Source organism: Neoarius graeffei, chromosome 4 (assembly GCF_027579695.1).
Source record: "Neoarius graeffei isolate fNeoGra1 chromosome 4, fNeoGra1.pri, whole genome shotgun sequence".
NCBI lineage: Eukaryota > Metazoa > Chordata > Actinopteri > Siluriformes > Ariidae > Neoarius > Neoarius graeffei.
Window position 1 is genome coordinate 29,452,512 of NC_083572.1, and position 72,089 is coordinate 29,524,600.

Consider the following 72,089-nt stretch of genomic DNA (forward strand, 5'->3'; position numbering starts at 1 on the left):
ACAGGGCATGGCTCTAATTGTATCTGCAACACATCTGAGACGGAAGAGAATACAGAACACCAGTATGTATATAAAGAGGGACATGTCCAAAACATATGCACCAGAGTGCCACGGTGCTGACGACATCTGTCACAAATTGGATCAACGTTGGGATAAACACAGGATAGTCTAGCCTTTGTCCAGTACACACGGTGTAAAAGCTTACATTGAATTACCCCATGCCTAGCACACACTGAAGACGAGTGGACGCGGCCCAGAATAGACCCCCAGGCCAGTGCCAAATCCATCCCCAGATCTTGGGACCAGAGGGTTTAAAGGGATTGATCAGGAGGAGAACATAGAGATAGTATAACTCTATACAGTGTGGATACCAGCCCCCTGATTAAGAGGGGCAACTTAAAAATCTTATCAATTGAAACATCTACAGGCATAATAGGAAAATCTGTGTATATCTTTCTATAAAAGTGTCATACTTGTAAGTACTTAAAAAAATGAGCACGGGGAAGCTCAAATTTCTCAACTAGCTGTTCGAATGTAGCAAATACACCATCTACAAACAAGTCTCTTACTGTGACTAGGCCCTTCTGGTGCCACAGCCTGAAACCACCATGCTCCACAGACGGAGGGAACAGGGGGTTGTGGCTAAGTGGCATATGGAGAGAAGGTGTTTTGACTCCCAAATGTTTACAGAACTGTTTCCAAATATGCAATGTGGATCTGACAAGTGTGTTCTTACCACGGTTAGAGTTTTTTAATAGAGGGGAGCAGGTGACTAGTGCATATAGAGTGTCAGGTGCACTTGAAAGGGCCTCCATCAGACACCAAGCAGGGGATTTCTCTGGATCTGCCTGCATCCAGTACATGACTATCTGTAGGTTAGCTGCCCAGTAATAAAATAAGAAATTGGGTAAAGCCATCCCTCCATCATTTTTAGATTTTTGTAGGGTTGTCTTGCATAACCTTGGGACCTTTTTGTTCCAAATGAACTGTGATATTGCCACATCCAAGCGGTGGAAGAAAGATTTAGGGATAAACACTGGGATACACTGAAAGAAATAGAGAAATTTAAGGAGGACATTCATTTTTACTGAGTTTATTCTACCAGCTAATGATAAGGGCAGTATTGACCAGCGATTAAGGTCATCCTTAACGCATGAAAGTAGAGTTTCAAAGTTTATCTTGAAGAGATTGCTATGCCCAGGTATTTAAAGCCATCTTTCGCCACTTTAAAGGGCAGCTGTGACAGTGAGCTCAAGGGGATAGTTCGTTTAACAGGAAAGACTTCACTTTTGTCAAGATTGAGTTTATATCCTGATATAGCCCCAAAACGTGTTAAGATCCCAAGAATATGTGGCATAGACTCCATCGGATTAGAAATATATAAAAGGAGATCATCCGCATGGAGTGCAATAGCCAGCGGTTCAATTGCCACTGCAAAAAGGAGGGGGGAAAGGGGACAGCCCTGTCTGGTACCCCTATAGAGGATGTGCAGTCACGTGACCCGCACGTGTGTACTCCGCCATATTGGATGGCATCAGGATTGTTTACCTTGCGCGAGCGTAATGGATCCAGGGAGTAATCCCCAAGAAAATTCGGAAAATACCCCATCTACATCGCGCGATAACTTGTCTAAGTTTGTTCAGCATCTTGAAGGTGATGTGAGGCAGCATTACATGGAAAAGTGTTCCAGGTTGGGGATTGCAGATCTGTACAACTTGCCGCAATCCTTGTTCAGGGAAATTCAGAGCTGCAGTGCCGGCAATTTGCCCGATCTGGCCTACCACGACATTTACAATTTTCTTGTTAATCGTGAATTGTGTTACACTGGCAAAGCCCTCAAAGCTTACAAGAGCCTGGAAGCCTATAAATATTTTGTTGCGGGATGGGTATCCCAACTATACCTCTGGAAGGTTCCGAAGAAGAATGTCTACTTGATAACCTCACGGGTAAGTGGCATTAAGACGTTTATCATAAAGAGACTATGCAGGACGTTTTATCATAAGAATGTTAGAAATCTAAACTCAGTTCCAGATAATGACAGGGTTGTAAATATGTATGTTTTTGTCTGAAAAACAGTAAATCAGAAAGCTGCGCACGTTTGCGCGGAAGCTGCGCAAATGTGCGCAGCTTTCTGATTTACTGTTTTCTTCTCATACTTATACTTCCTGTTTCATGGACTGTAACGGCATTTGTTCATTTAGTAATTTTAATACAGAATTTACTTTGATGAAATTATTCAGACACTCCAACGCCCCCTCTCAAAAAAAATCGGATCTGCACAATTCAGCCGTGAAAAAGGCAGCACCCGCCGTTTGCATCCCTGTTTAAACTCATAGGTTAACCGACTTTAACCGGCTAACGAGGCTTGGTGGTCGGTCAAGATTTTTTTTTTAGTTTTCACTATCCCTACTATGGATTGGCCTTTCAAAGGCATATATGAGCCAAAAAGATAAAACATTGTCATAGACTAGGCCAGGGTAGTAGGGCTAGGCATAGCCATTTTAAACGTTAGAGATCAAGCAGACTAACGGCCACAAACACTGTACTGTCTAGTTTCTAAGTATGCAGTTATCATTCAATCCGAAAATCAACTTAACAGATGTACTAGGAGTATTGAATTAGAAGATTACACCTACCTGATATGAAGTGTTCACTACAAATTCGGCTGGTAGAACTGGAGTTCCAGTTTTCTCTTCACACAGCAGACACCCATTTTGCGCATCTCTCCTTGTCTGTGGGGAATCTATAAAATGACAGGCCCTCCTTTTGGCCCTGTCTATTGGTACAACCAAATGCTGAACAAGATATAACCATTCTCAAAAGATCTACTCCCACACACTTGATAATTAGAACGGGTTCGTCTAAGTTCTATGCGTGGCCTTGCCGTCCAAGATGGCAGATAAACAAATATCACGTGACCTCATGACGTCACGTGCACGCTCTCTATAGAGGGGAAAGCAGTCAGAGAAATTACTATTTGTGCACACTGAGGCCAGAGGAGAAGAGTAAAGAAGCCGCATCCATGCAAGAAAGCCCTCACCAAAGCCAAATTTAGAAAGGCAGGTAAAAAGATAGCCTCACTCAACTCTGTTGAAAGCTTTCTCAGCATCCATAGATACAACTACCTTAGGACATTGAGAGTTGTTGTTATCAAAGATAATATTAAAGAGACATCGTATATTAAAAAAAAAGAGAGTCTGTTTTTGATGAATCCAGTTTGGTCTGGGTGTATAATGGAGGGAAGAGCAGATTCCAATCTAAGAGACAGGGCCTTAGCAAGAATCTTAATATCTGCATTTAGTAGTGATATGGGGCGGTATGAAGAGCAGTAGTCCGGATCCTTCTTCAATATTAAGGAAATAGAGGCTTGCCGGAGACAGGGGGGCAGTGTGCCAGACAATAAGGATTCACTGAACATGTTTAATAGAAGAGGCACAATTTGGGCAGAGAACTTTTTATAAAATTCTATTGGCAGTCCGTCAGGTCCAGGGGACTTTCTAGATTGCATAGTACAAATTGCCTTAACAATTTCGTCTCCATGGAGAATTTGATCAAAGATCTCCTTCTGGCTAGAAGTAATGGTAGGCATTTCTGTTTTTATTTGATTAAAGAAGGATGTCAATGCCTGAGGGTCAGTGTTATGCTCAGATGTGTAGAGTGCGCTATAGAAGTCTTTAAATGCTTTATTTATTTCTAAGGGGTCAGTAACTATGCCTGATGGAGTGGCTATTTTTGGAATTAGATTGGATGTGGAGGCCTGTCTCAGTTGACATGCCAAGAGCTTGGATGGCCTTTCCCCGGACTCATACAAAGAATGTCTCAACTGTAATCATTTAGCTTCTGCCTGTTCAGTAGCCAAAATATCAAACTCAGATTTTAAGGTAATGAGTCTTTTAAATCTCTCTGGCGTTGGGCTAGAAGCATAATCATCATCAAGCTGGGCTATTTCAGCAAGAAGCTGAGCTTGACACTCTTTGCGCTGTTTCCCCTGGAATCCACAAAAGCCTATAATTTGTCCCCTAATGAATGCCTTGAATGTCTCCCAGATAAGTGAAGCGGAGACCCCTAAATAAACATTAGTAGATACAAAGATATCTATCTGAACTGATATAAAGTTAATAAATGCCTCATCTGAAAGCAAGAGTGAGTTGAAATGCCAGGGGATGCAGGAGTTGGGCTTCTCAGGAAAAGATAGCACTAAAGATACTGGAGCATGGTCAGAGATTACAATAGGATTGTAAGAAACTGTACATATATGAGAAAGGAGCCTGTCATCCAAAACAAAAAGTCAATACGAGAGAAAGAGTGATGTACTGGAGAAAATAAAGAAAACTTTTTAGTTTGAGGATATAGAAACTGCCAAGGATCGCTAACACCATATTCCTCCATAAAAGATTTGATCACATAAACTGATTTTGAGTCACGAATGGCTCTAGTGGAAGACCGGTCCAAAGAAGTATTTAAACAACAGTTAAAGTCACCACCTAATATGAGATAATGGGATTGAAGGTTGGGAATTGCTGAAAAGAGCTTCTGAAAAAATATGTCAATATCCCAATTGGGTGCATATATACTGGCAAGAACTACTGGCATGTTATATAAAGTGCCTGAAACAAAAACATAGTGCCCGTTAGGATCTGCAGTAGTATGTAGCGCATTAAATGGGACTGCTTTATGAATTATATTAGCTGCCCCCCTTGATCTGCTAGAAAAATTAGAATGATATAATTGCCCGACCCATTTACGCCTTAATTTTGTGTGCTCTAATGTCCCCAAATGGGTTTCTTGTAAAAAGGCAACCATTGAATGCAGGCTGTGTAAATGGTTTAATACCTTATTGCACTTGACTGGTGAATTCAAGCCCTTTACATTCCAGCTCACAACAGAGAAGTCACCTCCCTGGGTTAAAGAACCTTTAGCTGCTGCCATACGATGCCCAATCAGTCAGTGTAGCAAAAAAGAGTAGATAAAAGAGGGCAGATGGGCAGGAGTATGATAAAAGACCACGTAGTGGGAGTGGGGCAAAAACAGCCATACAAAAAAAAAACAAAAGAAATGGAAAAAAAATTGCGCAATAATAACACAAAACTGAGAGCATTTAGAAAATGCAAGCATAATCATAAACCAGGTACCTCCCCCCCAGCAGCTTACCAAACAAGCTGCAGTTATGAACATTTTGGTATCTTCCAGAACTTCAAGAAGCTATACGCTTCAATAGGAACATGTGATAGCAATAACACAAATAACAATGAGGAAGTACTAAAACAATGTCTATATAAGACAGAGATCCACCAGGCTGAAGCAGTGGGCCTATAGAACAAAAATATTAAATGGCCTGAGTGAGAGAGCAAGATAGGGCAGAGGCCAGTTCGTGAACAGAGGAGTTAAAGAGTCAACATTTCCCCATTTCCATTCAAATTAACTCTGCTGTCAAACCTGGCCCACATTAGCCTACCTTCACAAGTTATGACACAGAGTCCACATCTGCATGGTCATTAGAGGCGACATTATTATTCAGCTCGGCGGGGTTTTCTTGAATCAATAGATGTTGTCGAATAAAGCGTTCAGCTGCGGCTGGATTCTCAAATCTGTGCTGCTCACCGTTCAGTAGAGAGATCCTCAGATGGCCTGGGTAGAAAAATCCATAGTCCTTGACCACGGAATTCCCACGCAGAAGGCATTTGACATCAATAAATTCCTTGCGTTTCTTAGATTGAGCGGCCGTGAGGTCGGGGAAAATATGTACCCGTCAGCCATCATGTTGCAGTGAGTCGCCCATCTCCCTGGCTTTGCAAAGTAGAATGGCCCTGTCCCTTTGATGCAGCAGTCGTAAGATCACTGGCTGCGGTGCCTCATCACTCTTCGGTTTAGGACGTAAGGCTCTATGGGCACGATCAATGGCCGGTTCAAAGCTGAGGTCGAGAGTATCGTGCAACCATTTAGTTAGCCAGCTAGCTGCTTGAGGACCCTCTACGCCCTCTTTCAGGCCAATCACTCTGATGTTATTTCGTCTGGATCTACTTTCTAGCTCCTCGCATGTAGCTTTCAAGGATGACACCTCACCGGTCAGGGTGGTGATGGTAGTGTGCAGGTCCTGTATAGAATCTCCGCAAAAAACAGCAGTGTTCTCAATTTTGACTAACCGGTTAGCATGAGAGTCCAATGTAGCTCGCAGAGCACTGGTAGTAGAGGTAAATTCTTCACGCACAGAAGATATTTCGGTTCTCAATGATCCGACCACTGACTCGATTTTCACAAAAAGATCAGTCTTCAATAAGTTCAGCTGGTCAGTAAAAGTCGTCACATTTAAAGGAGCACTACTGTAGACTGGCCGTCCTGGCCATGTGCAGAATGTTCACCCTCTTTAGCATTGGCAACTAGCCACTAAGCACTACGCATTGTGGTTGACCTTGGCTGAATAAGTTTGAAAAGTCGCAAAAGTCAGATGAAATAACTGGTGATCGGCAAAATAATGCACACTAGTTCAACCCAGTGTATAAATATTAAACTTTAAGATTGTACTCATCTTGAAAATAATAATTCCCATCACATTTCCAAGGAGCTCACTTAGCTACGTCTGTTAGGCTCCATGACCGGAAGCGCCCCCCATTTTTGTAAAAAAAAAAAATCAGAAGTCAGTAGTTTAAAAAGGTTAGAAAGAATAAGTCAATCATAAAGATTATTGTGCATTTAATGAAAACAGAATAAAATTACATTTTGTACAATTATTCCTTTTTATAGCTTGCAAAATAGCTACATACATAATGCATTTTTACCCGTGAATAATTAATTTTGCTGTATTCTTTTTTAAATGAGGGGAAAAGGCACAATTACAATCATCTCATCTCATTATCTCTAGCCGCTTTATCCTGTTCTACAGGGTCGCAGGCAAGCTGGAGCCTATCCCAGCTGACTACGGGCGAAAGGCGGGATACACCCTGGACAAGTCGCCAGGTCATCACAGGGCTGACACATAGACACAGACAACCATTCACACCTACGGTCAATTTAGAGTCACCAGTTAACCTAACCTGCATGTCTTTGGACTGTGGAGGAAACCGGAGCACCCGGAGGAAACCCATGTGGACACGGGGAGAACATGCAAACTCCACACAGAAAGGCCCTCGCCGGCCACGGGGCTCGAACTCGGACCTTCTTGCTGTGAGGCAACAGCGCTAACCACTACACCACCATGCCGCCCACAATTACAATTTTCATATTAATTATTCAACACAACCTATTCTTCCAGGACACAGAAAACCAAAAACTTGCTCCAAGCCCCAAACTTGCTCCAAAATGAGAAGTAAAACTGATAAATTGACCCCTCCCCTCAATAAAATAGGGTGAACCTCAGTAAATCACACTGTAAAAGCTTTAATATTTATTTCATTTAATAAAATTACTAAAATTTAAAAAAGTGTTGGCAGGATTTTTTTTGTTATTTGGTTGATTTGATATGGAATGACCCAGCAGTGATTTGAGGTAATCACTTAGGGGCAGGTTGAGAACCAATGGGTGCTCCAAATGCTGCTGCAACAGGCTACGCCTACAGCTGTGAAACAGATGCTCCTTAAAATGTCTTCCATAGATGATCTTGTAGTGGTTCGCGATGAATGAGTGGAGCACAGAGGACGGCAGGACAGAGATCAGGTTGACACACTTTTGTCACACTTTTCAGTCTAACAACTATGTTTTAACGTTTACAGACACCCACACACACTCGGCGTCTGGTTCCGGGGAGAGACCCCCTGCTCTCGCTCTCCCTCCTTAAATAGGGCATGGTCAATGGGAAGACACACACAAACACAGGTTAATTGCCATCAGGTGTAGTGATTCTGCCACTTACCTTCCCTGACTCGGCCCTCCTGTCACAGACCAGCGCTTGACCACGCCCCCGCTGCCACATACCCCCACCGCCCGACTCAGGCCGGGTGGCCGTCCGGCCTGCAGCCGACTCCCTCTCCCCTTGATGGGAGAGGAAGTCCGCCACGACCATCTGTGCCCCCGGCCTGTGGACCACCTTAAAATTGAAGGGTTGGAGTGCCAGATACCAACGGGTGATCCGCGCGTTGGCATCTTTCATACAGTGGAGCCACTGGAGGGGCGCGTGGTCTGAACAGAGGGTGAAAGGGCACCCCAGCAGGTAGTAATGGAGGGCAAGGACCACCCACTTGATCACCAGACACTCCTTTTCAATTGTGCTGTAGCGCCCCTCATGCACTGACAGCTTCCTACTGATGTAGAGGATGGGGTGGTCCTCCCCCTCCACCTCCTGGGACAAAACTGCCCCCAGCCCTCTGTCTGACGCATCGGTCTGCAACACAAAGGGGAGAGAAAAGTCAGGGGAGTGCAAAAGTGGCCCCCCACACAGTGCAGCCTCAGAAAAAGCCCGCTGGCATTGCTCCGTCCACTGGACCGGATCTGGTGCCCCCTTTTTAGTGAGATCAGTCAGCGGGCTGGTGACGTCCGAATAATTAGGTACAAACCTACGGTAATAGCCAGCCAGCCCCAGGAACTGTCTCACCCCCTTTTTGGTCTTGGGCCTCGGGCAGGCCGCAATCGCTGCTGTCTTATTAATTTGAGGATGCACCTGCCCGTTGCCCAAGTGGAAGCCCCGATACCGTACTTCCACCCACCCAATCGCACACTTCTTTGGGTTGGCTGTGAGCCCCGCTCGCCTCAGCGACCTAAGGACGGCCCTCAGATGTTCAAGGTGCCTCAGCCAGTCATTACTATAGATGACGATATCATCTAGATAAGCGGCCGCAGAAGTGGCATTGGGGCGGAGGACTCTGTCCATCAGCCGCTGAAACGTAGCGGGCACCCCAAACAGCCCAAACGGAAGGGTGACGAATTGGTGTAAACCAAACGGTGTGGAAAAGGCCGTTTTCTCTCAAGATAGGGGAGTCAAGGGGATCTGCCAATATCCCTTCGTCAAATCCAGTGTCGAATAAAAGCGAGCAGTGCCGAGTCGATCGAGCAACTCATCAATACGAGGCATTGGGTACGCGTCGAATTTAGACACCGCGTTGACTTTTCTGTAGTCCACACAGAACTGGACCGACCCGTCGGCCTTGGGTACCAAGACCACCGGGCTGCTCCAGTCACTGTGGGACTCCTCAATGATGCCCATTTCGAGCATGGTCTCAAGTTCTTCCCGAACCACCTTTTTTTTGTGTTCGGGTAGTCTGTAAGGGCGGCTATGCACTACCACCCCTGGGTGCATCTCTATGTGGTGCTCTATGAGGTTAGTGCGACCGGGCAGGGGCAAGAACACATCTGAAAACTCGGTCTGCAACTGGGCGACCTCCGTGAGCTGGGTCGGGGAGAGGTGGTCTCCACAGGGGATCGGAGGGGTACGTGATGTCAATGCCCCTTTTTGAACCTCCGGCCCCAGCTCTGCCTTCTCCGGAACCACCGACACCAACGCCACGGGGACCTCCTCCTTCCAGAGTTTAAGCAGATTGAGGTGGTAAATTTGTAGCGCCCCACCCCGTCCGTTCGCCTCACCTCATAGTCGATGTCCCCGACTCGCCGTGTGACCTCAAAGGGTCCTTGCCACTTGGCAATCAATTTGGAGCTCGATGTGGGCAACAGTACGAGTACTTTATCTCCTGGTGTTAACTCCCTAAGGCACGTACCCTTGTTGTACAGACGGGCTTGACGTTCCTGGGCCTGCTGCAAATTCTCCTGGGTTAGGTGGGTGAGCGTGTGGACTTTTGCGCGCAGATCAATAATGTATTGAATTTCGTTCTTGCTTTGTGAAGGTCCCTCCTCCCAATTTTCCCGCAGCACGTCTAGGATGCCGTGCGGCTTACGCCCATATAATAATTCGAATGGGGAGAACCCCGTGGAGGCTTGGGGAACCTCTCGCACTGACAACAACAAGGGCTCGAGCTACTTATCCCAATTACGTGTGTCCTCACTTACAAATTTTTTAATGATATTTTTGAGGGTGTGATTGAACCGTTCCACTAAACCGTCCATTTGTGGGTGATACACACTGGTGCGGATCGGCTTAATCCCCAATAACCCATACAGTTTGCGCAGTGTCTGTGACATAAATGTAGTGCCTTGATCAGTCAGAATCTCTTTCGGGATTCCGATTTGGGAGATGACGCGGAAGAGTGCCTCTGCAATACTGCGTGCTGAGATATTGTGCAGAGGCACTGCTTCCGGGTATCGCGTTGCATAGTCCACCAGAACTAATATAAAGCGGTACCCCCGTGCTGACCGATCTAATGGCCCGACGAAATCCATTCCAATTCTCTCAAATGGGGTCTTCATCAATGGAAGAGGGTGCAAAGGCGCTTTTGGAATGGCCACTGGATTTACTAACTGGCATTTGCGGCATGCCGTACACCACCTACGAACATCGCCGCGAATCCCCGGCCAATAGAATCGGGCCATTATTCAGGGTAGTGTCTTATCCTGCCCTAAATGTCCAGCCATGGGATTAAAGTGAGCCGCCTGGAATACCAATTCCCGGCGGCTCTTCAGAACTAAAAGCTGCATGACTCGCTCTTTAGTTTGAGTGTCCTGCGTCACTTGGTATAACCTATCCTTCATAATCACGAAGTAGTGGAAGGACGGGGTGGCGTTCGGCTGGAGCATTTGACCATCGATTACTCTCACTTGGTCAAACACATGTCACAGAGTCTCGTCTCGCGATTGCTCTAATGGGAAATCTGCGAGGGATTCCCCAAGAGAGAGAGGAGGGGCTGGCGGCTCCTCACTTTGACACAGAGATGACGTAGATGACTCTGTGACAGCTGCTCCCACCAAAGCGACACCGGGACCTCCCCCCGTTAAATGGCAGGACCCACTCTTGACTAAGTGCATCATTAAATCCCGAAATCCCAGCCAATCAGTCCCCAAAATTATCGAGTGGGTTAGGCAAGGATTGACCGCCGCTTTTACTCTAAATTTTTCCCCTCTGAAAAAAATGTGGACCGACACCAAAGGGTAGCTGTGAACGTCCCCATGCACACACAACACCTTCACCCCCTGTGCTCCCCCCAATGCCTCATTTTGAACCAGGCTTTGGTGAATTGTGGTCTGATTACAGCCAGAATCCACCAACGCCTGATATGTATCCCCTTGGATACTCACCGGTATGCGATACGCTCCGGGCCGATTGAGGGCAGCCTCTGGCGCGTCGGGGATCAGAACCACCACGCCCACTTCCATCGCCATGCACTGCTGTTGCAGGTGGCCCGGCTCCCCGCAGCGCCAGCAAACTGGCCTGGGCTTTCCCTCTGCACCGGTGTTCTGGGGCTCACTCACCTGAGGTGGGGGGAGAGACAGACACAGAAGGGAGAAACGGGAGGGCACCGCAGGTGTGGCAGGCTGGCTGGGGTGGTGCCGGCCCCCGCCTCTGCAGTGGGGAAATGGGGTAAGGACGGGACGCAGGAGGAGGGGGAGAGAGAGAGAGAAGAGGAGAGAAGAGAAGATGCCATCTGCTGTCCTGCCACCAGAACAGCCACCAAATGGTCCTCTGCCAGCTCGACTGCCTGATCCAGCGATGCTGGGCGGTGGCACTGGACCCACTCCGCAGTTCCTGCTGGCAAGCGAGCAATGAATTGTTCCAGCACCACCTGGTAGATGATCCCCTCGGCATCGCGGTTGTCGGCCCTCAACCACCACCAGCAGGCGTCTCGGAGCTGCTGGCCAAACGCGAAAGGCCGGCCAACTTCCTCCAAGTGCAACGCGCGGAAGCGCTGGCGCTGCTGTTCTGGGGTGCGCCCCACACGCTGGAGGACGGCCCAGTGGAGGTCCGCATAGGCCAGCCGGCAGTCGGCGGGGAGCTGTAGCATGGCCAGCTGTGCCTCTCCCGTTAGCAGGGGGAGGAGGCGTGCTGCGCGCTGCTCCATCGGCCACCCCGAGGCTTCTGCGACTTGCTCGAAGAGCGTGATGAACGCCTCGGGGTCATCCTGCGGGCCCATCTTGGTGATGGTGAGGGGCGACGGGCCCGCGGTAGGAGCGCTGGTGGACCCTGCCGACACGAGGAGGTGCCGGAACGCCTCTCGGTCTTCTTGCTGGGCCAGCACCAGGGCCTCAAAGCATCACTCTTGTTCCTTTCGGAGGGTGACTAGCGCCTGGTGCTGGCTTTGCTGGGCCATGGTGAGGGCGTGGACCAGGTCGGCGAATGGGAAGGACTCCATGGGGCTGATCAGCTGGTGCTCCACGTCCCGGGTTTCAGCACCACTGTAGCGGTTCGCTATGAATGAGTGGAGCACAGAGGACGGCAGGACAGAGATCAGGTTGACACACTTTTATTGTCACACTTTTCAGTCTAACAACTATGTTTTAACGTTTACAGACACCCACACACACTCAGCGTCTGGTTCCGGGGAGAGACCCTCTGCTCTCGCTCTCCCTCCTTAAATAGGGCGCGGTCACTGGGAAGATACACACAAACACAGGTTAATTGCTGTCAGGTGTAGTGATTCTGCCACTTACCTTCCCTGACTCCACCCTCCTGTCACAGACCGGCGCTTGACCACGCCCCCGCTGCCACAGATCTGTAGGGTTTCCTGGAGCTCTTTGAGCTTGCAGCATCTTCATGGGGATGGCCAGAGGAAGCTTGGGTTCTACACCTCCTTCCCTCACTTTTGGAGGAAGCCCAGCTCACCACAGAGCAGTTGCCAGTGTGTATGCAGCTGGAGTGTGAAGAAAGTGGTGCTGTTATAATTCAGCCAGACCCCAGAGGGACATTGGTGATGCTTCCAGGTTCATTTCTTACAAAAAAAAAAAAACACTGGTTCATCCAACCACAATACATGTTTCAACTATGTGATGCTTCATTCCAGATGCCTCTGAGCCCAGAGAACTCAGTGCTACTTCTGGACACATGAAATATATTGGATTCATACTGTCTACATTGAAATGCAAATCAAAGTAAATTTAGTGTAGGTATCATGCCGCCATTTTGTCTGTAAGAACTACAATTCCCAGTCCTCTGCCGCGTGACCTACGTCACGCGTGGGCGGGATCATCTACGTCAGTCCGCCATGTGTGCATAAGTCCAGGCGGAAGTTCCACTCTTTGTCTCTTGCGTCCGGTTTCCGAGGAGTCTAGACGCATAAAGAGATGCTCTCAAACCTGAAAACACCTCTTTCTTGCAAGATCCATCATTCAGCACGATTTCTTACCCTTGGCCAAGGTAAACTCTAGAATAGTGCGATCTTTAAACTCAACCTGAGTTACAACCGATTTATTCGTATTAGAAGTGACGTCACGACTGCAGCCCAGGTAGTTAAAAGTTAAGAAGCGATTGAATCCTTTTTAACTCACAAGCGCTGTGCATCTTATTCTGATCAGAGACTTTTCCTCACAAATGCTGAAGTTCAGACCAAGAGTCCTCTGCTTTCCACGGGAACCACCCAAGTGCTCCGCTGGACCCAAGAAGACTCTGCACTTTCTACACGGGCGGCTCACGTGCTTCATGAACAGCGAAGCTCTGCAACGGCAAACATCTTCTTCATATCTTGCTAAAGGCAGGATTAAGTAAGATTTTGGCATTTGGGCATAATTAAGATAGTCTTAGGAATTTGCTTTTATTTGAAATAGTGTGAATTTAAACCCAGGTTTATTCATTATGCTATTAGACACACAGCTTGTCGAGTTGAATTGTTCTGTTTTGTTTTAATCTCAATTGTTTTAATAGACAGGCTGTGCATGCTTCTCTTTCTCTTATTATTCTTACTGACATTTTAATTTCATTATTATACATCTTGATCTCATCAAGATTTCAGTGGATTCAGTATGGTTATGAGCTAGTGGGTTAGCTACAGCTTCCCTTTGTCTGCTTAGCAACACAAAGCTAATCAAGGCCTACCATGTGCTCACCAGGCCTTACAAACACACTTTAGCTAGGCCATAGGACCTTTCACAAACACACACTAGCAACATAAGGCTAATCTAGGCCTCCACCACATGTAGTTAGCTACACGAGGCTGAACACATGGTCAAGTCCTCCCGCCCCACACACACACACAAACACACATTAGCAACAGAGCTAATCCTTTGTTCTATTTAGATAACATTCCTTTGTTTTAGCTAGCAACAAGTTAGGCTAAACACACACACACCTTGGCTCAGGCCTAGGGGCCTAACACACACACACACACACACATATAAATCTCATCTCATCTCATCTCATTATCTCTAGCCGCTTTATCCTTCTACAGGGTCGCAGGCAAGCTGGAGCCTATCCCAGCTGACTACGGGCGAAAGGCAGGGTACACCCTGGACAAGTCGCCAGGTCATCACAGGGCTGACACATAGACACAGACAACCATTCACACTCACATTCACACCTACGGTCAATTTAGAGTCACCAGTTAACCTAACCTGCATGTCTTTGGACTGTGGGGGAAACCGGAGCACCCGGAGGAAACCCACGCGGACACGGGGAGAACATGCAAACTCCACACAGAAAGGCCCTCGCCGGGGCTCGAACCCAGGACCTTCTTGCTGTGAGGCGACAGCACTAACCACTACACCACCGTGCCGCCCACACATATAAATATATATATATATATATATATATACACACCTCACTGCTTGTATATATTGATTATTATTTTTATCTTTGTATAATAAATTAATTTATTATCAAAGCTGTGTGTATTCATCTTGTTGCTATGAACAATATCTGAAGTCCCCAATCTCTCAAAGAATTCAAAAAGGTGCATATAAGTTATGTAATATGGTAAGTGATCGTAATAATTTGGAAATATACCATAATTTAGCTGTTTGGTAATTTATTATTAAGCACCAGGATTAATTGTACGATTCACTAAATGATTCATTGAACGATTCACTAAATGATTCACTGAATGATTCACTTCAAATGAGACTGATTCTATGGCATGATTCAATTCAAATGAGTCAAAGTAAATGATTCAATGGGATTTATTCATTTTAATTATTAACCTTCAAATTTAATGAGACTGATTTAATGAGATTGATCACTTAATTTCAATAATTAACTGATTGCACCCACAGTAAATTGGTGCCCCATGTGAGGAAGATTGGTTTGTTGACTTCTTGAAATATTGTTGCAGCAACAAATAAACTATCAGTTTAATTCAGCAACTGCTAAGGTATATCCCCAGGTGTGCTAAAACGGTTAACAGTAGTGTGATAACCATATCACAAATACTCATAACCTATTTAACTTAGGATAAGAGAGCATTTCCAAATAAACCTTATTAATTAATTACATAGTTAATGTTAATTAATAATGATTAAATTAATAATTAACTCATTGATTAATTATCTAGTATCCAGCCTAAGTAAAATGGCATCCCCTCGTGTTTCAAAAATGGAAGACAACGCTCAAGACATGTCTCTCCTTGAGGTCATCGCAGACCTCATTCACTGCTCTGCCTCCGAAAAGGCAAACATTAAGTACACGAGTGAGAGTGAATGCCAAAACAACTTAGATAACTCAAACAAACATATGAGAGATCCAAAAAGAACAACTTTTAATGTCCAAGCGGCACTAGGTAAGCTATTCCTATCATACTTCCAAAATGCTGATTCAGAAATCAGACGCCTTCGCGGAGAGGTTGAAAGGCTGACCACCAGCAATGCCGAGCTGACAGCCGATAATAATGATTTACATAGGGAGCGTGAGCTCTTGAAGACCTCCCTTGATGATTGCAACGAACGGCTAGAGAAAGCCTAAATGAGCCTTAGAGGGCTGCCCAGGAGCAGACCCCCCCAAGAGCAGTGTGAGGGGCGTGAAAGACCCCCAACAATGCGCCAAAGCTCAGAGCGGGAAGAGGCGTCCGAACCGGACACCATAAATGATCTGGTCGAGGACCAGACACCCCGCCAAACTCCATCAACTCGCTACTCGACTCGGTCGTTTAGCCAAGATGGAGCCATCCTGCGCTCATCCGGAGCCCAGGACCCTAGTACACCCAGGTCAGTGTGCTACAGTACCCCTGATCAATCTTCAGATGAATCAGACTATGAATCTAGTGCGAAACGGGAACAACACCAGAGTAGCTTAGATAGTGAGTGCTCAGAAGAGCCAAGAAGGTCACACAAGGACGTGCACCAAACCCTTTGCTTACGGCAAATTGACTTACTTGCCAAAGATGTCAAACAATTCGATCCCGACAATCAAAGAACTAATGTAAATAACTATTTACGAGAAATTGATCGATGCCTGATGGACCTGCCGAATTCCACAACACGTGAAAAACTTAGACTAATCTGGAAGACCTCCAGTAGTAGCGTTCGTGCCTTTTTAGAGATACTACCCCCAAACATTCGTGATAGTTATTCGAAACTTCACAATTACATGAGGGAAGAATATGCACCATACACAGACAAAACCTCCGCGATTTTGTGTGCATTACAAATCAAACAAAAATGGTCTGAGGTGCCTCGTGAATATTACAGACGGCTACGTACTGCCTATTTCCAAGGTAGTAGTGCACCAGGGTTGGAAGAAGATAGAGGTTTCATATCTCTCTTCTTACATAACCTCCACCCAAGCGTGCAGACCCATGTCACACTGATGTGTCGATGAGGTTGCTATTCGATGAGGGAAATTAGGCGACTAGCCCAAATGACCTGGGATACCATTGTCAAAACCGCAAACGGAAATGATGATGAACCCAGAGTCCTTAGGCTCCAGGATGCAAATGGGCCCCCGCTAACCTTAGAAGGAGGCAAAGCTCCAAAAGGGGGACCCCCCTGGAGAAATCCCGGTCCAAACCGCCCCTTGCCGAGCCATCACCAGGGTGAGTGGAAAAATCGACAAGGTAAGGCCAGGAGGGACCGAGGGCGAGTCCACAGTGACTATGGCAATCGCCCATCACATGAAAAGGGTCGTAGGGAACAAAACGGTTGGCAGCAAAACCGTCATCCCCGCTCTGATCAGAAACGGCAGAAGCGTTCCGACCGTAGCTCTAAACGTAAGGGTAGAGATGACCAACACAGTGACTCAGACCAACCTGGTGAGTTCCCCTCAGAGCTGGACTCTTTAAAAGCCCAGTTGGCTGAGATTAAAGAACTGTTACAGGAGACGTCAGACCCCTCAACAGATAAAACAAAAGAGCCCAAGAAAAATGACAAAAAGCTATTCGCTGGCATGACTAGGCCAGGAACCATGGGTATATCTCGTGAAAGGGGGAGGAGATCCCTCTGAAACAGCAGGCGAGGGTCAGGATGTAGGGCCCCCCCTGGTGGCGAAGGCAAACACACAAAACGCACCTCTCATGTGCGCTAAAGTCTTCACCACCATTTCTCAGACACACGGCTCTCACAAGGCGACCCAATCCCAACCAAGCCCTGCAACATAAACGTAGTCAGCTTCAGACAAAACAAAACCCCACAGTCGTTGGATCCCACAAAATATGCACAAACCCGTTGCGACGAGATTAGTGCGAACACCGATCAACCGAGCGCCACGCGAGATCAAATTTCCAATGAACTTCAGTTCATGTCTTTGCACACCGAGTCCGGTGTCGAAACACCTGACATCGCGATTCCCCCTAGTGGCCACAATTCTTTGAAAAACCTCCCTCTATCCATCGACTCAGACACAGACACCCATTTCACTGCTGGTGTAATGGCTGCGCTGTGGAACATGTTAGGCGTCGAGGCGAAATTCCATATCGCGTACCACCCTCAATTCTTTGGTCAGGCTGAACGAGCCATTCAAACCATTGTGAGCATGCTGGGAAAGTATCACAAACCATGGTAAAATTTAGGACGTGAAACTTCCCTTGGTGCTAAGGGCCATTTGGTCCACCCCTCATTGCGCCACTGAAGTCACACCCTTTGGGATGATGACTGGGCGAGAGTCGGTTCTTCCCCCGCATCTCCTATACAAACCAGAGGCCATGAGCGTCGCAATTGCATACACCGCACATCAACATGTCGCCGACCTACGACGCCACCTACAGTCAACCTTTACAGGTGCCCAAAAGAATCTCGATTCGAGAGTAGGACACAAAGCCTACTACGCCCGAATCTCAGAGAAGTTCCTACCACCCTGGTCGAGACCTTTCGATCGTGGGAAAACCGTTCCCCGTCGCGTATCACATTAGGACATCTAGGCCTAATCAAACGCTTTCATATCGATTTCCATGATAATCGAATCAAACCTTTTGAACAGTCCTCACTCCAAAAGGGGGTGGATGACAGCTAGGCCCATCATGTCCACCTAGCTTGTACGCATCACTCAACCATAAGCGTACACTAACATCCCCGGTCAGACTTCACCAACCCAATGAAGTAATAACCCTTCAGTATAACATGGTAGATAAAATACTAAAATCCGCTATTATTACTAGTGTGTGTTCATCGCAAATACACCCGGCATATAGTCTTGGCAGTGCTATCCTCATTTTTGTGAATCCACAAGACTTAGAGATATGCACCCCCACTAAAGACATCCACTGGGTCTGCCCAGGCAACCCATACATAACACTTTGCCAAGTTAGATAAGATGGTCTGTGTCCCTGACAGCTTTAGCCGCAGTAGCGCATGCTCTCTGGCCAGACTGCTATTACCAAACACAGAAGATTTCTAGAAGATTAGGTTTGCCAACCCAAACACTAATACTTCTTTCCTTCCTTCATTTCTTCTCTTGTCTTGTTTTTATGCATAAGAAATTGAACACTACATGTTTCATGTTCAATGTTTAATTTTTTTTATGTGGTTTTGATCTAGTTAGTTAGATAGTGATTATATGCCCAAAATGCCCATAGTGATTATATGCCCAAAATGCCTCTGTCTCCAACTGTCTTACTGGAACTCATGAGTTTACACAGTCTTCACAGGACACCATGAACTGTGCAGAACAAGTCTACCTCAAGGACTATGGACACGGCGATGATACGATACGGTGCTCTCAGTGCTATGACTCCATCATACCCCTGAGACCAAAAGGGGGAATGTAGGTATCATGCCGCCATTTTGTCTCTAAGAACTACAATTCCCAGTCCTCTGCCGCGTGACCTACGTCACGCGTGGGCAGGATCATCTACGTCAGTCCGCCATGCGCGCATAAGTCCAGGCGGAAGTTCCGCTCTTTGTCTCTCGCGTCCGGTTTCCGAGGAGTCTAGACACATAAAGAGATGCTCTCAAACCCGAAAACACCTCTTTCTTGCAAGATCCATCATTCAGTGTGATTTCTTACCCTTGGCCAAGGTAAACTCTAGAATAGCGTGATCTTTAAACTCAACCAGAGTTACAACCAGTTTATTCGTATTAGAAGTGATGTCATGACTGCAGCCCAGGCAGTTAAAAGTTAAGAAGCGATTGAATCCTTTTTAACTCACAAGCGCTGTGTATCTTATTCTGATCAGAGACTTTTCCTCACGAATGCTGAAGTTCGGACCAAGAGTCCTCTGCTTTCCACGGGAACCACCCAAGTGCTCCGCCGGACCCAAAAAGACTCTGCACTTTCTACACAGGCGGCTCACGTGCTTCATGAACAGCGAAGCTCTGCAACGGCAAACATCTTCTTCATATCTTGCTAAAGGCAGGATTAAGTAAGATTTTGGCATTTGGGCATAATTAAGATAGTCTTAGGAATTTGCTTTTATTTGAAATAGTGTGAATTTAAACCCAGGTTTATTCATTACACTATTAGACATGCAGCATGTCGAGTTGAATTGTTCTGTTTTGTTTTAATCTCAATTGTTTTAATAGATAGGCTGTGCATGCTTCTCTTTCTCTTATTATTCTTACTGACATTTTAATTTCATTATTATACATCTTGATCTCATCAAGATTTCAGTGGATTCAGTATGGTTATGAGCTAGTGGGTTAGCTACAGCTTCCCTTTGTCTGCTTAGCAACACAAAGCTAATCAAGGCCTACCATGTGCTCACCAGGCCTAACAAACACACTTTAGCTAGGCCATAGGGCCTTTCACGAACATACACTAGCAACAGAAGGCTAATCTAGGCCTCCACCACATGTAGTTAGCTACACGAGGCTGAACACATGGTCAAGTCCTCCCCCCCCACACACAAACACACATTAGCAACAGAGCTAATCCTTTGTTCTATTTAGATAACATTCCTTTGTTTTAGCTAGCAACAAGCTAGGCTACACACACACACACCTTGGCTCAGGCCTAGGGGCCTAACACACACACACCACACATATATACAAGCAGTGATATATATATATATATATATATATATATATATATATATATATATATATATATATACACACACACCTCACTGCTTGTATATATTGATTATTATTTTTATCTTTGTATAATAAATTAATTTATTATCAAAGCTGTGTGTATTCATCTTGTTGGTGTGAACAATATCTGAAGTCCCCAATCTCTCAAAGAATTCAAAAAGGTGCATATAAGTTATGTAATATGGTAAGTGATCGTAATAATTTGGAAATATACCATAATTTAGCTGTTTGGTAATTTATTATTAAGCACCAGGATTAATGGTATGATTCACTAAATGATTCATTGAACGATTCACTAAATGATTCACTGAATGATTCACTTCAAATGAGACTGATTCTATGGCATGATTGTTAGCCTCGGCACCAGAGTCAACAAGGGCGGCCAGGGTGTGGGTGGAATCCGACAGACGAAGGCAAACTTGGAGCATAGGTTTCTGGCTGGCGGAGGATTGGAGGATCATAGAACCCAACCGGGCCCCTCCTATGTCCGGTGAGCTCTGGCTTCTCCGTGCGGTGATGACTGGCTGAGTCCGGCGGGCCCTCTCTCGTCGACGGGTCTGGACCCAGTGGTCAATGCAGACGGCCAGGGCGATAGCCTTGTTGAGTGTCTACGGTTGCTCGTATGAGACCAATTCGTCCTTCATGTAGTCGGCCAGCCTGTGCAGATAGGCTTCCACCAGCGCCTGCATGTTCCACTTGCTGTGCCAGGCCAAGGTCTGGAAATCGATCGAGTAGTCAGCCACTGCACGTCTGCCTTGGCGAATACTTATCAGTCCTCCGGATGCCTCTACTGATGACAAGCCCGGGTCGAAGACCTTAATCATCTCTGCAGCAAATGGAGAAGGAGGCACACGCCAGTGTCCGGCATTCATACTCAGCAGTCCCCCACAGGCGGGCGCGGCCAGTCAGATGAGTGATGACGAAGGCCACCTTCACTACCTCTGACGCGAAGGTTCTGGGCTGTAGGTCGAAGATCAACCGACAGCTGGTCAGGAAAGCACGGACTTGGGAGGGGTCACTGTCAAAATGCTCCGGACTGCCGACCTTGGGTTCCGGGGCATCAAGTGCAGCAGGAGCACCTCCCGGAGGCCCAGGGGGTGCTAGGGCAGTGAGCAGCTGGAATGCTTGGTCCAGTTGTTGTTGCTGGAGCTGCTGCTGATGGCCATGCTGGATCAGGGCTGTAACATCAGCAGACATCCCCTTTGGTGCACTGCAGCCGGTCTAGGGCAGAGGGTTCGGGCGCTGACTCCATGCTGGTCAGATCGTTCTGTCACAGAACAGACCGGAGGGGAGATCAAATGCACTCAAACCACAGTTTATTAATAATAGGGGAAAAGGGAGTTAGGAGAATGTGTGTGTGGGTGAAGTCCAGAGGCAGGAGAACTGAGAGGCAGGGATGGCTGGTGGTGACATCTGATGTCTCCCATCCAAGTACTGACTGGGCCCAACCCTGCTTAGCTTCTAAGATCTGACAGGATCTGGCATAGTCAGAGAGCTGTGGCTGTAGGCTGACAGAACTTGGGTTTCAGGCAGTCTCCAAGCGTGCAGTCCCTCAGCAGGCAGGACTTAGAGAGCAAACTGGAACACAGTCACAAATCAGGTAGCAAGATAGGGGACAGAAGGCAGGTCAGGGTACCGGGGCTGGAGAGCAGACAGAGTCAAACGGAACAGAAGGCAGGTCAGGGTACCGGGGCTGGAGAGCAGACAGAGTCGAACGGAACAGACCAATTTCAGGAGTCAGAGTAGTAGGAACACAGAGCAGGTTATCAGGCTGAGAGTTGCAGACGATCTGACACAGGAGCTAGGGAGAACTGCAGCTTAAATACACACAGGGGGAGAGGAGGTGATAGGCAACAGCCAATGACTGTCACTGAAAGATAATAAGAGGAAGTGAGTGCGGGCGTGGCCGGTAATGCTAAGTGGAGATGTTACCTGAAGAGAGAAGCCCACAGGTAGGACCATGACAGGCTGGAAGGTAGCTGCTGTTGGTGGCCAGAGTGGCAGCTCTGTCATCTACATTACTCAGTATTGGTCCAGTTTGTGGCGGACCTGCTCCACTGCTTCTAATGCTGTCTCCAACTGCTATGACTTCCCCATGCTCTGGTCTGTGGAGAGTAAGTACATGTCTTAGGGCAATTACTGCTGCTTTGGTCGTGTGAATATTTCCCTGTTTTATTGAAAACTTACCAAATAAGTGTGCTGTATGAAGAAGGCTATTCAAGGTAATAAGTCTTATATGTTCAGATCATGTCCAGATTGTGAGGGCATTACTAATAGGTGGAATATCCATTGGCATGCTGGGGTTCATTCTGAGCCTCGTAGGGATGGAGTGCACTTACATCGGGGGCAAAGAGAAAGAGAAGAACAGAGCCATCTTCATTGGAAGCCTCTGTCATGCAACCAGTGGTACCAAGATTAATTTTTTTATTATTATAATTTTGACCATGACAGTATGTTTCCCACAAATGAAATTAATGACTTTGCTGCTCTTTTTTTATTTCCCTTTTTTTTTTTTTAGGTTTGTTAGCTGCAGCAGGGTATGCAGTCTATGCTTGCCACATTACAGCAGAATTCTTCAACCCTAGTTTTGAATTAAAGTAAGCACTCTCTGCATTTGGGAAGGATTCTACAATCCTGTCTCTTTTAATTTTTCAAATAATTAGGATTCTTAGTGAAGCATTACTATGGTACTTCAAACTTCTTTTGTCTTTTAAATTGAGACATATCATTAATTAACTGTGATGGAGAACAATGTCAAATCAAGTCAGTTTATTTCTATAGCGCTTTTAACAACATACATTGTCACAAAGCAACTTTACAGAAAAATAAAGACTTTAAGCATATGAGCTAATTTTATCCATAATAAATGTATTTATCCATGATGAGCTAGCCTGTGGTGACAGTGGCAAGAAAAAACTCCCTCAGACAATATGAGAAAGAAACCTCGAGAGGAACCAGGCTCAAAAGGAAACCAATCCTCATTTGGGTGATAACAGATAGTATGATTATAAATAAATAACTTGCTTCTATAACTGTGTCCTATGTAGTCACAAAACACAACTGTGTAACCAGGAATTTCATTATAGGTTTTAGCATGAAATCTCTTTTGTTGAAGTTATCAACTGTTCACTGATGGGGACTTGAGTGTAAAGACTGTTCATGACAACCGCAGTCCTAAAGTTATCATGGCAATTGTAGTCTTCAGCCACCATAGCAAACTAAGTGTCCAGAGCCATCTTCTAAGTTTGTCTTTTGACGATGCAGTTTTGTCTTGCTTGCCTATCTAATTTCAGGTTTGACCTGGGCACACCATTGTTCATTGAATGGGCTGGATGTATGTTTCAGTTCACTGGAGGGATCTTGTACATGGTTTCAATTTATAAGCTTTGGACTCTGAATAGAAGGTGAGTTTACATTTAGATACTGCATTGCATTCTCTCCATTGACCAGAACAGGAATCTTACTGAACTGTTTAACTGTATCAAACGGCACAATTTAACATTTTCCCTGTTCCAGGTTTTGAAAGGTTAATAATTACATGACAGATAATGTGTGCTAAAACAGACAAATAGGTTTACTTTGCATGATATTCAGATTCTAATGATGCTTAATAAAAAGTATTTCTACAGGACAATTGAGGATATGGTTCCTGCTGAAGAAGCTGTAGCCCTGCATTCCATTCCCACAAATATCTCCAACTCCTCTGAGCTTACCACCAGATCTAAAGAGTCTACTGTGCCTGAGCTCTCCTTAAAGTCATCTTCCACTGTCTTATAAGTCCCTCCATCTTTCCAAAGCTTTATGTTTTTCATTTTGAAGAGATGGAACCCTCTTGGGTCTCATGGGACTCGATGTGACTGGAAAATTCTCAAGCTCTTTCTGATCTTATTAAACCATTCATTTGCTTAATTTGCCAGTGTGAAAGCTGAATAATAACAAAAATCAGATGAGTGTTAAGTGACATCATGATGTTTGCCATTACACCAATTAAGTCTTATTTGTAAACTGATTAAGTAGCAGATTGTGGCAATATATGTTAAGTTGTATGACCAAATGACACACCCACCCATAAATTATAAATACAGTTAAAGTGTGCTAAATTCTAAGATGGAACAACTATCTTTGTACTAACTGGTATGCTATTTGTGTGTGTGTGTGTGAGAGAGAGAAATATAGAAACAAACTGAAGGTATTCCACAAAGCAAGTTAAAGACGGGGTTTATTTGAATGAGCCTTACTTGAGTTCCCTTACTCAAAGTTTAGGTTTCTGGCAGACAACTGTGTTGCCACAAATTTGCAGCAAGGTCCTATTTTCACAGCAAACTTCTGGCTAACTTTGTGGAAAACTTATGGCAAATAGTTGCTTATAATTTCTATTTTTTTGGCACAGGTTTGCAAAAATGTTTTTGAGCAAATTTGCCACAAATTTATATTGTGTGTTTCTAGCAAGTATTTCTGTAGGGCTTAAACTCTTGAAAAAAAACAAACAAACAAAAAAAAACACCCCACACAAAACCACTGCTGTTTAAAAATACATTTAATAAATACAAGTGAATCAACCACAAGAGACACACTAACAAATTTCCCTGTTAAATTAGAGTAAACTATTGGCAACCACAGTCACTAGCATTAAATGGTTAGTTTACCTACTGTAATCTAGACCAGTTCATTACTATAAGAATAATGCAAGCTTTACAATACTGTATTCTGAATTAGTTTCATATTTATTAAAACAGTAAAATATGAATTACACAATACATTAAAGGCTCAATAATGACAATACACATAGGGATAAAAGTTAAACAAGCTGAAAAAAAATGTTGACAGTATGTATTCAGGTACAGTATTAAATAAAATGACAACACAATCACAAGCTCCAGGTAAAAATATTGAGCTGTCTGACCAATCCAGGAAAAGTGAATTTGCAGCTGAAGAAGATTCTGTATGCACATAAGTACACAAACCGGAGACTTTTTTTTTTTTGGGGGGGGGGGGGGGGGGGGGATAAAATCAGTAAAAATCCAACTAAAATACAGGTTTTCTATTTAAAAAATTTTTTTCAAAATCTTATATGTCCAAAATCCTTTGTAAATTTGTGTCCGTATTATACCCAGGTACTGTGACTTCGCAGACGACATAGCCTTACTTTCACATATCCAGGGGGACATTCAGGAAAAAACAAATAGAGTGGACCAACAAGCAAGTAGTGTAGGTCTCAAAATACACCCAAACAAGACAAAAATAATGAAAGTAATGAGTAAAAGCACAACAAAGACAACCATATGTGGACAGGAGTTAGAAGAAGTAAAGGACTTCAAATATCTTGGCAGCTACATTTCAGCCTACAGGAACATTGAGAAGGAAGTTTCCACCAGAATTGGCTTGGCAGCACAAGCCTTTAACAAACTGAGAAGTATCTGGAAGTCATCTACCATGAAGCAAAAGACCAAACTGAGAATACACAAATCAAATGTGCATTCCGTTCTTCTTTATGCGTCAGAAACATGGAGAACCAACAAGAGAATAGAAAGCCGTCTCAAAGGTTTTGAAGGTAGATGCCTTAGGAGAATTCTGAAGGTACGCTGGGAGCAAAAAATCTCAAACAAAGAAGTAAGCAAATGTACAGGTATGTGTAACATCGTAGATGAAATAAAGTACAGACGCTGGAAGTGGCTAGGGCACATCCTCCACATGAACAAAACCAGACACCCATATGTCGCCCTCAAATGGAATCCTCAAGGGAAACGAAAGAGAGGCAGGCCTCTAGGGACCTGGAGAAGAACTGTAGAAGGAGAGATGAAGGCTGCAAGGAAGACATGGCATGAAGTTAGATGGATGGCCCAAGGGCTGGAGGGAGTTCGTCAGCGCCTTATGCTCCAACGGGAGCAAAGAGGATTAAATAAGTAAGTAAGTAATTATACCCAGGTCAGACGGCAGGCTGCAACTAGTTTTTCAACTACTTGCATCTATCTGTGATGACAAAATCGCAGGTACACGCAAGACTGGTCTTGCGTCGATACACAACGATGCAGATAATGACAGTGTTGTAGAGGGTCTTTAATAGAGGCAGGTTGACGCAAGTGGACCACGATCTGTTTGCATTTCAGCTGCAATATGCTTCCAATCGGTGCAAATAGCAGGTTGACGCATGTACTAGAGGCAGTCGGTCATGCAACGCTTGAGCGACCAATCTCAGGTTGGACAAAAAGCATGACAGAGTCCATAAACGCAGACCCCGCAAGGGGAAAGAACGTTCAATTCAGAGAGTTCAGAAGTTCAAAGCGCTTCCGCGTTGGGAAAACAACGCGCTCACAGTCCCAATAAAAAAATATCCACAGAAGAGCAAAATACCCAACAGTGTGCAGGAAAATAATAGAATACAAAAACCAGAGGGGAAAAGGGGTGAAAAACCATAAGCCTCGGTCACAACCGGCCATACGTGCTCCTACGGCCGGTCTACGTGCAAAAAACGCAAGAAACGCATGGAGGGCGCACGTGTGACGTGCTGATTTTCGAGCCGTAGACTGGCCGCAGAGGTTCTTTGTCATGTCAAACAAACTCTATGGGCGCTTACATTTTTTCAGGTTGGAAGACAAACTTACGGCCAAAGTGCGTCTTTCTCCATGAACCAAAAAAAATGCAGCGATTTGGGAAATGACAAAAATCGCACGGCCAAAAAATCGTATGTCCGGTTGTGACCTAGGCTATACCCTGAGGCGAAGACAATCCCATGCCGAATGAATATCCGAGCGGTATACTATAGAATTGTGGATGAGCTGATGAGAGACAGGTGTGCTGGCCGCAGCGCGGGGAAAGCTCAAGGAAAACCAGGGAATGGGGTGAAAGATTGGGTCAGGACCTAGATGTTCCCAACTGGCTCATGACAAGATTCAGCTTAAAAACTCTGCGTCTTGGAATACGTCTGACCACAGTGAAGGATTTGACGCAAAATGCTTGCATCCACCTGCAGTCGGTCACCACCCAATAGATTGCAGGTCTCAGCATGCATCTTTCTGATGTCTGACCTGGGCATAAGTGTGAGCATATGAAAACTTTCTTGCCTAAATGAAGTGCCACTGAAAGTCCATGACATTCTTTAGGAGAGTGGAGATGGGTTGACAAAGAGATTTCTTGCGTTGGCCTGTCTTCTTTGAGACCACCTTGCCTCAGATAGTCTTTGACCCCCTCCCTGGGTTTCTCTCAATGACGCATCTGCAAACATAGCTGTATTTTCCGTGATTAGTTGGTGACTTTTAGAGTAGGCATGCAAAGAAAACGAACAAAATTAGATTTAAGGAGCAAGAGGTGTTACTTCTGAATTACCTCAACAGTACAAGAGGCCTCCGCTTGCACTGTAAACTGAACACATAGCCCACAGTTTGTAAACCCAGCCAGGAATGTAGGTAGGATACTTTTATAAATAACTTGTCCCTCAAGACTAATCATCCAGCCTTGAATGACCGGATCCACCTGACACTTTTATTTGGGGAAAAAAAAGAGAGACACATTGCTTTAATTATTTAATAAGTACCCACAGAATCATTAATGCAAAGCACCAGCAGTACTTTTGAATTTAGCAACTAAACAGTGAGTGTGAATGAGTGACATGTCCAGGTACATGAAATATTTTGCGCCTAAAGAGATTAAATGTTTTCTACAAATCACTTAATTTCACTGAAATATTACATTTAATATATTACATTGCTTTGTTGAATAAAACAAATATAATGTACTTCTAAATACTAATGTACATCTAAAAAGTTCTGGTTCAGGTTAGCTAGCTGGCTGGCTACTAAACGAGGATTAGAATTAACAAGCCAGTCATCTCTCACATTCAAATCTAAAATTAATGTATTTATGAAGTATTGGTTTTCTGAGCTAGAAATCTATTAATCAATCCATAATCTATTAATCAATCCAAAAGGCCACAAATAGCAAAACAGTCACTTATTTTAATGAGGCATCTTACCTTGTTAATGGTAGAGAGAATCAATCCTGACAAACGTTTCCACAGCAGCAGTGTCTGACCAATCGACCAGGGGTGAGTTCCATAAAGTTGGAAAGCTATTCATCAAGTCAAAGTCTTCAGATGAATAAACCATAAGCAAAACATTGTTAAAATACAAATGATGCTTCTTTCCAATCATAGTAAGGTAACAACAAGCTATGACAATTTTCATCCAAATGCACTGACCTCTGAGCTGGACAAAAAACACTGGTTCAGCTCACTGTAACTCACGTGCTCAGGGACCATGCCCAAAGTGCAACAGCAAAAGAAATACTACAAAATACTCAATAACTTCTTCTAAAACAGTGTAATGTCACTAAAAGCACTACATACATCAGTTCACCATCCATCCATTATCTGTAGCCACTTATACAGTGCATGGTCGCAGGCAAGCTAGAGCCTATCCCAGCTGACTATGGGCAAGAGGTGGGGTACACCCTGGACAAGTCGCCAGGTCATCACAGGGCTGACACAAAGAAACAAACAACCATTCACACTCACACTCGATTTAGAGCCACCAATTAGCCTTACCTGCATGTCTTTGGACTGTGGGGGAAACTGGAGCACCCAGAGGAAACCCACACCGACACAGGGAGAATATGCAAACTCCACACAGAAAGGCCCCTGTCAGCCATTGGGTTCAAACCCAGAACCTTCTTGCTGTGGGGCGACAGTGCTAACCATTACACCACTGTGCCACCTACATCAGTTATCATTATCTCATCTCATTATCTCTAGCTGCTTTATCCTGTTCTACAGGGTCTCAGGTGAGCTGGAGCCTATCCCAGCTGACTACGGGCGAACGGCGGGGTACGCCCTGGACAAGTCGCCAGGTCATCACAGGGCTGACACATAGACACAGACAACCATTCACACTCACACCTATGGTCAATTTAGAGTCACCAGTTAACCTAACCTACATGTCTTTAGACTGTGGGGGAACCCGGAGCCCCCGGAGGAAACCCATGTGGACATGGGGAGAACATGCAAACTCCGCACAGAAAGGCCCTCGCCGGCCACGGGGCTCGAACCCAGACCACCTTGCTCTGAGGTAACACCGTTAACCACTACACCACCGTGCCGCCAGTTATCATTATAGAAAATTAATTAAATAAACACAATTAAACAAAAAAGGAAACAAATTAAGGAAAAAAAGAACATAGTTGATCTGTTTACCACGAGTGGCAAACTTGTTACCAGAAGTTCATCACTGGTGGCAAACCATCAGTGAACATATTTGCCAGTAGTACCAAACTTCTCATTACTGCTAGAATGTTGCTGGAAGTTTGCCACTAGTTTACCACTTGTGGTGCCTTTTTTTTTTTTTTGCAAACTACTTTCTTTGCTCCAGATTTGTCAGCTTCTTCTTCTTCTTCTTCGGGGTTTTATGGCAGGTGACATCCATTATGTTGCATTACTGACCCCTTCTGGTTTTATTCATCCCTTACACTCTTGTGATTAGCCCGGTTGATTTCAGAGACCTGAATAAACACTTTCTCCCCTCCATCCTGTCCCCACACTGCAGCACATCTTTAGTCCTGAACACTTCTTGTTCTAGTTTCTGTAGTTCTGTAGTCATTTCCCTTCTCTGCTTTTTGTACTTTGCACATGACATCAGGACATGATCCACTGACTCCATTGCTTGACAATCCTTGCAGTGACCAACTGTATGTTTCTCCATGATGAAAGGCATGCTATTTAAGTTGTTGTGCCTGACTCTTAGTCTACTCATGACTCCTTCCTCTCTTCTGGTGGTTCCTCCAATTCTTGTCCCCCACTTTATTCTGAATTCTGTGCAGGTGTCTTCCTTTTGTCACACTATCCCAGTATTGCTGCTATTGATTGATTATTTCCTTCCAAACCATAGTTTTCCCTTCTGATTTTGAAAGTTTAATATAAATTTCCACACTTCTCTTTCTGACTGCCTCCTTCACTAGCTTGTCTACATTTCCATTCCTAGGATTTCCTGAGTGTAATGGAACCCACATGAACCTTACATTCCCCCCCCCCCCCTGTCTAGCTGGTCTTGAGTTACTGAATAGAAGTTCATATATTCAGCAGAGAAATAAGACATGATCCACATGATAGCTTCTGGCTGTTCCTGTTTTGATACTTGGCAGTGCAGACACTGAATCACGACAGATGAGTCTATTATTTACACCCAACTCTTCCACCCACTCTAGTGCTAGCAGAACTTTAAATAGCTCAACAGCATACCCACTCAAACTATTTGATGTTCTCTGACTGACACCAGTCTGGAGACTAGGGATCACCATTGCTGCCCCTGTTGCCTCTGTTAGAGGCTCCTTTGATCAATCAGAAAAGAACTGCTGTTAAGCATTGTAGTTCCTATTCACATGGCTATAGTGTTCCTGGGCTAGATCTGTTGTCTTATTTCTCTGCTGAATATTCAGCAGTTCCACATCTAAACCAGCAGCATTCAGCCATTCATGTTTCATTGGTCAGATCACAGTTGGACAAAATTCCACTTCAATTCTGCAATGCAATTTTCTATCCATCAAAAGCTTGTTTTTTGTGCTTTTGCCTTCTCCCAAAACTCTTTTTTGGATGACTTTCTTTGGTCCCTTTAGGTTTATCCAGTAGTTTGCCATCAGCTACTTCCTATGGCGCCAAAGTGGCATTTTTCCTGCCTCCACCTGAAGTGCACACAATGGCATTGTTTTCACTGCCCCTAAGCAGTGCTCCAGCTTGAATGATATCAAAGCCTGATAACACAGACATGGTTGCTGAGCCATACACTATACAACCATAATCGATTCTTGTTTGAATTAAGGCCATATAAATATATTTCTGTGAAGCAACATCAGCTCCCCAGTCTACCCCTGCCAGACATCTCATGACATTGATGTCTTTCTTACTTTCCCTCACGATACTTCTTACATGCTCTCTCCAAGTTAGTCAAGGATCAAAATGTATTCCCAGAAAGTGAAAGCTTTCTACTCTTTCCAGATTATTTCCATATAGCTTCAAGTTCATTCCTTCCTTTACTTTCCAATTTGTAAAAAGTACAATTTTAGTTTTTCCACCAATAATTCAAAACCCCATTCTGTTCCCCATCCCTCCACTTGGTTTATCCCTTCTTGCAGTGTCTTGACTTCCACATTTCCTCCCCTTTTCAACACTGCCCTGTAAACAAGGATCTTCCCATATCTGGTGGGATGCTATCATACAGTGGTGCTTGAAAGTTTGTGAACCCTTTAGAATTTTTATATTTCTGCATAAATATGACCTAAAACATCATCCGATTTTCACACAAGTCCTAAATATAGATAAAGAGAACCCAGTTAAACAAATGAGACAAAAATATTATACTTGGTCATTTATTTATTGAGGAAAATGATCCAATATTACATATCTGTGAGTGGCAAAAGTATGTGAACCTCTAGGATTAGCAGTTAATTTGAAAGTGAAACTAGAGTCAGGTGTTTTCAATCAATGGGATGACAATCAGGTGTGAGTGGGCACCCTGTTTTATTTAAAGAACAGGGACCTATCAAAGTCTGATCTTTACAACACATGTTTGTGGAAGTGTATAATGGCATGAACAAAGGAGATTTCTGAGGACCTCACAAAAAGCGTTGTTGATGCTCATCAGGCTGGAAAAGGTTATAGAACTATCTTTAAAGAGTTTGGACTCCACCAATCCACAGTCAGACAGACTGTGTACAAAATTTAGGAAATTCAAGCCCATTGTTACCCTCCCCAGGAGTGGTCGACCAACAAAGACCACTCCAAGAGCAAGGCGTGTAATAGTTGGTGAGGTCACAAAGGACCCCAGGGTAACTTCTAAGCAACTGAAGGCCTCTCTCACATTGCCTAATGTTAATGTTCATGAGTCCACCATCAGGAGAATACTGAACAACAATGGTGTACATGGCAGGGTTGGAAGGAGAAAGCCACTGTTCTCCAAAAAGAACATTGCTGCTCGTCTGTAGTTTGCGAAAGATCATGTGGACAAGCCAAAAGGCTATTGGAAAAATGTTTTGTGGATGGATGAGACCAAAATAGAACTTTTTGGTTTAAATGAGAAACATTATGTTTGGAGAAAGGAAAACACTGCATTCTAGCATAAGAACCTTATCCCATCTGTGAAACATGGTGGTGGTAGTATCATGGTTTGGGCTTGTTTTGCTGCATCTGGGCCAGGACAGCTTGCCATCATTAATGGAACAATGAGTTCTGAATTATACTAGCACATTCTAAAGGAAAATGTCAGGACATCTGTCCATGAACTGAATCTCAAGAGAAGGTGGGTCATGCAGCAAGACAATGACCCTAAGCACACAAGTCATTCTACCAAAGAATGGTTAAAGAAGAATAAAGTTAATGTTTTGGAATGGCCAAGTCAAAGTCCTGACCTTAATCCAATTGAAAAGTTGTGGAAGGACCTGAAGCGAGCAGTTCATGTGAGGAAATCCACCAACATCCCAGAGTTGAAGCTATTCTGTATGGAGAAATGGGCTAAAATTCCTCCAAGATGGTGTGCAGGACTGATTAACAGTTACCTGGAATGTTTAGTTGCAGTTATTGCTACACAAGGGGGTCACACCAGATACTGAAAGCAAAGGTTCACATACTTTTGCCACAGATATGTAATATTGGATCTTTTTCCTCAGTAAATAAATGACCAAGTATAATATGCTTTGTCTTATTTGTTTACAGTGGGGCAAAAAAGTATTTAGTCAGCCACCAACTGTGCAAGTTCTCCCACTTAAAAAGATGAGAGAGGCCTGTAATTTTCATCGTAGGTACACTTCAACTATGAGAGACAGAATGGGGGGAAATAATCCAGGAAATCACATTGTAGGATTTTTAATGAATTAATTGGTAAATTCCTTGGTAAAATAAGTATTTGATCACCTACAAACAAGCAAGATTTCTGGCTCTCACCAACCTGTAACTTCTTCTTTAAGAGGCTCCTCTGTCCTCCACTCGTTACCTGTATTAATGGCACCTGTTTGAACTCGTTATCAGTATAAAAGACACCTGTCCACAACCTCAAACAGTCACACTCCAAACTCCACTATGGCCAAGACCAAAGAGCTGTCAAAGGACACCAGAAACAAAATTGTAGACCTGCACCAGGCTGGGAAGACTGAATCTGCAATAGGTAAGCAGCTTGGTGTGAAGAAATCAACTGTGGGAACAATTATTAGAAAATGGAAAACATACAAGACCACTGATAATCTCCCTCGATCTGGGGCTCCACGCACGATCTCACCCCGTGGGGTCAAAATGATCACAAGAACGGTGAGCAAAAATCCCAGAACCACACGGGGGGACCTAGTGAATGACCTGCAGAGAGCTGGGACCAAAGTAACAAAGGCTACCATCAGTAACATACTACGCCACCAGGGACTCAAATCCTGCAGTGCCAGACGTGTCCCCCTGCTTAAGCCAGTACATGTCCAGGCCCGTCTGAAGTTTGCTAGAGAGCATTTGGATGATCCAGAAGAGGATTGGGAGAATGTCAGATGAAACCAAAATAGAACTTTTTGGTAAAAACTCAACTTGTCGTGTTTGGAGGAGAAAGAATGCTGAGTTGCATCCAAAGAACACCATACCTACTGTGAAGCATGGGGGTGGAACCATCATGCTTTGGGGCTGTTTTTCTGCAAAAGGACCAGGACGACTGATCCGTGTAAAGGAAAGAATGAATGGGGCCATGTATCGTGAGATTTTGAGTGAAAACCTCCTTCCATCAGCAAGGGCATTGAAGATGAAACGTGGCTGGGTCTTTCAGCATGACAATGATCCCAAACACACCGCCCGGGCAACGAAGGAGTGGCTTCGTAAAAAGCATTTCAAGGTCCTGGAGTGGCCTAGCCAGTCTCCAGATCTCAACCCCATAGAAAATCTTTGGAGGGAGTTGAAAGTCCGTGTTGCCCAGCGACAGCCCCAAAACATCACTGCTCTAGAGGAGATCTGCATGGAGGAATGGGCCAAAATACCAGCAACAGTGTGTGAAAACCTTGTGAAGACTTACAGAAAACGTTTGACCTCTGTCATTGCCAACAAAGGGTATATAACAAAGTATTGAGATGAACTTTTATTATTGACCAAATACTTATTTTCCACCATAATTTGCAAATAAATTCTTTAAAAATCCTACAATGTGATTTCCTGGATTCTTTCCCCCCATTCTGTCTCTCATAGTTGAAGTGTACCTATGATGAAAATTACAGGCCTCTCTCATCTTTTTAAGTGGGAGAACTTGCACAATTGGTGACTGACTAAATACTTTTTTGCCCCACTGTAACTGGATTCTCTTTATCTACTTTTAGGACTTGTGTGAAAATCTGATGATGTTTTAGGTCATATTTATGCAGAAATATAGAAAATTCTAAAGGGTTCACAAACTTTCAAGCACCACTGTATGTTATTTATCATAACTGAGAATAATGTAGGGCTTATAACACTCCCTTGGTGTATACCATTTTCTACCACATGCTTTTCTGTGAGCTCTGATGCTATTTTGACCTGGACAGTCCTTCTGCTTAGAAAATCCATGTGTTTCCCCCAATTCCCACTCAGTGCAGCTTAATCAATAACCCTTCTCTCCACAGCATATCACACACTTTCTTCACTTAAAACAAACAAACAAACAAACAAACAAACAAACAAAAACCTCACTACCGTGACTGCTACTTTGTTAAGCTGAGCTTTCCTGATCTCATCCTCTAAACATAGGGTAGGTTCCATTGTGCTCCTCCCTCTTCTAAATCCACTTTGATATGCTGTCACCAAGCCCCTCTTTTCCAGGAAGTGCACAAGCCTTTCATTAATCATTCATTCCATTAATTTACAGGTATGTGATCCTAGAGCTATGGGTATGTAGTTTGCCAGGTTACTTTCCCAAGCTTTCTGATTGAGATAATGATTGCTTCCTTCCAGGTCCTGGGGAATCAGTCCTCCTTCCAAACTTTGTTGTATAAGGCCAACAGTTTATTTAACCCCCTATCACTTAAGTGCTTAATCATTATTTAGTATATTCCATCTTTTCTTGGTGCACTCCTTCCTGTTTTGGCTATTGCCCTGTTCAGTTCCCCACAAGCAAATGGGGTATCTAATTCACTCTTGAAATTATTTTTTTCTCCTTAGGGCTTCCATATTTCCAACTTTGTTTTTTTTCCCCTACCATGCTTTCCTTCCTCAGTCAGATTATTAGGGCTGTACATAGCAGCAAAGGTTTTAGCCATTAATTTAGCCTTTTCTTTATTGGTTCACTTCAATCCCAGTGCTCAGTACAAGATATTTCCACTCTCTCCTATCTCTTGCAATTTTCTTTTTCATTCCCCAGACTTCTCCTATCAGGGTAGTGTTGGCAAATGATCTACAGAACTTCTTCCAATAAGCCCTCTTTGCCTGTCTTATTGTTTTCCTAAACATAGCTTGGGCCTGCTTATACTGGATCAGATGCTAGAAATTATGGGATCTTTTGACCAGTCTGAATGCCTTGTTCCTATTCTTAACTGTTTGTTTGCACTTATCCTATAATGGTACTCATTTTTACTCCTTTTGGCTGTGCTTTTTGGTATAGAGTTTGCTGCAACTGATGCTATACACTGCCTTATTTTACAGTTAGCCATTTCCATGTCCATGTTGTCACTAATCTGGCAGAGATGTTTATCACATTCATTTGTGAATTTTACCCAGTTCGCATTCTCAAAAATCAATTTCCCCCCATTTTCTCTGTGGTCTTTATTGTTGCTATGTTTATTTTGCTACATGTAGGATAATGGTCACTACCAATGGTCCTTTCTTGGTGCACCTGGCAGTCAGACAATGGTGCTAAGGCATTAGTCACTAGCATCAGGTCCACAGCTGATTCTTTGCCTGAGTTCACATCTATTCTAGTCCTATCACTCATGCAGACAAGGTATTTCCTGTCCAGTAATTATTCTACTACTTGGCCATTATAATCAGTTATTTCACTCCCCCATAAAGTATTGTGTACATTGTGTATATTGTGTACAAGTCCCCACACCACACAGTGTGTCTATTCCTCCAAGGAAATGGCAATCTAGCTTTCTGAATGGATTATATACATTTAGAACCACCAATTTGTTCCTTCCTGCTCACACTTCAATAATCAAGCAGTCCAGCTCATTCTATTAGCGCTACGTGATGTTTTCCAATCAGGATATACTTTTCAGGTCCACAATAGTCCAAAAAAAAAAAATCAAACCTCATATTTTTGTGCTTCTCTGCTGCCAAAAATTAGCTTTTGATATGGAAATTAACTGCACAGAATCTCAGATCTACAGGTCATATACTGGGCATGTTACTTGTAGTGAGAAGACAGCATGTAGTGTATTTCTAAAATTGACCCACTTTCTTATAGTCCACAAGAGTAAGGTATACAGTGTGAAAAACTGTTGAAATATATGTGATTTTTAAGTATGAATTTTCAAGTACTGTGCAGCAATGTTTGTGCATGATGGTAATTGTAATAACAAATGAAATGGTGACAATCCTTGTGGTTTTCCCAAGAGGACACTTTTTGATGGACACACATTTCAACCACATGTGAAGCTCTGCTACAAGTGTGTCTTGCATCTGTTTCAAATCCTGTTTTTTACTGTGCAAAACAAAAGCGTATTCTCCTTCAAGAGACATATTTTCTTAAAAATCATTTAGAACCTCATCATATGATGAGTGTTTTCCAGAAAGGACATTTTTGATGGACAAAGGATACTGGCTGAGACACTTAGTTTACTTAAATATCTTACTGCATGGTGTTCCAAGTGCTGTTGATTGGTGACATTGCGGTGGCTGTGCAGGCAGTGTGGGACATACTTTTGTGCACCTTTCTATGGAACTGCGAGAAGCTATGCCACTGGAGTTACATGCTGACCATTCCCCCAATTTGCTTTGTAATTGTAAAGTGACCTTGGGTGTCAGAAAGTTGCTATGCAAGTTAAATTTCTTTTTCTTATTGTTATTACTATTGTGAATGAAATAATATGTCCCAAAGTAAAACCTAGTTATAATAATAATAATAATGGGCGGCACGGTGGTGTAGTGGTTAGCGCTGTCGCCTCACAGCAAGAAGGTCCTGGGTTCGAGCCCCGGGGCCGGCGAGGGCCTTTCTGTGTGGAGTTTGCATGTTCTCCCCGTGTCCGCATGGGTTTCCTCCGGGTGCTCCGGTTTCCCCCACAGTCCAAAGACATGCAGGTTAGGTTAACTGGTGACTCTAAATTGACCGTAGGTGTGAATGTGAGTGTGAATGGTTGTCTGTGTCTATGTGTCAGCCCTGTGATGACCTGGCGACTTGTCCAGGGTGTACCCTGCCTTTCGCCCGTAGCCAGCTGGGATAGGCTCCAGCTCGCCTGCGACCCTGTAGAAGGATAAAGCGGCTAGAGATAATGTGATGTGATGTGAATAATAATAATAATTTATATAGTGCCTTTCACAAACCCAAGGATGCTTTACACAGGTGTTTTACACACACACACACACACACGGAAAAGTAGTGTGAGGTAAAGAGGAAAGTTTTCAGGTTAGCTTTGAAGGAAGAGAGAGTGGAACAGTCACAAAGCAATTGTGGTAATGAATTCCAAAGTTTAGGAGCAGCAACACTGAATGATCTGCCATCCATAGATGCCTGTTTAAAATGTGGGACAGTCAAAAGTCTAGAGGCAGAAGATCTGAGGGAGCGGGAGGGACAGTACGAATGAATTAGCACAGAGATAGGAAGGAGCGAGACCATGAAGAGCTTTATAAGTTAGAAGCAAGATTTTGTATTTAATCCGACAGATAACTGGCAACCAGTGCGCTTGCTGTAAAACAGGAGTGATGTGAGCAGTGCACTTGGTGAGTGTGAGGACTCTAGCTGCTGAGTTTTGGATGTACTGCAGGCGATTGAGCAATGTGGCAGGGAGACCATAAAAGAGAGAATTGCAATAGTCAAGACGAGAAAAGATAAATGCATTGCCCAACATTTTGGCATCAGTTTCAAAGAGAAGAGGGCAGAGATGTGCAATATTGCAGAGGTGAAAGAATGCATTCTTAGTAATGAGTTTAAAATGGGGTTCAAATGTAAGAGTGGAGTCAAAGAGAACTCCAAGGTTTTTTATAACTTGGGAAGGACTTATAGACACACCATCAATGTCAATAGTGAAATTGGAGATGTTAAAAACCTGTCTTTTGGTACCTACTAATAGAACCTCTGTTTTGTTAGCATTAAGTTTAAGGGAGTTCTTATGCAGCCATTGCTTGAGGTCAGTGATGCAAGTCCTTAGCAGCTGAACAGAGGCTATGGAAGGGGTGATAGTGATGTAGATTTGAATGTCATCAGCATAGCAATGAAAGTTAAGGCCATGGTTGCGAATAATCTGGCCTATAGGAGAAACATATAGAAAGAAGGGGACAAGGGGACCAAGGACAGAAGCCTGAGGCACACCTTGAGCAACGGTAACAGTGGATGATTTATGAACAGCAGTAGAGATGAACTGTTGCCTGTTTGCTAGATATGACTGAAACCAGGCTAAAGCTAAGCCAGTAATACCAAAAGAAGATAGTCTGGAAATGAGTGCCATGATGTAGAGTGTCAAAGGCAGCTGTGAGGTCCAAGAGGACAACGACATTGAAATGACCAGCATTGGTTGAAAGCAGGAGGTCATTAACAACTCTTAAGAGAGCAGATTCAGTACTATGCAGATTGCGAAAGCCTGACTGAAAGGGTTCATAGAGATCATTATGAGCAAGGAAAGTATGAAGCTGAGAGGCTACAACTCTCTCCATAACTTTAGCTAGGAAAGGGAGATTAGTGCTAAAAATGCAATTCTAAATTTAACCAGTAAAACCTAAGTGTAATAATTAATGTATAATTAAATGAAATGACCACAACATCAAAACTGAACCTGCATTTGACTCTTACAAACATATTTATAAGAACTTTTAAGAGACATTACTGCTATAGGTAAGGCTAGTGTGCCCCTGTAAAATAAGGTATAAGAAACTCCAGCATATATACTGGACCTAGTTGCAGGAGATAGTTGGTCTCATCTCATCTCATTATCTGTAGCCGCTTTATCCTGTTCTACAGGGTCGCAGGCAAGCTGGAGCCTATCCCAGCTGACTATGGGCGAAAGGCGGGGTACACCCTGGACAAGTCGCCAGGTCATCACAGGGGTGACACATAGACACAGACAACCATTCACACTCACAGTCAATTTAGAGTCACCAGTTAACCTAACCTGCATGTCTTTGGACTGTGGAGGAAACTGGAGCACCCGGAGGAAACCCACGCGGACAACATGCAAACTCCACACAGAAAGGCCCTCACCGGCCACGGGGCTCGAACCCAGGACCTTCTTGCTGTGAGGCGACAGTGCTAACCACTACACCACCCTGCCGCCGAGATAGTTGGTGCTATTCAAAAAGACAACCATGATTGTGAAACAGCCCCTAGAGGGGATGCCCTCTTTCATAAAGGTGACACAGCCCTCTCCTGTTCCATCTTCCCTGTCCCACCTGATTGCCACATACCCTTTTATCATAAAATCTAATCTTGGTTTTAACCATGACTCCTGGATACATATTAGATCTGTTTTTTACTTTTGACTGCAGATAAAGTGTTTAAATTCTTGGCTATTAACAATCAGCCTTCATGCATTCCACTGGACGATTAGCACTGATATTATTACTAGCCAATACTTGGTTCCTCTTGATTAGCCTGGATACTTAACCTCATCTCTTATAAGGAATGATGATTCGTCATTTCAGAAAATTGCCAATTCCATTTTATGGTTTTGCCAATCCAATTTTTTTTCCGTTTTCTGAAATAAGAGATAGGAAAAAGTTTCTATGCACCAATGATACAGTTTTGGAGTTCTGAAATCCATAAAAACAAAACTTGAGCAATATGGTTTTTTTATACAATGTCTACATAATTATAGACTTCAGGTTCAAATTGGGAGAGTGAGAGAAAGAAGTTGAAGAAGTGTATGCTATCACCTCTGCTGAAACACATCAAAATAAAATAAAAGTCATTATGCCAGAGCTTGATATGAACTTTTTAATCCACTTGTCCAGTTGGACAAGCAGCACTTGTCCAGTCAGACTTGTCCTGACCATAACCTTTTCATTACTATGTATTTACTAGGTCAATGAAAGGAAATTGGTTAACAAAGTTTATCAAAAAGCAGGTATAGTTTGGTATAGGTATAGTTTAAGATTTATTTACAATAAATCTCAAACTTTAACTATAACAATAAACAAAAACTATCCAGTGCCCCATTATGGTACGTGTTGTTATAACCCATTACCTGATGTGCAATTTTAAGAGTTAGACTCACCCAAATTCAAATCTTCTGGAGGAAATAAAGTTAAATCTTGATTAATCCAGTAAAACTTGAAGTACAAATTAATTTCAATAAATGAAACTGAAAGAAAACAAGTTATACATCATAAAGGTGACAGAATGACACTGTGAATGAAAACAAACTGTAAGTGCACTGTCGTAAAATTCCCACGAAAAATTTTATGACATTTGTGATGGTTAATGTGTACCATACAAAAGAAAAATACAATGAGTGTCCAAATGAAATGAAGATTCACCACAAATATTTATTTTATTGAGGTATTTGATTGCTAAATCTTTGATTTTAGTGAATTCAAAGTCTAATGATCTATATTTAGATATTACGACATGATTATTTTTACATACACACCTGCTGTACTTGGCTTCCCCAGAATTTTGTGAACAATAACACCGCCGGCTTGAGGTGATTGAACAAGTTTTGTTGGAACTTTATTGATGTATTGGTGCCCTGGTGCCAATGCCCTTATTGGATACAGTTTAATGTAATGCCCAAGACACCCAGGTTGGGTTACTCTTAGTCTGGCCTCTATCCTTTGACCTGTCTGGCTTGGGTGGCCCTACCAGAAGTGTAACAATGGGACATTCATATTCATTTTGTTTTAATCAAATTATGCAGGTGATGTGATGGCAATGTGGCTTTAGCTACAACAGCAAATACCAGAACTAAACAGCATTTTGCAGGAGGTAATGGCATGAAAGGAATGATAGTGTAAAGAGTGCAGCTAAGAGAAATCAGAGCTGCCTAAAAAGCGAGAGGCAGAGACCAGAAATGAAACTGAACGGGGCGGGAGCTAGGTTAGAGCAGTCAACGTAAGTTGGCATTTAGAGTGAGGGCACACAATTTTACCTTTCCATCCTTGCTTTAAAATTGTGATTTTCGGCATACACAAATAATGATGGCACAAAATCTGGACTGCTTGAGTCAAGCGAGAGCTCTCCTACAAACAAAATTGCATGCAAAGCTAAGTTAATTCATTACATTGTGTAACTATGACCCAGCTAATCAGACAAACATTACCAAAGTATTTTGCTACATCAATAAACGAAGACTAGAAAGAATAAAAAAGAAAGATTTAATAAATAGCCTGATCTTACCTGTGATGAAGTGGGCACTGCAAACCCGTGCATAGTGCTTTCATCCCAGTCTACACGTTTGATGGCTTGTAGCCATAGACGTCGGCAATTTTTTTGGAATGGGTGAGATCCTGCTGGAATTCTGTACATTTTAACCCCATCACTGCTACGATTCTGACACCCGACAACACAACAACTAGGCATTTCTTCCAAATATTTCTTCTCGTCTCTACCGTCGTTGAGTCTTTTTTGGGTCCAGGCTGCGCGAGCAATTTCCTCTTACGTATGAATGACGTTTACTGCGAAGGGGTCTATACAGTGAGGTGTGTATGTGTGTGTGAGAGCGTGTGTGTGTGTGTGTGTGTGTGTGTGTGTGTGTGTGAGAGCATGTGTGTGTATGTGAGAGGGAGAGCAAGGGTGTGTGTGTGTGTGTGAGGGGGCTGTAAAGTTTGGAATGTTATCTGAGTGGGTGTTGGGGGGGTGAGATCACCTCGTGGTCGAGACAAAGGAATACCACCTACTTATAACATTACCAAATCCCCTGAAATCTTGATGAAGTCAAAGTATGTGTAATAATGAAATTAAAGGTGTTAGAAAGGATAGAGAAAAGCATGCAACAACCTATCTATTAAAAACATCTGAGAAGACAATAACAACAATGATCAACTTAACACTCTGAGTGTCTACAGTGTGCACAATTAAACCATTCCTGAGTTTAAATTCACACTACTTCATAAAGCTAATTCCTAAGACTAATTAGCCCAAAATGCCAGTCTTACTTCCAGTATTTTGCCTCTATGTAGGATATGCAGGGGTGTTCCGAAGAGGCTGGAGTTCACAGAGCTCGTGGAGGCTTCCATGAAAAGCGCAGAGAATTTCTTGGTCCGAACTTCGTCGTTCATGAGGAAAAGTCTCTGATCAAACAATGTGTACAGCGATTAAGTCAGATGGAATCCGGTCACTTCTAACTTTTAATTAACTGCTTTGGGCTGCAGTCGTAACGTTACTTATAAAGAACAAATAAAAACCGGTTGTAACTCAAAATTAGTGAAACGGCACACTTAAGTAGTTTTACCGTGGCCAGTGGTATACGAAAGCACACTGAATCTTCTTTTCTTGCAAAGCAGACGTCTTGATTTTAGATGTTCTGATGAACGGGTATCTCTTTATGGCACAGAGGCCAGGACGAGAGAGACAGAACAGAAGTTGTTTGATTCACTTATGGAGTCAGGGAGGATGTGACGTAGGTAATCTCACCCAGGCGTGACGTAGGTCATCGTGGAAGTTAGTTGATGGGAGTTGTAGTTCTAGATGGGCTGTGTGTTAGGGTTTTGCTGGGATTTGAACCTGGTTCGTTGGTGTGATAATCCAGCAAACCCCCACTAGGCCACCAGGGGGATAACTCAAATGCAGAGGTGTGAGGCGGAAGTAGAAAAAGTATCAAAAGGTTTATTTACAATATTTACAGTCAAAAAAATATGATCCAAAAAAAACGCTCAGAAGATGAAGGGAAAAATAAAATATCCCAAAGGTCAAAGTCAAAAACAAAAGCCAAAAAACTAGAAAAGAAAAGGCAAAATACCAAAGCTCAGAAGATCCAAAAAACAGTAAATACAAAGTCCAAAAAGCAAAGCAAAGTGCAAAACCAAAAAGACAAAGGCAAGGAACATGGAACAGAGGTAACTGGAGCTAAACATAACAGCACAAAGACTCCGTGACAAGAGGACTGAACTCAGGGGTATAAATACACAAGCTAAAATAGGACACAGGTGACACTAATGAGGACTAGGTGGGGCACAAGACACATGGAAAACAACAAACATAAAACACAGAAACAGTGGTGGCCTCTAGAGGCCAAAACAAACATGACAAGAAAAGGAAATAACAGTGGCCTCTAGAGGCCAAAACAGTCCCAGTCCTAACAGGACCCCCCCCCAGGAGCGTCTCCTGACGTTCCCAGGGCGATCCGGATGGGCCGAATGGAAGTCCCGACACAGTTCTTTATCTAAGACGTCCCGAGCGGGAACCCAGCAGCGCTCCTCAGGACCATAGCCCTCCCAGTCCACTAGATATTGCAGCCCGCCGCGGACCCGGCGGGAGTCAAGCAGGCGATGCACAGTGAACACAGTCTGACCCTGGAAGATGCGAGGGGGTAGGGGGTTCCTAGGGGCAGGGGCATACATGGATGTCAGTACGGGCCGCAACAGGGAAACATGGAATGTGGGGTTGATCCTCAGAGTCCGGGGCAACTGGAGCCAGTAGGAGACAGGGTTCACCCTGCGCACCACCTTCAAGGGGCCAATGTAGCGAGGAACAAGCTTGCGGTTCTCCACCCGCAGCGGAAGGTCCTTAGTGGACAGCCAAACCCGCTGCCCAGGGCAGAAAGCGTGGGCAGGTCTTCTATGGCGGTTGGCCTGAGTCTGGTTGGTTCTGGAGGTCTGGATGAGGGTCTTCCTGACCTTGCTCCAGGTCTTGCGACACCGTCTCACATATTGGTTGACCGAGGGCACCCCTGCGTCCTCCTCCTGGTCCGGGAACAGAGGTGGCTGGAACCCGAATTGGCACTGGAATGGCAACAGCTTGGTGGCCGATGACTGCAGGGTGTTGTGGGCATACTCTGCCCATGGCAGCCAGGTGCTCCGCGATGTCGGGTTATCCATAGCCAGGCCTCGCAGGGTGGTTTCCAGGTCCTGGTTGAGCCTCTCCGTCTGGCCATTGGACTGTGGGTGAAACCCAGAGGAGAGGCTGGCAGTGGCTCCGATGACCTTGCAGAACCCTTGCCACACTCGGGAGGAGAACTGGGGCCCTCAGTCTGAGACGATGTCCTGTGGGAGACCAAAGACTCGGAAGACATGATTAAAAATAAGTTTGGCTGTTTCAAGAGCAGAAGGGAGTTTGCACAGTGGTATGAAGTGGCAGGCCTTCAAGAATCTGTCTTCTATAACCGAAATGACAGTGTTACCTTGAGACTAAGGGAGACCCGTGATGAAGTCGACTGCCAGGTGGGACCAGGGACGCCGGGGAATGGTCAGAGGATGCAGGAGACCCTGGGGATGCTGTCGCGGGTTCTTGGTTCTGGTGCAGACCTCACAGGACAGGACAAATGACCTTACTTCCTTCTCCATGTTAGGCCACCAGAAGCGTCTTTTCAGGAAGTCCAGGGTCCTCCGTGCTCCCAGGTGGGCGGTGAGAGGGGAAGAGTGACCCCACTGGAGAACCTTGGCCCGGGCTTGATGTGGGACGTACAAGAGGCCCGGTGGCCCCATCCCAGGACCGGGGTCCTGGCGTTGGGCTCGTCGGACGGCCTCCTCAATACCCCAGCGGACAGGGGCCACAATCCGGGACACAGGGATAATAGGCCCGACTTCACTCTCCCTGTTAGTGGCAGAGAACAGCCTGGACAGTGCGTCAGGTTTGGTGTTCTTGGAGCTGGGGCGGTACGAGAGGGTGAAGTCAAACTGACTGAAAAACAGGGCCCACCTAGCCTGTCGTGGGTTCAGTCTCTTGGCTTGCTGGAGGTACTCCAGGTTCTTGTGGTCAGTCCAAACCAGGAATGGATGTTGTGCTCCCTCCAGCCAGTGCCTCCACTCCTCAAGGGCCAATTTGACCGCTAGCAGTTCTCGATCCCCCACATCGTACCAGGACTCTGCAGGACTCAGGAGGTGGGAGAAGTAAGCGCAGGGGTGCAGCTTTCCTTCCGAACGTTGAGAAAGCACCATGCCGACACCACTGTCCGAGTCTTCCACCTCCAGGATGAATGGTTGGGAGGTGTCCGGGAGGACCAGAATGGGTGCCATGCAGAAGCAGTCCTTGAGGTATTTGAACGCCTTTTTCACCTGAGGAGACCAGACATAAGATCCACCTGTCCCTTTGGTGAGGTCCGACATGGGTGCTGCTAAAGAACTAAAGTTCCTGATAAACTTGCGGTAAAAGTTAGCAAATCCTAAGAACCACTGAACCTCTTTGACAGACTTGGGAGTGGGCCAGTCCCGGACGGCCAGGGTCTTGGCTGGGTCCATTTGGAGTTGGCCTGTCCGTACAATAAAACCCAGAAAGGAGACCTCGGGAACATGAAATTCGCATTTCTGGGCCTTGGCAAACAGATTCTTCTGTAGCAGCCTCTGGAGAACCTGGCGGACATGGTAGCGGTGCTCCTGCACGGTCTTGGAAAAGATAAGGATGTCATCGAGGTAGACAAAAACGTACAGGTTAATCATGTCCCTCAAGATGTCGTTGATTAGGGCCTGAAAAACAGCTGGTGCGTTGGTGAGTCTGAAGGGCATCACCTGGTATTCGTAGTGCCCTGATGGGGTGTTAAAGGCAGTCTTCCACTCATCTCCCTGTCGGATACGGATGAGGTGGTATGCGTTCCGTAGGTCCAGCTTGGTGAAGACGGTGGTGCCTTGGAGCAGGTCGAATGCTGTGGACATCAGTGCAAGAGGATATCGGTTGTGCACAGTGATCTTGTTCAGGCCCCTGTAGTCAATACATGGTCGGAGCCCCCCATCCTTCTTGCCGACAAAGAAGAAGCCGGCACCAGCAGGTGAGGTGGAGGGTCGAATGAACCCAGAGACCAGGGCGTCTTTGAGGTATTCCTCCATGGCCTTGTGTTCTGGCTGAGAGAGGGAAAACAGTCTGCCACGAGGAGGGCTAGTCCCAGGGAACAAGTCGATGGCACAGTCGTAGGCCCGGTGTGGAGGAAGAACGGTGGCCCTGCTCTTGCTGAAGACCTCCTTGAGATCCCAGTACTCTGTGGGAACTTGAGATAACTCGGTGAGATCAGGGGGCTCAGCAGGAGACACAGGAGAGCTAGAGATCAGACAAGAGGCATGGCATGCAGGGCCCCATTCCACAACCTGGCTTGTTACCCAGTCTATGCGAGGGTTGTGGTGAGTAAGCCAAGGAAGGCCTAGAATAACTGGGAACTCAGGTGAAGGAATCAGGTGAAGGGATATTTCTTCCTTGTGACCTTGAGACTGGAGGAAGACTGGAGAAGTAACTTGGGTGACTCTTCCATCACCTAACGCTTGGCCATCGAGGGCAGACACAGACAGTGGGACTTCAAGAGGTGCAATCAGGACATTGATACTTTGGGCGAAGTGAATATCGATAAAGTTCCCAGCCGCCCCTGAGTCTAACAAAGCTTGACAAGAGGGGACGGACTCACCCCAGGAGATGGAGACCGGGATGTAGATTCCTTGGCCAGGGAGTCTGGAAGAGAGGGTAGGCCCCATCACAACCCTCCCTTGGCTGGACGGGGCGGTCCTTTTCCCGAGAGTTCGGGACATGATGCTCGGAAGTGACCAGGCTTGCCACAGTAGATGCAGCACTTGTCCCTCCTTCTGCACTCCCTCTCAGATGTGGAGAGGGGAGTACGACCCACTTGCATGGGTTCTGGACAGTCACTGGAGGAGGTAGACGGGCTCCAGGTAGAGGCAGGGAGGCTGGGGAGGCTCAGGACTTGGCAGCGTTCTCTCATCCTGTTGTCCAGACGAGTAGAATGTGAGATCAGAGTTTCGAGGTCACTTGGGCATCCAATAGAGGCCAGGCCATCCTTGATGGGGTCAGACAAACCATGGTGAAAGGCTGAAACCAGGGCAGCCTCATTCCATCCGCTGACTGCTGCGAGCATCCAGAACGATATGGTGTAGTCTGCGACGCTTCCTCCTTGCCGGATGGACATGAGCTTTCTGTCTGCATCGGTACTGATGTCCGCCTGGTCGAAGACCCGAAGCATCTCTTCAGTAAATAGTTCAAAATCAGAGCACTCGGGTCCCTGTCTCTGCCAGATAGCTGTTGCCCAAGCTTGTGCCTTACCAGCTAACAAGGTTATCACAAAGGCGATCTTGCGGCGATCCATAGTGTAGGTGGTAGGCTGGAGCTCAAAGGTGAGTTGGCACTGGGTAAGGAACTCCCAGCACTCACTGTGCTTGCCATCATACCTCTGTGGTGCAGGAAGGCTGGGTTCGTGAGGTGAAGGAGACAGTGTGGTGGGAGGCACTGGAGCAGGAGCTGGATCAGGATGAGGAGATGCAGGCAGAGGTGTCAGCTGTGCCTGGGTTTTCCCAATTTGCTGAAGCAGTACCTCATGGCGAGCAAGGGCCTCATGTTGGCTTGTGAGCGTTCGTCCATGAGTGTCCATGGTCTCTCCGAAGCGTGTCAAAGCTGCCATAATTCCCTGAAGGTTGGCCGGGTAGACAGCTGAAGCAGCCTCTGCTGAGTCGGTCATGACGGAGTCTTTCTGTTAGGGTTTTGCTGGGATTCGAACCTGGTTTACTGGTGTGATAATCCAGCAAACTCCCACTAGGCCACCAGGGGGATAAGTCAAATGCAGAGGTGTGAGGCGGAAGTAGAAAAAGTATCAAAAGGTTTATTTACAATATTTACAGTCAAAAAAATATAATCCAAAAAAACGCTCAGAAGATGAAGGGAAAAATAAAATATCCAAAAGGTCAAAGTCAAAAACAAAAGCCAAAAAACTAGAAAAGAAAAGGCAAAATACCAAAGCTCAGAAGATCCAAAAAACAGTAAATACAAAGTCCAAAAAGAAAAGCAAAGTGCAAAACCAAAAAGACAAAGGCAAGGAACATGGAACAGAGGTAACTGGAGCTAAACATAACAGCACAAAGACTCCGTGACAAGAGGACTGAACTCAGGGGTATAAATACACAAACTTAAATAGGACACAGGTGACACTAATGAGGACTAGGCGGGGCACAAGACACATGGAAAACAACAAACATAAAACACAGAAACAGTGGTGGCCTCTAGAGGCCAAAATAAACATGACAAGAAAAGAAAATAACAGCGGCCTCTAGAGGCCAAAACAGTCCCAGTCCTAACACTGTGGCTGTCCCTACAACCATGACAAGGTAGTAACCCATAGAAGGAGGCAGCAGCATACGCATTGTGGGGATAGAGGATTCAGTCCATGAGATGGTGAAACGTTGCTGGGGCCCCAAACAGCCCAAAAGGAAGGGTGATGAACTGGTGTCAACCAAATGTCATGGAGAAGGCCATTTTTTCCTGGAATAATGGAGCCAAGGGGATCTGCCAATATCCCATTTTCAAATCCAGTGTCAAATGAAAGTGAGCCACACCTAACCGATTGAGCAGTTCATCAATGCGAGGCATCAGATATGCATCAAATTTAGACACCATATTGACTTTTCTATAGTCCACACAGAACTGGACCATCCTATCAGTCTTGGTAACTAAGCCCACCGGGCTGCTCCAGTTGGTGTGCAACTCCTCAATTACTCCCATGACAAGCATCGCTTTGAGTTCATCCCAAACCACATTTTTCTTGTGCTCAGGGAGCTGATATGGGCAGCTGTGCACCACCATGCCTGGGGGAGTCTCTGTGTGGTGCTTTTATGAGGTCAGTGTGACCAGGGAGGGGCAAAAACACATCTCAGAATTCCTCCAATAACCTGATAACCTGTGCTCCTTGGGATGGTGAGAGGTGGTCTCCACAGGGGATTGGGGTGAGTTGGGCTGCACCTTTTGGACTTACCTCTGGCCCCAGCTCTGCCCTCTCTGGAACTACCATTGCCAGACCCACAGAAACCTCATCTCTCCACAGTTTCAGGAGATTGAGCTGGTAAATCTGACATGCATCACCCCTATCTGTGTACCTGATCTCATAGTCAATTTCACCTATTTGCTTTATGACCTCAAAGGGCTCTTGCCACTTGACGAGTAATTTTAGCTCGACATGAGCATCAGAATGAACATTTTATCTTCCTGTGCAAATTCTCTTAGCCATGTCCCTGTGCTGTACAGGCAGGATTGACATTCTTGCACCTGTAGCAAATTCTCCTGGGTTATGTGACTTAGTGTGTGGAGTTTTGCTGTCAGGTCAAGAGCATACTGAATTTCATTTTTGCTTTGAGAAGGTCCCTCCCAATTTTCTTTAATGGCATTTAAGATACCACAGGGCTTGTGCCCATACAGCAATTCAAATGGGGAAAATCCAGTGAAGGCTTGTGGGACCTCCTGCATTGCAAACAACAGAGGGTCTTGCCACTTATCCCAGTTTCTAGCATCCCAGCAAACAATCTTATGAATCATGTTTTTAAGGGTTTGATTAAATCATTCAACCAGCCCATCCATTTGCAGATGGTAAACACTGGTACAAATCAATTTAATTCCCAACAATTCAGATAGTTCACATCGTGTACATGACACAAAAGTAGTGCCTTGATCAGTCAGGATTTCTTTTGGAATCCTAACTCAGGAGATAATGTGGAAGAGTGCCTCTGCAGCACCATGTGCAGAAATATTGCGAAGAGGCACTGCTTCTGGGTATCGCATTGCATAATCCAGTATGATTAACACAAAGTGATACCTGCAGATTGATCCAGTGGCCCAAGGGGATCCATTCCAATTCTTTTGAGGGGATCTCAATTAATGGTAATGGGTGCAATGGCACTTTTGGTGTGGCTGCTCGATTTACCAGCTGGCATTTGTGATAAGCTGCACACCACCTGTGGACATTGGTGTGAATCCTTGGCCAGTAGAAATGGGCCATGAGATGATTTAGTGTTTTGTCCTGACCTACATGCTCAGCCATGGGATCATGATGAGCTGCATGGAATAAAAGTTCCTTACAGCTTTTTGGGACCAACAACTGTGTTATCTCTTTCTTAAACTGAGTGTCATGAATCATTTGATACAGCCTATCCTTAATAATGGAAAAATACAGAAAGGAAAGCACAACATTTAGCTGGAGGTTTTGACCATCAATTACTTTCACTTGGTCAAAACCGTGCCTCAAAGTCAGAGGGATTTCTCTGAGGGATTTCCTAAAGAGGAAGGAGGGGCGGTGCTCTCCCTCCTCTCCATGTCATCATGACACAGAGGTGATAAGGCTGACTCTGGGACCACCTCCCCAGCCAATGTCATGGCATGATTCTCCCATGACAGGCTAATGCAAGACCCATCCACTACTAACTGTTTTATTAATGTTTGAAACCCCAGGCAATGTTTCCAGGATAAGTGGATGGGTGAGGCTTGGACTAACTGCCACCTCCACACTATGCTTTTCTCCCCAGAAGTGAATAGTTATGGGCATTAGCAGATATTTGTGACCATCCCCGTGGACACACCTCACCTTCCCCAATCGTGCATTTCCCAATGCCCCACATTGAATCAGGCTTTGATGGATGGAGGTCTGATTACAGCCAGAATCCGCCAAAGGCTGATGTGTACCCCTTTGAATACTCACAGAATCCCAGCTCGATTGGGGGAAGCCCACAGTGTGTCAGGAATGCAAATCAAAATCCCCACCTCTTTACAGAAGTGCTGATTCTGGGAAATCCCAGCTTTCCTGCTACACTGACAGACTTGCCTGGACTTTCTCCTGATTTTGCTGGGCATGGATGGGTTCACCTGTGGAGAGAGCAAGGGGGTTAGCAGCAGCACAGACATGGAAGGAGAAAGGGGTGAGGAGACATGAGGACAGATACGAGTGTGGGCAGCAGGAATCGAGGGAATTGGCCCTCGTCTCCATGGGGCTAGGGTAGAGGAGGGGCAAGGAGAGGGAGAGAGAGAGAAAGAGAGAAGCTGCAGGAGTGCCTGCTCCCGGAAATGCCATTAGGTGGTCCTCTGCCAGTTGGACCGGCTCCTCCAGCGATGCTGTGTGGTGCCACTGGATCCACATCGAGGTTTCGATTGGCAGTTGGCTGATGAAATGCTCTAGTGTCATGCAATTGATGACATCCTTCATGTTACACTCACCTGCCAGCAGCCACTGTTAGCAGGGGAACCGGAGCTGCTGCATGAATGCAAATGGGTGAACGACTTCGCCATAGGCCAGCAAGTGGAAATGCTGGCTATGTTCTTTGGGGCCATGGCCGGCCTGTTGCAGTATAGCCTGCTTCAGGTCCGGGTACTCCAGCATGCTGGTTGCCAGGAGCTGCCAAACCACAAGCTGTGTTTCCCCTGACAAGAGTGACAATAGGCGAGCTGCCCACTGAGAGTTTGGCCATGAGCTAGCCTCCATGATGCACTTCAACAGCTCAAGGAAGGCTTCTGGGTCATCCTGCAGCCCCATCTTGACTAACTAAACAGGAATGCTGGCCACAGGAGCATCCGCTGGAAAACCCACTGACTGCACCACCTGCTAGTCCTTCACCTGGGCCTCACACAGAGCCTGGAAGCACTACCCCTGCTCAATAGATAGTACAAGGAACTCTTCTTGCTGGCATTGGAGGTCGATGGTGAGTGTCTGGAGGAGCTTCCTGACTGGTTTGGACTCCATGGTCGCATTTGTCCCTCAATTCCCAGGTTTCAGCACCAGTGTAACAATTCCCTGAGGGAGGACAATGAGGAATTGGAGCCAGTCATGACAATTCAAGGTGCACTGTACTTTTATAGTTTACTTTATTAGTTTACTAATCACCCCCAAAACAATACATGCAATTAAACTAACGTAAACACATACAGTGGATATAAAAAGTGCACACACCGCATTAAAATGATAGGTTTTTCTGATGTAAAAAAAATGAGACCACAATAAATAATTTCAAAAAATTTTCCTACCTTTAATGTGACCTATAACCTATACAATCCATTTGAAAAACAAGCAAATCTGTTAGGGGGGAAAACATAAAAAATAAAAAATGTACAATAAGCTGTATGGATGGAACGAGTCAGCTCTAAAGGCTGTTTTCCGCCACGGGCTCCACCCTGCTGTATTGAGTGAACTGGCGTGCCATGATGAACATCTCACCTTAGACGCCCTGATTGATCTCGCAATTCAGCTGGACCATCTACTATCCAGTCTCCCACCACTCAAGGAGGAGGCCATGCCCACTTCAACCACTGATGCTCCCACACCCATAGAGGTCTCACAAATTCATCTAAAATGCTCCAAATGAGATCAGAGGAGGAGTGATGGCCTGTGTTTCTACTGCGGGAGTGCCAGCCATCAGATTATTCAGTGTCCAGTCTGCCCACCACGCACCAGCTCTGCAAAGTCTGAGGCTGACCTGGTGAGTCCAGTGAGATCATTTAGAACTCAGTCTTTCAAGGTTCCTGTATTGCTGAAACTGCCTTTCTCAACCCATGTGCTTTCTGCATTTGTTGACTCAGGGGCAGAGGGGAACTTCATCGACAGCTCAGTCATCCAGGAGTTCAGTTTGCCCACAAACCCTCTGCAGAGCCCACTCAGCATCCGGACAATCGACGGAGGCCCAATAGGGGAGGGCCTCATCACCACCTGGACCACTCTCATGCACATTCAGGTGGGAGCCCTCCATTCAGAGCTAATCTTACTCCTAGTTATCACTACCATACATCATGACATCATTTTGGGTTATCCTTGGCTGCAGCTTCATGACCTACTCATCTCCTGGCAGAATAAGTACATTCTCCAATGGTCCCCGACCTGTTTTCAGAACTGGCTTCAGCATCCTCAGCTAAGTCTCTCCTCCACCTCTGTAGAGAGTCTCCAGCCTGACTCCCTAGAAGGGGTCCCAGAGTGATACTGGACCTAAGGGAGGTCTTCAGTAAGGGTAAGGCATGTGGCCTACCACCACACCGTCCCTACAACTGCGCCATTGGCCTCCTCCTGGGCACTTCTCCACCACACAATTGCATCTACCCTGCCATCAATTTTTTACAAGCTGTACCTCAAAAGTAGACAAAACATCCACAGGCAAAAGTCTACAATTAAAATTGTTATTAAAAACAGTGGCTAAACCACCTCCACAACCTTGGAGAATTTAAAACATTACAGTGAGGAGGACAGAGGTCACTGAGTGAGGAAGGATCCCTGGCATGAAGCTAGGTTTCAGTAATAAAAAGAAAGTCCAGTTGACGAGACTCTAAGATGTCATTTAAAATTTGAAAGTCTTGTCAGATAGGGATTGAGCATTTGTGAGAGCAAATTTAGCTGACTGAGTTTCTGGTAGTCACTGTGTAGCTCACTCCGATGACACAGACCCATGGAATTGTAACACCTGCAGATTAGCAGCAATTGCTCCACCAGTTCTGACCCTGTCTTTAGTAGAGAGTGGATGATGTGTCCAGTGTACAGAGATTTTGCTCATTAGATACATGTCCACAGGTGTCATTGAGAGAGAGAGTTTGCATTTAGGGATATGAGGTTATTAAGATCAATGTCACCACCTCCAGATAGTGGGGATAATGCCTTGAGAAATGTCAGGTAGTTGACAAAATCTATGACGTGAGCCTCGGTGTATATAATGAGGCTGGTGAACAATGTTTAAATCTGGGCAGCATTTGTAAACTCCAGCTGACAGATGGAGAGAAGATGAGTTCAGTTGTAGAAGGTCAGATGAGGTGTATGAAAAGCCCATAGTAAAACAGGAAATAATGGAAGGGCTGCAAGTGTAGGTGCTCTGCAGTGTCCAGACAGCAACAGAGAGGAGGACTAAGCAACCACAAAACATTGTAAAATCTCCATAAACTCCTAAGCTAGCTAGTAACACCACCAGATTAGAGTGCACTTCGATAGGCCATCTACCAACAGACACACAGAGATCAGCACCAGCCAGAGAAGGCAGACAAACCTACCCTCCCAAGCTAAATACAAGCATGAGGATGAAGACTTACACATGCACACTGAGCAGTCAGTGGTATCAGTGGCAGAGCGGGTTTGAATTAGGCCAGTGAAACCATAGTGTTACCTGCAAAGAGAGACAGCAGATCCAGAAATAATTTATCAGTCCAGTACTTTATTGTGGAATAGACAGTTCAGTGGTTGTAATCGATGATTGATTGTAAAGTCCATGACAATTGAGTGATGCAGTAATCTAAACGCCTTAAATGTAATAATGAGAAAAGATGAGAGCGATCCAGTGAGCAATGGCAGACAAACACGCCAGCATACACTCCTGGAAGCTGGGAGTGACTGGCCCAGAGCAGACATGAGTGGAAGAATTTCATTGCTGCCCTACATGCCAGTTGGCATAGCGGGCATTAAGTAAGTATACTGCAAAAAAATTGAAAACTGAATTTGAGGAAAAAATTACTTGATACTAGTGAAATTAGCTTGCTGCATGGACAGAAATTTTTACTTGATAAGACATCTTAGAATAAGTTGGTTGCAATCTCAAACTAGGTTTAATAATCTCAGAATTGGTGTTTTGTATTCTTCTAATAGGAAATGCTAGATCATTTAAACTATTTTCACTTGCTAAGATATAAGTTTTTTGCAGTGTAAGTAAGTAAGTAGTGTTTTATAATCAGTGAGAAATTTTTACTGGGAATCAGTGCAGTGTGGATAACATAGGGGTGATGTGGTCATATCTGGTTCTAGTAAAGACTCTGGCTACCGCTTTCTGGACAAACTGAAGCTTTGTTTATGCAGCTGGAGGAGGATGTTGGGACAGAAGGAGCTCAAACACCGGAAGAGGGAGCAGTAACCCCTCCTGAGTTTATCGCCCCTGATCAGAGTAGCCCTCCTCCTGCAGAATCAGTAGAGGAAGAGAATGTTCAAGACAAGCTTGATATGTGCATTGACAACTCACAAAATAATTATGTATCAGTGGATGATATTGATCAGTCTTTTGATGATGAAGTTGGAGATGAAAGTTATCAAATAGAGACAGAGGATGTGTTTAAAGTGCCTCAAAAAAGAGTAGACAAAATAAACCCCATGCTTCAGCCAAAAAAAAAAGATGTGAAGGGTCTGATTAAAGGCTATCCAGCTGACACGGAAAGCGAGAGTGAATCTGAATGTAATATTATGTGCAGTCTGCATAGGAGAGGTTTCTCTGCTCAGTCTTATAGCATGAATGACATGAAAAAAAATTACTGGCACAAACTAAACACACCAGAAATGTGCAGATTGATGATTATTTTCCTGATGTTGAACAGTTCATGGCTAAGACAAGGTTGTTCATGGCTGAAAAGCATTTTACTGAACAGGAACGTTTCTGGCTGAGAAAATTCCTCACAAAGTTAAATGCCCTTCTACGTTACAGTGACAATAGTCAGCCTCAAGCCCCTGTTATTTAAAATGATGTACCAGTTTTTCCTTTTGCTCATAGGTGAGGTTCATATTGCTTCCCAAAATATGAATGGGACAAGGGACCACTTGAAGAGGGCAGAGCTTTATGAAATATTCAAGCATAAACATTTAGACATAATTCTCCTGCAAGAGATGCACAGCGATGTGAGGAATGCAGCCGATTGGGCGGTTTAGTGGGATGGGTTTTCCCTGTTAAGCCATAATACGTCAGTTAGTGGGGGTGTTGCAGTTTTATTCCAATATCCTACTAGGTGGTGGAAGTGGTAAAAGGCAAATTATTAAAAGAGCTTGTTTTGAAGATCATGTTATTGTTTTTATTTGTGCATATGCCCCAACTAAAGCAACAGAAAGAGTATCTTTTTGAGATATTTTATCCACCACTGTATATGGGTGCAACAGTGAAGAGTATGTAATTGTTGGGGGGGGGATTTTAATTGCACAGTACAAGATTTAGACAGAAACCAAACTGAACAGCATATGCTTTCCCATAGAAAACTTATTCAGTGTATTCAGACACATGCTTTAAGGGACGTGTGGAGGAATTTTCACAGGGAGCAAGTAGAGTTGAGCCGGATACTCGGCTGAAACGAGTATCCGGTACGGATAAAGCACTTTTGCCGAGTACGAGTATTATACGAGTAATACGAGTTAATATCTGTGCTCGGACTGAATGAAAATCCTCACAGTGTCACAGCGCCCTCCCCTACACACACTGCTCTGCTCACTCACACAGAGAACAGCTCTCTGTCTCTCCCTCAGTCACTCAGGTTCGCAGCTCTTTTCCGTTAACGTTTCGGGTTTCTTCAGCTTCAAGTTTGTTTTTATTTCAGTTTGTACTTACTTATAACCAGTAGAGTTTTGGTAAACGTGGGTTCGTTCAGACTTGGTGCTTGGTAGAAAGTGACTCGCGTTGCGTTGCCTGTCGGAGATTTTTTTTTCTTTTTTAACTGTCGGTTAAAAACAGTTTTTCTGACTTCACGCATTGAGTGTCTGACACTTTCTTGCTGTAATTCATGTAAAAATAAAGGTAGTAGTGGTATAAGTATTACAAATTAAGCTACACACACTCTCTCTCTCTCTCTCTCTCTCTCCCTCTCTCTGCTGGTCGTCTGAGTTTTTTTTTTTTAAACCATCAGTTGGCTCTAACCAGTTTTATTTTATTTCACGCACTGTTTGTCTGACACTTTCTAGGTAGTAGTGGTATAAATAATATTACAAATTAAGCTACACACACACTCCCCCCTCTCTCTCTCTCTCATGATCAGTGATACAGAATAATGAGTGATATAGAGAGTACTTCAGCTGACACTGACCCACCAGTCAGAGTTTGCTTAACCTTGCAGGACAGTGAGGGTCAAATCAGTGACAATGAAAACAGTGGCAGTAGCACCCACCTTTCCCCCACTGAGACCAATATTGCATCTGGTGATGGAGGTCCTCCTCCAACAAAGACCAAGAGGACTTCTGCAATATGGGACTCTTTCACCGTTTCTGAAAATGATTCCTCCAAAGCCATTTGCAAGCTTTGCAAGTCCAAGCTAAGCAGAGGTAGAGATGCAAAACATTACAACACAACATCTCTACATAACCATCTGCTAAATGCCCATCACATTAGAAAGCCCACTGTATCAGCCACCTCCTCCTCCTCTCCTCTTCCTTCTCAGGTCACTGGTGTTCAGCTGGGTGCTGCTAAGGGCTCACATTCATCTTCCTCTTCACCAATGCTCAGGGCCGCTGACAGCTTTGGCTGGGCCCGGGACAAAATGCTCTGAATGGGCCCCCCCTAACACCCCCCCCAACACCCCCCCCACCCCCCCGGGCCAACCCACACACACACACACACCCACCCACCTCTCTTATCCCGGTCTCTACTCACTCCAACCCTTAAATGACAGGTATTCAAAAACCATTCAACCGGTCAACAACCATTTCATTTTAGCATTTCAACATTTTTACAGTTTTAACATTTTAACATTTCCTTAGTCTGCAACTATTCAGGTGCGAAATGCAATGCTCCGGACTTTTGTTGTGCATGCGTGCGTACTGTCCAGTGTGAAAAGCAGAGAAGAACACACCGCTCGAGAAACGGCGGGATATGATTGCGGGCTAATGTGAATATTCTTAGCTTCAATCAGATATATGAAACACAGTGTTATTAAGCCATTGTGGTTATGAAATGATTCAATGCCCTGTGCGTTTGATATGGTGTTCAGTGTGACTTGCTCTCCCCTCATTTGTAACATGAATTGCGTGCCGCACGTGCCTTGGTTGGGGTTACTTTAAGGGGCTGGAAAAAGTTGGCTGTGTCTTACCCAGTGATGGGAATAATGGCGTTAGAAATAAACGGCGTTACTTTTTTTAGTAACGAGTAATCTAACTAATTACTTTTTACATCGTTATAACGCCGTTCCCATTACTTGCAATAAAATACAATGCATTACTTTATTAAAGCTGTTCTCATCTGGCATGCTGCTCATTCAGCCTTTCTTTACTCTGCTTTCGTGTGGGGCGGGGAGACACGAGACAACGGCACAGTAAGCCAATCAGAGTAGATTTGGACAACATACGTTGGTAGGCCATGCCTACTGTACTACTGCGCGCTCTTTCAATCGGAAGACACAGCGATGGCGAGCGGTCAGCCCAACACTGCGCTTTCACATTGGAAATACAGCCATTACTTTTCATTACTTGAAATAAAAGGCAAGAGTGTTTATGTGCAATGCACATTATGTCGAGGAACAAAGCGTTTGTCCTCGTCAGTGGCCAGTAATTAGTAACATAATTTTAATAACTACAAAAATATATTACATTTGATAGATGTCTTATCTCACATTGTCCCACAAAAATATTAATATAGTGTAGATAACATTACTAATTGGTTCTGTTAAGTGTCCATTTCAGTCATTAAACACATTTAACATTCACTTTTATTATGATTACACTAATTGAATTTGATTTTTTTTTTTGAGGGGGAACAAAATGTAACGGAATAATTACTTTCCCTGGTAATTAGTTACTTTTATGACAAAGTAACTCCGTTACTAACTCAGTTACTTTTTGGGAAAAGTAACTAGTAACTATAACTAATTACTTTTTGAAAGTAACGTGCCCAACACTGGTCTTACCTGGCTCAGCTGCCCCACTGCCTTTGCTAGTACCTGCTGCATCATCCGAATCTTTTTTAAAATATTTATGCAGTGAGCCCCTGAGTCTCTTGGTTTCTTCCTCTCTTTTTCTCTTTTCTTTTCTGTGCTCCTGACTTGTGCATGTTGGCAAATGGCAGGCACGCTGATTGTCGAAGCGCTATGATCGAACGATGTCGTTTTTTTCTCCTTAATCAAAGAGTCAGACCAAACCATTTTTGCATTAGGGGTGGTAGGGGGTTCTTGACACCTTTTTCAAAGACAATAAAGGCAAAAGATCTAGAAATCATTTACTGAATGCAAATATAGCACATTTCTCCCCCAAATCAACACATTTTGAAATGAAATAAAATAATTGCAACTTCATGAGAGCCCAGTTCTGGGCCCCCCTATTCCTGGGCCCGGGACAACATACCCGTTTGTCCCCCCCTGTCGGCGGGCCTGCCAATACTCACTGCATTTGCAGCAAAGCAGCCATTCTCAGCAAACCATCCCCAGTCAAAACAAATTACAGAGATGATTGGTAAAATGATCTGCACTGATCTTGAACCTTTCTCTGTGGTGGAGAGGAGAGGCTTCAAGACACTTGTTGGCTTTTTAGAGCCCAAGTATAAGATCCCATCAAGGCACTATTTCAGTCGAACTGTAGTGCCTGAGCTGTATGAGGCAATGAGAGGGGAGTTGGTCCAGTCACTTAAGGCAGCTGAAGGAAGTGTCATCAACCTCACTATAGATCTCTGGACCAGCAATCACAATGCACATGCATATCTCTGTCTTACTGGGCACTGGTGTGAATATGTAGGGGAAGCTTCAGTACAGAGGAAAGCAGGGCTGCTAAATGTTGGTGTGCTGGACATTGAGCACACATCAAACAACATTCTGTGCTGCCTTAAGGAAAAGATGAGAGAGTGGGAAGAGTCTGTTGGTCAGTCTGTCACAATATGGTTTGTTGTTTCAGATAATGCAGCCAACATGGTGAAAGCTTTGACTGAATATGGGCACATCCGTTGCATGTCCCATATGCTTCACTTGGTGGTGATCAAAGCACTGGAGAAGGACAGGGTTGTGACATCCCTTCTCTCCAAACCCAGGATCATATCTGGCCATGTTCATCGCTCAAGCAAAGCAAGCAACAGACTACATGAGCTGCAAACACAATTGAACCTCCCCAGCACACACTCATAACAGATATAAAAACAAGGTGGAACTCTATGTTCTACATGCTCTAGCGGCTGGTGGATCAGTGCAGGGCTGTGCCGATTATGACACAGGAGTCTAACATGGGTAGAGCTCCAACAATCATCTATCCAAATGAGTGGAGGTTAGCATCAGACATGCTCACTGTTCTTAGTCCTTTTGAGGGGGTCACACAGGCGCTCTCAAAACACAGCACCTCCATCTCTGAGGTCATCCCCCTCCTGCATGGCCTGTGCTCCATCATCAGGTCACTGCATGTGGGAGGTCTTGCAGCTGGTGAGGAATCTGAGGATGAATCTGATCAGTTCATGGCTGGTGATGATGAGCAGGATGCCACAGTGGGGCTGGGCCAAGATGTTGCGGCTGAGTCCAGGGAAAAGTTAGGCACAGCAGCAAGGAGACTGGCAGCTAATCTGAGCAAAGAACTAGAATGGTGTTTAGAAACCAATTTTTGCAAACTCCACATTTCTGCTTGCGACCCTCCTTGACCCCAGATATAAGGCCAGCTGTTCTCCAAACAATGTTGATGTGGAGGCACTGAAGAGGACATTACTCTTCAGGATGGAGCTCTGTGACCTTGTGGCTACACCTGCAAGAAACACAGAAGAGACACCTGCCACCAGCAGCACTTCAGGCTTGTCTTTCCTGCAGAAAAAGAAATCGGCTATTCCAATGAGGACACATTTACCATCAGGTGATGTGGAGGCCTACCTGGCAGATGGGGACATCAGCCTTACCGATGACGCAGTGAAATACTGGTCAGGCAAGCTTCAGTGCTGGCCCAATCTTACAGGGTTTGCATTGCAGCTTCTCAGTTGTCCACCTACAAGTGTCCAGTCTGAGCATGTTTTTAGCACAGCTGGAAATGTGGTCAGTCCACAGCATGCAAACTTAGACCCTAGCCATGTGGAACAACTGGTCTTCATTAAAGTCAATGCAGATCTGAAAAACAGCATCGGACTATTTGATCCATAGAACACAGTCTCCCCTGCCCCTGCCCCCCCCTCTCTCTCTCTGTCTCTCTCATACTCACTCACACACACACACACACCTGGTGTGGAAATTAAAAAAAAAAAAGAACCAAAAAAAATCACATTGATCATGAAAAAAATTAAGAGTTAAAAAAAGAAAGTTATGTTGAGTATGAAAACTCTGTGTGGCAGCAGGGGCGTGGTCAAGCGTCACTCTGTAACTGGAGGGCGGAGTCAGGGAAGGTAAGTGGCAGAATCACTCCACCTGAGGTCTATAGACCCCTTCGCAGTAAACGTCATTCATACGTAAGAGGAAATTGCGCGCGCAGCCTGGACTCAAAAAAGACTCAGCGATGCCTAGTTGTTGTGTTGTCGGGTGTCAGAATCGTAGCAGTGATGGGGTTAAAATGTACAGAATTCCAGCAGGATCTCACCCATTCCAAAAAAATTGCCGACGTCTATGGCTGCAAGCCATCAAACGTGTAGACAGGGATGAAAGCACTATCAAAAATGCGTGGGTTTGCAGCGCCCACTTCATCACAGGTAAGATCAGGCTATTTATTAAATCTTTCTTTTTTATTCTTTCTAGTCTTCGTTTATTGATGTAGCAAAATACTTTGGTAACGTTTGTCTGATTAGCTGGGTCATAGTTACACAATGTAATGAATATTGTTAGCATGTTAACTTAGCTTTGCATGCAATTTTGTTTGTAGGAGAGGTCTCGCTTGACTCAAGTAGTCCAGATTTTGTGCCATCATTATTTGTGTATGCCGAAAATCACAATTTTAAAGCAAGGATGGAAAGGTAAAATTGTGTGCCCTCACTCTAAATGCCAACTTACGTTGACTGCTCTAACCTAGCACCCGCCCTGTTCAGTTTCATTTCTGGTCTCTGCCTCTCGCTTTTTATGCAGCTCTGATTTCTCTTAGCTGCACTCTTTACACTATCATTCCTTTCATGCCATTACCTGCTGCAAATTGCTGTTTAGTTTTGGTATTTGCTGTTGTAGCTAAAACCACATTGCCATCACATCACTGGCATAATTTGATTAAAACAAAATGAATATGAATGTCCCATTGTTAATCAAGTTGTACATGCCCGCACATAACATAATCATATGCGTCTAAAGACTTGTAGGCACAAAGTTTTTCGTGGGTGTACACTGAAGTCTTGTCAATAAGGTACGAGTATATATCTGGCCATTGTATACCAGGGAACTTACTAACATCGTCCGTCCACTCTTTAATTAAATACGGATCCGGTAGGCGATGTCCATTTGTTAGAGTTAACTTATTTATGTAGCATTCTCGATCTTGTAACGACAATTGTTTTGCATAATCTGACAGCTCATAATGCCGGTCTATGGGCAGCGCCATTGTTTCTGAGTCCAGGCTGCGCGCGCATCCTGGCAATGGTCGGTTTGTTTACAAACATGCGAAGGGGTCTATTAACGTGTGTTTGTGTGTCTTCCCCAGTGACCGCGCCCTACTTAAAGAGAGAGCAAGAGCAGAGGAAGCGCTCTCTCCCCAACCAGATGACTTGTGTCTGTGTGTGTGTGTGTGTGTGTGTGTGTGGCTGGGAGAATTAGAGTGCGACTGAAAAGTGCACAATAAAAGAGTTTGTTTTGAACTTAATTCTGGCCTGCCGTCCTTCTGGGCTCCACCCACTCATGCGAACTGCCACACTCTTGTTCATTACATTTCATTTCATTTGCAACAACTGCAACCGCATGTGCTGTATTCATTGTTGCAAAACTTGTTCTGTAAATAGTTCGTTTGCTATTGTGATCAAAACCATTGATCTGAAGCTCAATGCTGATGCTGTCCTGTAAATAGTTTTCTAATCAGCAATAAATATAACAATTTCTGATCAACCCATATCAATTGCATGCTTAAAACAACATACTGGTTAAAGCCCCGCCCATTTCAAGACACCCAGACCCGCTTCCGGATTAAAACCCGCCCACTTCCGGGTTGGGCCCCGCCCACTCCGAGTACGGATATGGATGCAGATAATTCATATGGTTAACAGATACAGATAATGCTGTACTCGCTCATCCCTAGGAGCAAGCAAATTTCACTTGGGCTCATGCTCATAGTAACATGCTCTAATTGGCAAGGCTTGATAGGTTCTACAGTTTTACACACCATCTTAATATTTTTAGGAATTTTGTGAAGACTCCTGTAAGTTTTTCAGATCATGGGTTAGTGTCATGTGTGGTAACTTTGAGTTCTGTACAGCCAAAAAGTGCATACTGGCACTTCAACACTGCTCTAATGCATGACAAATATTTTAGGGATGGTTTTTAAACTTATTGGGATGATTTTAGTGCAAGTAAGGTATCTTTTAATTCTTTGCAACAATAGTGGGATTTTGGTAAAATACAAATTCAGTACTTGTGTAAACGGTATACTCGAAACATCACAAGGGACAGAACCCAATTGTGGCAGTGGGGGTGTGGTCAAGCTTCGGTTTGTGAATGGAGGGCGGGGCCAGGGAAGGTGAGTGGCAAAGTCAGTACACCTGTTGGCAATTAATGTTGTGTTTGTGTGGGTTTTGCAGTGAGGATGTAGGGTAGAAAGGAGGGAGAGAGCAACAAGAGAGGCTCTCTCCCAACCTGAGCACATGTGTGTGTATGAGCAAATAAATGAGATTAGTAAAGCTGAAAAGCAAGTACAAAAAGCAAAAATAAAGATCTGTGTTAACATCATTTCCTGCCTGACATGCTTCACTATTCCACCCACATCAGGGATTCACAACAGTGGTGCCAAAAGCCAGGATACTGAAGGGAACCAACCCATGCCCTCGCCGCCACTCAACAGAGCAGAAGCAACACTTCAAAGCTTTGCTGCTGGCCCAACAGGAAGATTGCCAGGCAACTTGACCCACTGCACCCGTGGTGTCTCCCTCCCCTCTTCCCCTTCTGTGTCTTCTCCCCCCCCAGGTGAGTGACTCTTGTATCGCCTGTGCAGAGATGAAGCCTGGGCTGGTATGCTGGTACTGCAGGGAGCCCAGGCATCTCCAGGGCCAATGCTTTGTGATGGAGGTGAGAATTTTGGTCTGGATCACTGACACACCAGAGACTGCCCTCGATCAGGCCAGAACGTATCGCATACCAGTGAGTGTTCAAGTGTATCACGTGTTGTCAGGTGGACAGGGGTTTGAACCTGGGTCTCTGGGTTGAGAGATGGTGTAAGACATGGGCGATTGCTCTAAGACAACGAGGGAGGCTCAGCCTCCTCTAAAAATGATGAACATCGTGTAGGATGAATTGCGCTAGGCTTATGTTATAGCCGACCTTATAACATTGCTATTTCAGATCCAGAATCATAGAAATATATGTGCTCAACCCAACTACAGTGCGAAATCATTCCGTTATAACTTTCCCCAGTTCGCCTAATGTGTGTGTGAGTTTTTCCCCCTCGTGACAGCGCGATGCAGCCCAGCCTCAGTGGACTTCAATGGCATTTGGGAGCTATGCACTTTTCAATCCCAAAATGCAAGACGATTATTGGACAAATACTGCGAAAACGCCCGCCCACGGACTCCCAGCCTCAGTGGACTTCAATGGCATTTGGGAGCTATGTACTTTTCAATCTCAAAATGCAAGACGATTATTGGACAAATACTGCGAAAATGCCTGCCCACGGACTCCGAGCCTCACAGTGGGAGGGACATGGCAGTTTCTGCGAGGAGACTGGTGATTGGTGAAAGCGGCCGGATATTTTCTTTGATTGACAGCTCGTTTCAACTATAGACAGACAGCGGTGAATTTCAGTTCAGTCCCATGCGGATTCGCAAGTGCTGTGGTGTATTGTAAGAGATCAGCTTACATTTCGATTTCATTCATTACATACGGTTTCTACCAGCTTTTTTAGTTTGTATATATTTTCATTGTAAATAAAGTGTAAATATAGTGTTGTCAAGTTTGCTATCTTTGTTCCAGAAATTTCATTTATTTGAGTGACTGAACTTGAACTTGAGGGGGCTAGTCAGCTAGCAAGAAAGCTGCGCACGGATGCCAAGCATTGTTGATTTTGTCAGGGACCAAACAGGAGAGGAGATCAAATGCACTCAAACCACAGTTTATTAATAACAGGGGAAAAGGGAGTTGGGAGAATGTGTGTGGGTGAAGTCCAGTGGCAGGAGAACTGAGACAGGGATGGCTGGTGGTGACGTCTGAGGTCTCCCAGCCAAGTACTGACCAGACCCAACCCTGCTTAGCAGCTGAGATCTGACAGGATCAGGCGTAGTCAGAGAGGTGTGGCTGTAGGCTGACAGTACTTGGGTTTCAGGCAGTCTCCCAGCAAGCAGTACCACAGCAGGCAGGAGTTAGAGAGCAGGACCAGGCAGATGGAGAGGCAGGTGAGCAGCAGGGCTAAGCAAGCTGGAGATCAGGCGAAGGTACAGGAGAGGCAGGCAAGAGGCAGAGTCAACAGAATGGAAGGCAGATCAGGTTACCAGGGCTGGAGAGCAGACAGAGTCAGATGGAACAGGATAATTTCAGGAGTCAGAGTAGTCGGAACACAGAGCAGGTTATCAGGCTGAGAGTTGCAGATGATCTGACACTGAAGCTTGGGAGGACTCCAGCTTAAATACACACGGGGGGAAGCAGGTGATCGGCAACAGCCAATGACAGTCACTGAAAGATAATAAGAGGAAGTGAGTGCGGGCGTGGCCAGTAATGCTGAGTGGAGATGTTACCTGAAGAGAGAAGCCCACAGGTAGGACCATGACAGAACCCCCCCCTCAAGGGACGGCTCCAGAAGTCCCTAGCCACAGATCCACAAAGACGGGCAGGAGGAGGGGGAATACCGGTGGAGGGTCAGAACTCCTCTGACCGGTCAGAGTCCAAGGCCTCAGGATCTGGTTCAGGATCGGACTCAGGGACAGTAGCGGTGGGCGCATCGTCATTCCGACAAGGCCCCTTTCGTCGGCCCCTCCGGTTGGCCGGCTGGTCCGGATGCAGGCGGTGAAAGGTGCTGATGAGGGTACGGTCTAAGATCCTCCCAGCAGGGACCCACATCCTCTCCTCAGGACCGTAGCTCTCCCAATCTACCAGGTATTGGAGGCCCCTGCCCCTGCGCCGTGACTTCAGCAGTCGCCGGACGGAGTAGACCGGGCCACCATCGATGAGACGAGGAGGAGGAGGAGAAGGTGCAGCTGGGACCAGCGGGCTCTCGTGCACTGGCTTGATCTTAGAGACGTGGAAGGTGGGGTGCACTCTCAGACTTGGGCAGTCGGAGCCGGACAGCAGACTGGCTGATTATCTTCAGGATAGGGAATGGTCCGACGAACCGAGGTGCTAGCTTATGAGACTCCACCTGGAGGGGCAGGTCCTTGGCAGATAACCACACCTTCTGGCCCACCCGGTAGGTGGGTGCAGGTGTCCTACGCCGGTTGGCTCCAGTAGAGTAGCTGGTGACTGACTTGAGGAGTGCAGCGCGGGCTTGAGACCAGGTGCGGCGGCATCGGCGTGCATAGGTGAGGGCAGCCGGGCAGGTGACCTCTTCCTCCTGGCTGGGAAACAGGGGTGGTTGGTAGCCATACACGCAGTGGAATGGGGACAGCCCAGTGGCTGAGCTGGTGAGGGAGTTGTGAGAGTATTCCACCCACAGAAGGTGCTTGCACCAGGCCCTAGGGTTGCATGACGCCATGCACCGAAGTGCCTTCTCCAACTCCTGGTTAGTCCGCTCTGACTGGCCATTGGACTGGGGTCGGAATCCGGAGGTGAGGCTGGCAGTGGCCCCGAGTAGGTGACAGAACTCCTTCCAAAAAGAGGAGGCAAATTAGGGCCCCCAATTCAGCCAATGACAGTCACTGAAAAATAATAAGAGGAAGTGAGTGCGGGCGTGGCTGGTAATGCTGAGTGGAGATGTTACCTGAAGAGAGAAGCCCACAGGTAGGACCATGACAGATTTAATTTTGGCGAAGCCATTTGCCAGTCTTCCTTTCGAGGAAAAAAATTAAAATTAAAGAGCAGGGTAGACCAACACCTCAAATTGACTTGGTGAAAAAGGTAGGGAATAATACTCGTTCCTTTCAGCTCTCCTGGTACGAGAAAGTGAATTGGCTAACAGCAAGTGACCCACATCAACAACAGTAAATAGGCTACTTTAGTAATATGTCATGGATGGACCAAAAATATAGAATCTATTTAAAATGTTTATGCTGAGTATATTATATTGGAATATATATTTTTCTGGATATGAATTAAACACAGCTACAATTTGGAAAATGTTTTTAAACAAAAACACAGCCGAGAACATTTCACACTACAGACCTGGATTAAAAGTGAAGGGTTATCAAAATTGTCAATAAAACATTTCTCAGTCAAAATAAGTAAAATATAGGGAAAGTGTCATTGAATGAAATGTGTGGCACCCAGCTCTATGTTTGGCTCCCCAAGGTCAGTGCTTGTGCCTATTCCAGAACACTCTGCTGTTACTGCTGAGGTTCCTGACAAAGAGCTGCTTTCAATAATGATCGATTTTTAAATAACATGCCACATGCCACAATTTTAAAATATAAAATGTTAAAATATACCCCCCCAAAACCACCATCATGTATATTGGACAGTAGGCTAATGGGCCAAAAGAACCTGTTATTTCACAGTTTGTGACCCTGCCAACAATCAGCCAGATCAGAGGCAAGGGTATGGGCAAAATTGATGTGTTTTTTCTTTTTTCTTTTAAAATCTGGAAATATCATAACCGACCAGCCTCTCCCGTTTGAAAGACTACCAGCCGCCACTGGTGTAAGATCTCCTGAGCCACCACAACGGATGAACTAGCTCCAATTGCAGAGAGACACAATCACAAGAAAGTAGCTGCAGAACTTTAGCTTAGATCTGGCAAATTCCAAAATAATGCAGATCTTGCGCCAAACAGATCACATACAATGTCTCAGTAATAGAGAGTTCACAAAAGGAAGTCCAAAAAGCAAAATCCAGGAAAAAACAGGCCAAAGGCAAAAACACAGAAGCTCAAAAAAAAAAAAAGACACAGACGAGATTCCAAAAACTGAGAGCAGCAAAAAGGAGCACTAAGAAACTAAGGCACAGTATCAAAAAAAAAAAATAAATAAAAATAATAATAATAATAATAGCAGTCAAAAGGTCTCAAATGCAAGGCTAACATTCTCAGGAGCACAGCAGACTGTAGAACTCAGCAGGGACCACAAGGCTAGGCACACAATATATACCTCCATGCAAACTAGACACAGGTGTAAGCAATTAGCAAAATAGGCACAAAAGGGCAAAATGGTTACTTCTAGTGGTGAAAGAGAGGAACGTCAATGTAAGAAAAGTCTACAAATCCTGACAGGACCCCCCCCAATCCTGGTGTGCCCGATGAAAGTCCCTTATGAGGTCATGGTCCAAAATGTTCCTAGCTGGAACCCAAGTCTGTTCCTCTGGCCCATACCCCTCCCAATCCACCAGGTATTGAATCCCACCCCAGACCTGGCAAGAATTCAGGAACCTGTGGATGGTGAAATCTGGCTGTCCATCAATGACTTGAGGGGGAGGAGGGGGTTTGGAGGCAGGGGCTAATAGTGAGGCAATAACTGGCCGCAACTGGGAGACGTGGAAAGTGCAGTTGACTCTCGTGGACCGGGGCAGCTGTAGATGATAAGAGAATGGATTGACCCGCCTCTCCACTTTGAGTGGGCCCACAAAGCAAGGCGCCAGCTTCTGGTTCTCCACTCTCAGGGGAAGGTCCTTGGCAGACAGCCAAACCCTCTGCCCAGGGTGGAAAGCTGGAGCAGGACGGCGCTGTCGGTTTCCCTGGACCCGGTACATCTTGGAAGCTCTAAGCAGAGATTGTTGGGTCCTTCTCCAAGTCCACTTACACCTCCACACAAAAGTCAGGACAGAAGGGACACTAGACTCCTCCTCCTGCTTGGGAAACAAAGGAGGCTTATAACCGAACAGACATTCAAATGGAGACATGCCCGTGGAGCTGCACCTGAGAGTGTTCTGGGCATATTCTGCCCATGGAAGGTGGATACTCCAGGAGGCTGGATTAGCTGACACTAGACATCTCAGGGTGGACTCCAGGTCTTGATTCAGTCTCTTTATCTGCCCATTCAACTGCGGGTGGAAGCCGGATGATAGACTGACGGTGGTGCCGATGAGCTTGCAGAATGCCCACCAGAAGCTGGAGGTGAACTGGAGTCCATGATCAGAGATGATGTCCTGGGGCTGACCAAGAACTTCAAAGGCATGTTCACACATCAGTCTAGCCATTTCAGCAGCAGAGGGAAGTTTGGGTAGGGGCAGAAAATGGCAGGTCTTAGAGAATCTGTCTACTACAACAAGACTAACTGTGTTTACCTTGGGATGGAGGTAAGCCCATGACAAAGTCCAAGGAGATGTGTGATCATGGTCTTTGAGGGATCGGTAAGGGGTGGAGCATGCCCTGAGTACTCTGACATGGATCTTTGCTCCAGGCACAGACTGAACAAGCTGCCACAAAGGTTTTAACATCCTTCTCCATGCTGGGCCACCAGAACTGGCATTGGAGAAACTCCAGAGTTCTTAAGGATCCTGGGTGCGCTGTTAGTTGTGAAGTGTGACCCCACTAGAGAACCTTAGCTTGAATAGACTTAGGGACATAAACTCAGTTGGTGGGCCCAGAACCTGGACCAGAGTCATTCTTAATGGTTCACTGTACCTCAGTAATAATGCTCCAGTGGACTGGTGCCATGACTCTGGCGCTGGATAAAATGGGCTCGGGCTGGATCTCAGGAGAATCTGAGAGAAACTGTCAGGAGAGGGCACTGGGCTTCTGATTCTTGGTTCCTGGATGGTAGAAAAGGGTGAAGTCAAACCTGTTGAAAAACAGAGCCCAGCGTGCCTGTCTTGGACTGAGCCACTTGGCCTGTTGGATGTATTCTAGATTTTTGTGATCAGTCCAGACTAAGAATGGATGTTGAGGTACTTCCAACCAATACTTCCATGCCTCAAGTGCCAATTTTACAGCCAGTAATTCCTGGTTCCCTATATTGTAATTTCTCTCTGTGGCCGTAAGCTTGTGGAAGAAGGGATGTAGTTTCCCATCACTTGCCATCTGTAACAAAACTGCTCCTACTCCCACATCAGAAGCCTCCACCTCTACAATGAAGGGTTGATATGGCTCGGGCAGACAGAGAATGGCAGCCGTGGTGAACTTCTGTTTGAGGATGTTAAAGGCCTTGTCTGCCTCAGGGGACCAAGAAAAGGGCACCTTATCCTTTCATGTCAAAGCAGAAATAGGAGCAGCAGTGGAAATAAAACCCCAAATAGAATGATGATAAAAATTTGCAAATCCAAGGAACCGTTGGGTCTCCTTAACTGAACTCTGGATCAGTCAGTCTTGAACAGCTTAGACTTTCCCAGGATCCATCTGAACACTAACTTCAGAAATAATGAACCCAAGGAAGGCCACCTCCTTAACATGAAAGTCACATGTCTCTGCCTTTACAAATAGACCAATCTTCAATAGAAGACTCAAGACCTGGTGAATGTGTTGGACATACTTGTTTAAGCTCTTGGAAAAGATCAAAATGTCATCAAGGCACACAAAGATATACTGATTTACAATGTCCCGAAGGACATCATTAATAAGAGCCTGGAAGACAGTTGGTGCATTGATGAGGTCAAAGGGTATAACCTAGTATTCACAATGCCCAGTAGGTGTGTTAAAGGCTATCTTCCACTCGTCACCTTGTTGGATTTGTATGAGATGGTTGGCGTTTCACAAGTCCAACTTTGTAAAGATGGTGGCACCTTCAAGAAGTTCAAAAGCAGTGGCTATGAGGGGTAGCGGGTAGTGGTTCCAGACAGTGATCTTGTTTAGACCAAGATCATTTATGCATGGCTGAAGACCTCCATCTTTCTTTCCTACAAAGAAGAAGCCAGCCCAGCAGGTGAAGATGGGGGATGGATGAAACCTGATGCCAGAGCCTCCTTGATATAACTGTCCATAGCCTGTTGTTCAGGGGCAGACAAAGAAAAGATGCAGCCTCTAGGAGGAGAGGTACCTGACAGCAGGTCAATGGCACAGTCGTAGGGGCTATGGGGTGGGAGGGCCATTGCTCTCTTCTTGCTGAATGCTTGCTGCAAGTCATGGTACTGAGAAGGAATTCAGGATAACTTGGTAGGTGACAAGGGCTCAGAGTACTAGACAGGTAAGACTAGTAAGACTAGTAGACTAGTAAGAGGCAGGAAGTGTGACAGGCAGGGCCCTACTCAATTACAGAGCATGTAGACCAGTCTAGGTGTGGGTTCTAGAGCTTTAACCAAGGAAATCCTAACACCATTGGATACTCTGGGGACTGGATGAGGTGGAAGGACATCTCTTCACAATAGTTATCAATCAGGACTCTCAATGCAACAGTTCTCCGACAAATACAACCATCACCCAGGGGTCGACCATCCAGGGCTGTTACAGTAAGGGGAGAATCCAGGCTGGTGGTAGGGATAGACAGATGCTCGGTGAGAGAAGAGTCCATAGAATTACCTGCTGCCCCTGAATCCACAAAAGATCTAAGAGAGTGTTCCTCACCACCAGGCGATGGAAATTGTAATGAAGAGACCAGCAACAGGTAGATCAGGAGAGGAGGTCACCCCATCACAGCCCTCCTGAAGCTGGATGGGGTTTGGCCTTTTCCCAGTAACTCTGGGCAGGAACTTCAGAAATGGCTTTGTGCACTGCAATAGAGAGAGCAACGTTCCCTCATCTGTCTGTCAAATTCAGTCTGGGAAAGCCGTGTGCCCCCCACTTGCATCATCTCAGGGCCATTCTCCACCACAAAGTCAGTTGGATCTAGGGGAACCTGAGGACTGGTCCTTTTGAGGTTCTTAGCTAGGGATCTCTCCTGAAGATGATTGTCCAGACGAGTGACCCGGGCTATCAGAGTCTCCAAATCCCATAACTCTTCCCAAGAAACTAACTCATCTTTAATCCGGTCAGACAGTCCCTGGTAATAGGTGGCCAGAAGGGCCTCTTGGCCCCAGTGATTCTCAGCTGCGAGGGTCCGGAAGCAGATGGTGTAGTCTGTAGCCCGCTGACTCCCCTAGCACAGCTGAAGGAGCTTGTTAGCAGCATCCTGGCCACTGGTTGTTGGATGGAAGACCCTCTGCATCTCCTCAGAGAAGCAGTGAAAG

At 45.2% G+C, this 72,089-nt stretch overlaps 1 pseudogene; it reads left to right on the forward strand.

Annotated features, from left to right (window-relative positions):
- Positions 1-22,156: 22,156 nt before the first annotated feature.
- On the forward strand, positions 22,157-53,116 carry LOC132884555 (claudin-10-like; annotated as a pseudogene).
- The last annotated feature ends 18,973 nt before the right edge of the window (positions 53,117-72,089 follow it).